The 72089-nt window shown below is 41.8% G+C and overlaps 4 protein-coding genes across 4 annotated transcripts in view; 1 reads left to right on the top strand and 3 right to left on the bottom strand.

Moving 5' to 3' along the window:
- The window catches only part of atxn7l1 (ataxin 7-like 1), a gene marked incomplete at its 3' end in the record, with an annotated part of 21121 nt that extends 5770 nt beyond the window's left edge, over positions 1-15351 (bottom strand). Inside the window, exons 1-6 of the mRNA XM_079236085.1 lie at positions 15125-15351; positions 14617-14685; positions 9679-9774; positions 3653-3845; positions 3096-3502; positions 76-158 (exon numbers count right to left, since the gene is read on the bottom strand). Of these exons, the coding sequence (XP_079092211.1) occupies positions 76-158; positions 3096-3502; positions 3653-3845; positions 9679-9774; positions 14617-14685; positions 15125-15221 (945 nt within the window). The 5' untranslated portion in view covers positions 15222-15351. The remainder of the gene's footprint in view (positions 1-75; positions 159-3095; positions 3503-3652; positions 3846-9678; positions 9775-14616; positions 14686-15124) is intronic.
- A 3812-nt stretch (positions 15352-19163) lies between these two features.
- sypl1 (synaptophysin-like 1) lies at positions 19164-23923 on the bottom strand (the record flags this gene model as incomplete). Its single annotated transcript, XM_079236248.1, has 5 exons — positions 19164-19365; positions 19756-19947; positions 20029-20233; positions 20331-20449; positions 23852-23923. 5 exons carry the CDS (start codon positions 23921-23923, stop codon positions 19234-19236), a joined length of 720 nt encoding a protein of 239 aa, XP_079092374.1. The 3' UTR covers positions 19164-19233.
- A 2574-nt stretch (positions 23924-26497) lies between these two features.
- nampt1 (nicotinamide phosphoribosyltransferase 1) lies at positions 26498-42688 on the bottom strand. The gene is made up of 11 exons (XM_079236308.1): positions 42610-42688; positions 37107-37263; positions 35659-35762; positions 34465-34593; positions 31357-31515; positions 30943-31079; positions 28984-29209; positions 28757-28876; positions 28525-28665; positions 28084-28218; positions 26498-27884 (listed from the first exon to the last, which is right to left on the bottom strand). The coding sequence occupies exons 1-11, from the start codon at positions 42661-42663 to the stop codon at positions 27774-27776; spliced, it is 1473 nt and encodes a 490-aa protein (XP_079092434.1). The 5' UTR covers positions 42664-42688; the 3' UTR covers positions 26498-27773.
- Positions 42689-44290: 1602 nt separating this feature from the next.
- On the top strand, positions 44291-71681 carry gsap (gamma-secretase activating protein; the record flags this gene model as incomplete). The annotated part of the gene is made up of 32 exons (XM_079236349.1): positions 44291-44378; positions 45307-45377; positions 46257-46313; positions 46525-46594; positions 46912-46959; positions 47055-47143; positions 47646-47715; positions 47924-47973; positions 48314-48424; positions 48577-48633; positions 48748-48794; positions 49096-49181; positions 49799-49876; positions 50008-50094; positions 50336-50428; positions 50632-50800; positions 51238-51328; positions 53142-53211; positions 55338-55417; positions 55636-55716; positions 56128-56247; positions 56471-56526; positions 58183-58214; positions 60273-60334; positions 62145-62240; positions 64733-64803; positions 65057-65151; positions 65866-65985; positions 69301-69362; positions 70453-70554; positions 71300-71396; positions 71581-71681. The coding sequence occupies 32 exons, from the start codon at positions 44291-44293 to the stop codon at positions 71679-71681; spliced, it is 2607 nt and encodes an 868-aa protein (XP_079092475.1).
- Positions 71682-72089: the final 408 nt, after the last annotated feature.

Below are 72089 nucleotides of genomic sequence, written 5' to 3'. Positions count from 1 at the left end.
GTCAGAAACGTATTGTTGCCTCCACAGGCGCAGAGCGTGAGTGATCGCGTCTGTCTGTGTGTGTGTTTGTGTTACCTTGCAGGTGAGAGACCTCGTGCAGGGTCGCTTAGTTTCAGGGTCCTGGACTCCACAGTGCTTGTTAGCATCAAAGACTCTCCCTGTGAAACATGTAGACCCATACACACATTAGACTGGTACTAAAGGCCATCTTTTTGTCCATTCTTCCCTTCCTCTTTCAAGTATCTAATTGCATTTGCTGGGAGTTGAAGGCTCACTGTACCACAAGTGCATTAATGTCTCTCTTTTGAGAAAGACATTTTCGCTCCCTGACATTTGTCTATTCAAATATTCCTTTGTTCATTCAAACATTCAGCTGTGGTCTCAGGCTCCTCTAGTCTAATAATACTATTCTGTGTTACATTATTAGAGATTTCAAAACAGCTAAACTGTAAAGATCCCGCAAGCTGGAACAAATCGTGCTTGACAGGACAAACTGGCAGTGGGACCAGAGTCGAGTGTGACTGACGGCCCAGGAAACTCTCTCCTGCTTTAATGAATAGCAAATAAACTTTGATGACGAAATGCAGCTATTAACTTTTATGACCGGGTGAGTTTGCAGCCCAAGTCTCTGATGTTCATTGTAACGATCCTGTAAAAGTCCTCAGGTGTTAGAAATAGCTGACTTTATTTATGGAACATTCTTACTATGAACTTACCATCTCAGTCAGCTTCTTACTAAGAGCAATGACATTTGGGAATAACATATTGTTCACTTACTCAATATTTTTTTTTTTTTCATTTTTAGGGGAAAATAAATCCTCATCTTTCACCTGTTCTGTTCATCTTTCTATGTTCGAACATAAAATAATGCAGAAACAAGAGTGATCATAATGATAGCAGCGATAGAATGATAAATACTCAGAGTTGATTCAGGATGTAGCTTTGCCAAATGTTTACAAGGGACTGTTTTGGCAATTTCTTTCAAATAATGGTTTTAGAAAATATGGTTAAACCAGAACATTGTTTTAGACTTGTTGACTAGTACCGTTTGATTGCCATAATGGACTCAAGTTGTAAACTAGTTGCCAGGTCCTTACATCTCAGAAATGGTGCTGGTTATAATCAGTAACAAGTTTCAAGATAATAAAAATGATTAACCCTTTTACATCTGTAATTATGACAATACACCTGGTCTTTTTTGTCTTTTTTTTTTTTACTCAAGAAATATGTCAGAAAATGTCATTTTGGTTAAATTAGTTTTGCTCCTTTTTTTCCAGGAGAAATGTAACTTTCAAAATCTGGCACGTATTTCTCATTATAATATGTTATAAAGGCTTATTCATAAAATTGTCAAAATAAATTAATTTTCTTTTTACAACCCTTCTGAATGAACTTCAATGTCAATGCCGCTTTGCAGCTACTACTTGCAAATGTTTTGAATCCTGATCAAAGGGTGAAGGCCTTTCATGTCTCTGCTGATACGAAGTGCAACAGCTCAGAAACACAGAGACCTTTGCTGCCTCGCTCGACCTAGCAGGCCAACAACTACCTCCAGTCAGGTTATCTCAAGTAGTGTTGCTGTCAGAGGGCTGTAATCTTCGCCATAATCCCTGTAATCTTTCTGTGCAGTGTCAGACAGGTAGACCGGCGAACACACAAGTGTACGGCAGCAACACAAGAACACTCTCAAAGTTCACACAAACCCTAAACAGTAAGTTGAGAGCACAGACTGAAGGAAGACACTGATGAAATAAAGGAAACCAAAAAACACAGAAGAGAGAGACAGCGACGAACAGAGAGAAAACACCAACAGAGAGGAGGAACGGGAAGGGAGTGTGTGAAAGAACAAAAAATGAGGCCAGACCACACGTACGTGTGTGTGTGTGTGTGTGTGTGTGTGTGTGTGTGTGTGTGTGTGTGTGTGTGTGTGTGTGCAAGAGAGGAGGCACGAGGAGGTCGAGGCAGGAGGTGGAGAGTGAGAGGATAAAAAAAAATATAGAGACACAGGGGGTGCGGGAAATTTCTCAAGAAGACAAGCAGCTTTTTGGCAGCGGGAGCTCGTGAATTAGAGGGTGTAAATCAGAGGCGGAGCGCAGCGAGGCTCAGCACAAACCAAGGGATGAGGGGAGAAGAGGAAAAGCTGGATGGAGTAATGACAACTCCCAGAAGTATCCATCAAAACCTTTTAACTTGATTACTGTGCATCTTTGTAACCTCTCTTACTTTGAGATGACCGCTTGATCAACTTGTGTGGATGAATGTTTATTTAAAAAGAAGTTTGGAAGTTAGAATGGGAAAGAAAACAGCGGTAGATGGGAGGAGAATAAAGTGAGAAAGAGAGAGAGAGAATACCGAGGCGAAGGAGAAAACAAGAGAGCCTTTAAAAACGTCAGCCGTTCCAATAACCCCACCACTGTCTGCAGTTTCACAGGAACGTTTGAAGCCTAAAAGTTACAGAATCAGTTTTGAGACTTATCTGTTGACTATTTAACCCTCTGTATCCCAAGCTGTTTTGGAGCGTTTTTTTTGCTCCTGTGGGTTGGAGTGTCACTGCAGTATGTAAGTTCTGCACCTCTAAGGAAACGGCACAATCGTGGCTAGAAGAAGAGAGAACTCAAACATATATTTTGTGCAGTAAAACACAATTACTATGCCATAAAAGAAGTTTAAGTTGAATTTCTTTGATATTTTCCTTTACAAAAAATTTGAAAGCCCTGGAATCTATATGCAACATGTTTGTGCCCACAAGTGTAACCAGTATTGGAAGAAGAATGGCGGATGTATATAATCTTTACAACCTATACTTACAGCTTCTTCTGTCCTCACCTCAATGCAATTCAGCAGCCTGCAGTTCAGTCGAAGTTTCACAGAATTTTTGTTTTTGTTACGATAAATGGTATATTTTACCGATTGTTCAAAGAAAACATGCTTTTCGATCCCGCCACCGGGTTCTGGGGTTCAGAGGGTTAATGTATTTACCGTTACGCTTAAGATAAAATGAGTGTCACATGATGCATGCATGCACAAGGATTTGACCTGGATCAATACAGAGGATTTCACTTGGATCAATACAGAAAAGAATCTTCAAGGCTGACCTGAAAGTCTTTTCTGCGACCTGGCGGGAGCCTTGGTCCCGTTTTGTTTCTTCTTCTCCAATGGCGATGACGACGGGGGCAGAGCTCCAGGTCGGTGAGAGGGGGAAGGTGACGGGGAGGGTTTCCGGTCCAGCGTGGAAGGAGAAGGTGTTAACGACAGCCGCCTGTCCAGCGGAGAGCGGGCCAGACTGGGCCGCCCGTCCAGAGAGGATGGCGAGGTGGTGGAGCGCGGTGTGGACGGCCCGCCGGGGCCGCGGCCGTTCACAAGCTTCTCGCTGGACCGTTGGAAGGCCGGGGGAGTGAGGGAGGGAGGTTTGAGGGAGGAGGTGGTGAGTCGCACATTTGATGCAGCGTCGGCATGGCTGAGGCAGGGCATCTTCTCCAGGCTCACGACAGGAAGGGATACACTGCAGAGGGGAAGAGTGCAGTTAAAACACTGTGTGACTCAACATCAATCGTCAAAAGCAGCATTTATGAAACTCCCGCAGCTCCTGAAGAATGTTGTGGGGAAATGCGTAAAAAAAGTCATCACATTCAAAAAAGAAGTATGTGCCCACCAGGTCTTGTTCCGGGCCCCCTTTGGTGGGTAGACTGCGAGAGGTGCCTTACTGAAGCGTGAGTGAGGGTAATCTTTAGGGACTTTGAAGGCCAGCGTGTCCCCAGGACCGTGAGCCACAGCGGGGGCCACTGCTTTGGGCTTCATGGGGACCAGGAGGCTCCTGGAGGGAGCGGGGGAGCCGTGGCGCTTCTCTGGAACAGGTCAACAGAGACACCGTGTGTAAGGTTAGATACTGTAGATGTGTGAGAGCTAAAGACACACTCCTACGATCAAGACCAGATGGTCCTGATGGAACACAGGAGAGACAAATCTGTGCCAGAACCGTTCTACAAAGAACTTTAGCATCTACAAATCAATGTAGTGTACTCTTCTCTAATTAGCAACATGCCTGACACCATCTGAAGTGTCCTTGTCTGATTAACTCCACCAGTTTGGTATTATGTGCAGTTCAAACAAGAGCCAACAATTATAAATACATTTGACCCAGATCTGATCAGAATACATAAGTGAAAGGATGCTGAGGCAGAAAAAAAGGGGAATAAATAACAAGACAGTGGGAGGGGGAGAAGGAGAGAAGTTCACACTTACGGTTTTTGCTCTGCATGTCTTTGTGGGAGGAGAGTGGGGAGGGAATGAGGGGATGTGGTCCAGGACTGTTTGTCTCTCTCTGAATGTCTCACAGGGAAACTACACCCCAGCTACCTGGATGAAAACAGAGGGGTGAACATGTCATACAAAAACAGAAAGGCGGTGACACACTGTACACACAGCAACACAGTGTATAGAATTGGTGTGAAAAGTATTTCAAATGATATGTTCCATTTAGCTATAAAATGAGGTGTAATGTCATTCTGTTCATAATTCAAAACAACGTTATTCTAATCTACGAGCTGCTTCAGGAGGTAAATAACCAACATCTGCAAGATCTAACAAGATGAAGCTGATAGATGGATAGGTTGGGGAAAATCAGTTGTTAGTTTTAGCAGGAGACCAGTCCTTGTGTTTGGCTGAGTTTCCTGTCTGCTGATAAGATGTGAATCTAAAACTGAAGAGAGCAGTGACATGATAAAATACACCTAAAGAGAGTCGCTACAGTAGAATATGGACTGCTAAATGTCACGCTGAAGCTTTGATAACCAACCATGTGTAACTATTTGTTAGTTGTCAGATAATAGTGGACTAATACAAAATGTAAGTATTCACAAACATCTTTTCTCAGGCCTTGCCATAAAATACTTGACAGAGAGTAAAGGATATACAAGCCAAGGTATTGTACTCTCTCTAAAACGCACAGTGAGTGGCAGACTAACAGAGTCAGAGATAAAATAGCAGTTATCTGGATGAAACTTCAGATCTATGAGAATGCAGTGGCCCTCCACCAGCCCTCCACCAGGCTTCCGTATAGTAAACACTGAGGTCAAAGGTCGATAGGGATGGGATGCACTCCCAGCTGGGACAGAAAATCGGGCCCAACTGCTGACTGGACAAAAGGCCAGGCCAGTGTGCACTGCACGCACAGGGGTCCCACAGCCTAAGCACATGCCTCAAGTGTAATGGCGAGTGTGTAAATCCCAACAGACGGAGCTTCCACACCAAGCACATGAAACCCAAACGTCACATCCCGGAGGTATGACGGCACAGAAAAGGTAGAGACGGGAGACTGTAAAGAAGCCAGGCAATGTGTCCCATTGAATTTTGTAATTGCGCGAATTGCGCCACACAACCGACAGCTAGCCACTGAGCCATTAGATAAGCACTCTCTGCCCACAGCCGATGTAGATTCACCCAAAAACCTGTTGAGTGACGATCATAGCAGCAGAGAGCACGTACAGCACACAGAGCAAAGGGACCTCTAACCCTCATCCAGTGTGATGAGGGGGACAATCCAACTCTGACGAGATTTAGATTAGGAGACTGATCCACTCACATGTCTGTAGAGAATATCTGCATCATGCTATTTGGTTGATGCTTGAGAGCAAAAAACCTGCAGTATAATTTCAGAAAGCGTTACCTTAGTGTACAAACCCCTGATCAAGTAGCAGTGATGTCATGCTTTACTCAGGAAGCAGCATACGGTTGATTGTGTATGTGTGTGTGTGTGTGTGTGTCACAATGCTGTACAACCCGGTTAATGAGTGTAGTAGTAGTCTACTACTAGCAACACGTTGGAACAATAAGCGCAGGGCAGACAGACTGACCCTGTGTGTTTGCTCAGAGTGCACGAGTACACATGAACGTGTGCTGCAGGTGACTGAGGGAGAATGCGTGTGCATTGTGTTTGCAAAGTGTGTCTGTGTCTGTGTGTATTGAAGAGATTAGCCATTGCATGCATAAGTATAACAGGTGTGCGTGTAGGTGTATGACACCACATTGAGAACTTCTACACCGCCAGTGCATGTGTGTTTTTGTCCAAGGTAAAGAGAGAGCACAATTAGCATATGTGAGAGAGAGAGTGTGTGAGTGAGTGAGTGAGTGAGTGTGTGCGTGAGTGTGTGTGGCAGGTGTGTAAATAGGCCAGTGGAAGTACAGGTCCAGGAGGCAGCTGTATTCAGAGTAGCGGGATCAAAGTCCAGAGCCACATTTGCAGGTATGCAGCCACAACAGTAATGATTTCACACTTTAAATCACACATTATTTCACACATCATTTTTCGTCAGCTCAACTGTACAGTTCACTGAAGCTTATTGAACTCCTCCTCCACCCCAACAATAAATACAACAGATGGAGTTGTGTTTTGTTTTGTAACAGAGCTCATCCTGTGAGTAAAGAGCCAGTCGGGAGCTCACGGTACTGATGTACAATACGTGGACGGCTGCCCAGGCAAGGTCACTAAGCCACTCGACCACAAGGGCACCCTCACAACAACGCTCTCCTGCCTGCCTGCCTGCCTGCCTGCCTGCCTGCCTGTCGTTATGGCAATGCTGAGAGCCCAGCTGGTTGCCAATTGGCTGCTGGCTCATCCTGTGGGTGGAGCCATTGCATGATGAGGAAGCAGAGGCTCTCAGAGCTCAGCTGGGTTTGTTTACGTTGAGCAAGGGAGAGAGTCAGAGAAAGATAGACATGAGAAACTTCAGGTTTATATTAGAATACAGCATTTAGAAAAAAATATAATACAAACTAAAATCAGACAGGAAGGCAGATAAAGAAAGGTTATGAACCATTAATCTAAATACTATTATGCAATATTGAAAATAAATAGATGCATACATCATCAGCATAAGATATTTCAATGGTCTCTGAGCAATGTCCCCTGAAAAGAGGTAAAACCTTATTTTTGATGCCATGCACTTTGCATTTCTAAACACCGTACAAATTTAAGAGCCAAGAAACTGTGTCTGATGTAAAGCAGCAGCTGGCATTTAAATTGTCCCGGGCCTCGGTTAACGGTTCACACACAGCTAAGCCGCAATAACAGCAACACAACAGCGGAATGAGCAACCCCACCAGTAAACCAAACTAAGCAGAACAACAGACAAACAAACTCAGACACAGGGAGCAGCCCACACACACTTGTTAAGGAGTGAAACGAATCCAAAAGGAAACAGGGTATTATTTTTGACCTGCCTCACAGCTCAATAATCCACCACGGCAGACAAAAGTTGGGAATGAGTATAGAGGGAGAGACTGAAACTTAACAGCAACATCCACTTAGCGTGCACTCGACTTCCACACAGCAGGCCGCCAGCAGAAGACACAGACTGGAAGAGTGGAGAGAAGGAATTGTAGTAGATGAGAGAATCGGAAGGAATACACTGATATATCCGAACACAGCATGAAGTTCTGATTTATCCAAAACACACAGCTTCAAACGCACGACTTACTTAGTTTGGTGTTCAGTGCGAGGGCTGAACAATGCATATATAATAAATATTGTCGTGCTGCAGAGATGTCTTGGCCTACAAAATCATACTCTACAGACTTAAGCAAGCATCTTTGTTTGGTTCAGATCCCCGCAAAAACAACGTCATACTCATTTCAATATGTCTTTGAATAGAAATGAGAATAATGATGTAAAAATGAGCATTCCCTCTAATATCCCAAATCATATCAGAATTGCCCTACAAGTCAAATTGATCGCAACAATTCCGGCCCCAAATGCACTAGCATACAACATGCTATTTAAATAGACTTATACTAATTATACTAGCCCTTAGAAAACCCTTAAATATAAGGTAAGTTTCAATAATTCTCCCACATTGCTTAAAAAAAAAAAAAAAGAGTGGTGAAATCAAATATCCCTATTTGGGGAATATCTTTATAACATCCCAGTCTGTGCAAAATAATCTTTGAGGTTCAACCATAAGCATTAAAAACAATCTCTTTGCACATTTTCTCTGTTCAAGCTCATAGGCGAGAGCGCTGCCAGTGTGAGGGATTTATCCCACTGGGGCCACTTATGCTAAGAATATACATGCTCGCCTTCCTCTCCGGACATTTAAACGAACAAATCCAGTAAATGCAGACATCAAATACAGTTTGACTGTTTTTGAACAGATGACGTGGCAAATATTAAACATCCTACCAGCACAGGTCCTAGCTTAAAGTTGTGACCAATCTCTTCGTCACACACGGCGAAGCTTGAGCAGCAAACTGGGCGTGTATAACTCGGAGCCACAGACCCCTGAGGCAGCCAACCCCATCCTCCTCTCTGTGTGTGTGTGTGTGTGTGTGTGTGTGTGTGTGTGTGTGTGTGTGTGTGTGTGTGTGTGTGTGTGTGTCTGTATTTCGTATCTAAGGCCTCAGTGCTGATTTGACGCACAGGTCAAACATGAAGGCAGATCCCATGATGGATACACACAAATACAAGGCTATCGCAGTGAATATGATTTTAGAATTTAAAATCCCCAGCAGGACACTTCCCTGGTGAGGATATTACAGCAATATGAGGAATATGCAACAATGGGAGGAAATGCATAAAACATCAGAAGGAAATCTTGATGGGGCCCAGTTCCTAGAGGCAATCCGCTCAGCAGAGGCCAGGAGGAGCATTTGTCATGACACGGAGTAGTTGAGTGAATAATGCTTCACATTTAAGAATGAATGAATGCTGGTCGGTTTGGCTGAATTGAAATGAAGATGAGGTTAAAAGTATTTGATGAACTAAGACGAAAATGATTCACTCATGCTGCTTTTCTACTCGTCAGCATGTGACTTGGCCTGCTGGTCTACCACAATGCCAGCTTGTTATTATATTGTGGCCCGAGGACAGCTTTGTTTCATAGGGAGCTCTCAGGAGATTCCCACTCCTGACGGTGGGTGTGGGTGTGTGGGTGTGTGTGTGTGTGTGTGTGTGTCTTACAATACCCCTGACCTCTTTCTGCTGAGAAACAGAAAGTGAGAATGTGTGAGCATGCAACTCCGCTGGCCTCTCTCCTCTCAGGGAGAAGTGTGTGTGTGTGTGTGTGTGTGTGTGTGTGTGTGTGTGTGTGTGTGCGCGCGCACCCCACCACTCAAACAGAAGGCTATGGCTGGTGCACGTGCCGCCAACAGAAGGAAGCAGCAGCTCGCGGGCAGATGCGAGCGCGCTCAGTGGAGCCACGGTCAAAAACAAACAAGAGGTAGACGGACAGGGTGGAGAGCCAATGGGAGCTGGGATCAAGTGCTACAGCTTAAACAATAAATACTCTTAAAAAGGTGAGGTTTAACAGATGGGTGTGTATTTTCTTTTGTTTTAACCCATCTGCCAGTTGAATCTTTCTTTTGCTTGAATATTATTTACTGGAGTACAAGGCTATTATCTTAACTATTGTCATAATTGGCTTTGTCCATATAAACAAAAAAAACTTGGGCACAATGTTACATCAGGTCCATTTTTCTGTAAATTATTTAGTGTTTGTTTGTTATATCAGCCTGCTGAGTATTAGACAGCACAACCAAGTGGTGTTTATTTGCTTGGACTGGGGTAGTAGATAGACTATGTTTCAAATAGCCCTGCAGGGATAGATAGAAATGATTGTGTTGATCTGGCTGTGTGTGTGTGTGTGTGTGTGTGTGTATGTGTATGTGTATGTGTGTGTGTCTTACCGTAGTGTGTGAGGATGCCCTGAGGAGTGACCACCTGATTGCAGACATGGCAGACAACAAGACAAAAATCCTCCAGTGCTCTGTAGCCAAGCATCTCTGAGAAAGACATGAAGAGTCCACATTTCAGAAAAAAAACAACAATCAGAGTTCAAGGAAAAAAGTGTCCTTCAGAGTAAACTGTCTGTGGGAAGAAACGGCTCTTGTTCCTAGTAGCTTTCAACCATGTATTACCACCTGCTCACTCACATTAGGACAATTCCTTGCAGCCTTTTTAGGGCAGCGACTCATGATTCATTTTAATTATGGATCCGCCGATAATCTTAAAGTTTGAAAATCCTCACAACTGAGAACTATACAGAACAACAACAGCGAGAAAATAAACAAAAGTAAAAATATATTCTGTTTAAATTACACACTTTAGCTTTGAAGCTGCATTTTACGATTATGACAGCTACAGATAATGCGTGTGCAGACAGACAGAAAAAACAGACAACCCTTTCAAAGCATCCTGTGGTCTAGCTAGCAAACAGAAACTTTAAGCCTGGAGATAAAAGAGATACTCAACCCACTAAACAAAAAATAATAAATAGAAATATTGAGGAAAAGAATTAATCCAATGATAAATAGCCAATATCTTTTTTTGTTTATCTGTACCTAATATTCCTGTACCCAAACAAGCTCTGCTGACAGAAATCGCAGCACTTAAGCCAGACTCACTGAGGGGAGGTGGGGCGTGCACGGATGTGTGCATTTGTGGAAATGGAAGAATGTGCGCATGTCTGACAGACGTACGGGTGCAGGCCTTGATGTCATGACCTTGCATTGCTGGTGAGTTCTGTGTCATCTGGGAAGTCAAAGAGACCATCAGACATGCTTCGTGCACATCAGTCTGCGTATGTGTGTGCGTACAGGAAACACATCTGCGAAGGTTACTTAATGTCCAAGTCATATCATACAACTATGCAGACAACGAGAGCGTGTGTTTGGTGTGTGTGTGTGTGTGTGTGTGTGTATATATGTGTATACAGACTGCAAAAGGTCAGTGGGTTTCATTACGCTTGCATGAAGTGTTCAAGGACACATACACAAACACTGAGGTTGCCATGATGGCTGGAAGGAATATTTCTTGACTTTAGAGTGAATATGTGAATACTGACTGAAGACGGCTGGTGAAGGGTTATGAGAAAGAATCAAATGAAGTACAAGAGAGTAATTCCAAAGCGGTAAAATGAGCCGTTGTTAGCTGCTGAGGAAGTGGCTTTTCTCATCAGGCCGACAGTTGGATTCAGAGTAGCTGCCTCGTCAATTCAGAAGAGGAGATTATCTCTCATTCTTTTTCCGTGCCCATTATTTCTGAACATGCTCCTGGATTTAAGCCACAATTCTAACTCTCTGGTTCCCTTGTTTGCTGACCAAAAACTGCTTTCCCCTCAAGCAAATAAACTGTGTTTGTTTTTGACTTAACTAAAAGGGCCCTGATCTGAGCTATAACACACAAATAGAGAGTTTTGGCTGCAAAGCACATTTTAAATACGGTCATTGTTGTCAACAGGTTGTGAGGCGATTGGGTTAATAACTTTGTGATGTGATCAGTTGAACCCGGAGCCAGGAAACACGGCTCTCTGCTCAAAAACTTGATCACTGTGTTGTGTTTCCTGCGAGCTTTTTCTCTGGAAGCGAGCGCGTTTTGTTGTCAATAAACTACCAGACTGGTCCAGCCAAATCAAAATGTGCAAAGTACTCTAGTGGGAGGAGTAAACAAAAATGCAAGAACGCAATTTCCTCAGCATCTGCCAAGTCAAATGTAAACTAAGTGCGTCGCCTATTTCTGCCGCCTGAATGTTTGTCTTTCTCAAGCCAACTGCCAAACGACTGGCAGGCCTGGAAATGAACTACGAAAAACAATCAGTCACCGGCGAATGAACATGAATGGAGTTACTAATAACAATAAATCATTGGACACAGATTACATTTAGAGCAAGTAAATCCAGATACCATTGATAACACGCTGCTTGGAAAGCAACTGAAACAGAACGGGTAAACAAAAAAGGGTTTGACAGCAGTGACTATCAAGATAAAAAAAAGAGAACAGCAAGTTGCTCAGCCTTGCGCTAGGAAACGGAGGTGTGGTTGACTCAAGGGAAGAAACCGCAACATGTTTCACTTAGTAAATGACCTGCAATCAACCAACATAGAGGAAGCTTCGGGCACAAGAGCCACTTTGGAATAATCACGGTTTCAGCCGTTCCAGAGGAGGGCACAGGCCGGCTCAACTCAAGTGTTTTATGAACAGGCGCACCAGATCATTATTGGACCTACACCAACTTGTCTGATCAAGTAAACGCACTTAGCAGCTACTGGCTGCGAGCTTAGGTTTCAGGATACACTACAAACTATTCTCTCCCATTTTTTATTTTTTTTTGCAAAACTGCCAATGCTACAAATATGGGTTAAACTTGTGGAATTCAAGATTCCAGCAACTTGTATGAAGATAGTCTTGAGTTCTTTTATTGACATAAAAAGGTGGAGACTCTTTTTTCTAGGAAGCAAACTGTTTACAATCGTAACACAACTGTCAGTTATGATCAGGAAATAGTCATTGAAAAAAGTTGAAACTTACTTTACTCAAGTTGTAACTATAGGCTTTAAACATCGGTTATCAAGGTCAGAACATTCTGATCATCAGGTATAAAAGCCAGGATGAAAAATGAACTCCTGGAAGTAAAAATATGACATGAAGCCATTTGTGGAATAAACTGTAAGAATTATTTCACTGATATAATCACAAATAAAAGTAACAATCTGACCTCTCGGCTGAATACATTAACATTAAAAAGACAAGTTAATAACCATTGCACTCCAATATCTATTCAAGGATTTTGCTTCATTTACTTTTTATACCTTCTACATTTCCATTCTGATGATATATTAAAAAGTTTTTTACGGCTACCTTTCACAATTATTTAACCAATTAATCTGCAGATTATTTGCTCTATTAATAATTCATTACATGGTCAAGAAAATATCAGAAGAAAAACAACAAGTTTTCACAGTCACAAAATCCTAAAGCCTACGCCTCAGTCATATTGATTATATTGTCACATCAGATGAAGAAAAAAAGCAAATCCTCCTTTAACAATTAATCAAAAATAGTTTCCAATACATGTTGTGTCTCAGCTCTTAAGTTTTTTGATGTAGACTTTATTTTTTATCTCAAGCAATCTTTCAGAAGGCGCCAGGGATCTTGAAACCACTTTGCTTAATAGATTTTGCAAGAAGTACAAGAAATGTATCCATCATTTCAGCTTGAATCACTTAATGCAGACAATAGAAACACATTTACAAAAATAATGTAAATTTGGAGTTGTCTATTAGGTAGCAGAAAAGCCTCTGTTGAAAGGATTTAAACATCAGAGAAAACAGCTCATGCAATGCAAAGAAGTGTCGTACAATTGCCTGCACAATGTTCTAAGTTCCCTTCTGTTTGATGCACGCTGCTGCATTAACACTCCGAGCTCATTTGATCTGGGACAACTCTCAAAGCGTGCTTCCAGAGATGTCTTCATCTTAACATTGTATAGAACGAATACTACACTACCAACTAAAGGATCGCAACAATAGCATGAGACAGTGGGAAACATACAAATAGAAGCATTACAGCCCTGCTTACTTCTAGTGGAGGTGATGACAGCCGCTGTCAGGCCGACAAAGTTGCTGTTGGTTGTCATCACCTCCAATGTGTGCAAGAGTGAGAAATAGACATAGATACCAATCATGTCCTGCATCTCTCTTCACTATCTACAGATACGTGTACGCTGAAGTGACAAGTGAGTGAGCATGAATCTATGGCGAATCACGTTACTTTCTGTGCGACACAAATTTGCAAATAAAGCTTTTGAGACGCGTTTCCCCGTCTGTCTGTTTGCATATCACTCTCAGCAGGCCTTTTCAGTGTCATGTTGCCAACAGATCAGCAATTCTGGAAACACCGCTCCAGTTTGGCTCAGAGAGAGGAAGATGAGGCATGTGTGTGTGTGTGTGTGTGTGTGTGTGTGCGTTGGTATTTGACCAGTGAGAGTGAGAAGAGATTCCCCGCCTCTGTGTTTGTTCGAGGGCTGCTGCACGCTTAAACTTTCAGGGGTGACTCAAGCGGGTTAGTGTGAGGCGAGTGCTCCTGTAGGTATTTATACATCGTGGGATGTGGAGGAACTCCCCTGGCTCTGTCCCTGGGGGGTTAGGGGGTTGGAGGCATCAGGGCACCCCACAACCCCCTCATATATATATATATATATTTTTTTTTTTTCCGACAGCCCACCAGCTTGGCTAAAGTTGCACAAGCATGCAACACTTATTCCCCTCAACAGTTTCACCTAGCCTGGTGTTGAAAGACCCAGAACATCCGCTGACCTCAGCTCACATTACAAGATAAGAAACTGCTTAATAGTAGATACCGTCAACATTAATGTCATTGTTGATCTGTTCTGTCTTTATCCGTCACCGATGTGTCATTTTTCCAAGTAAAATTAAAACAATTAAATTAAATAGTCTCCGTTTCCAGCTTCTTAAATGTGGGGATCTAGTTGTGCTTTGGGACATTTGGTCATTACATCACCTTCCTTCAGCTCTGGGGAATTATTATGGCAATTATATATCATTTCCTGACATGTTATGTGCAAAAGGTAATGGAGAAAATAAACCATTAGTTACAGGATACTTCCTGTATGACAGCTGTGTTATTCACACACAAGCATGTATTTAAAAAGTATATAATGCCCGTTAAAGGATGTTTCTGTGAGAAGGGGTTAAAAATATATACATATAAATATGTTGGCATCCTTTACGCTGCAGAGCACGTACCACAAAACACAAAACAACAACAACAACAAACACCCGCGTGCCAGTGACGGCGCTAAGTACCTGTCAGCGCAACTTCCTCACCTTCTTTACCGAGCCTCACGGCTCCGCCGAGGCGGTAGAGCTCCTTGTTGCTGTTGTCCGAGGACGAGTCTGCGTCAGAAGAAACACAACAAGGCGCTAAACCAAAAAACACACCGCGTGCGTTCACAACAAACTTCGGGGAGGGGTAGCCACGCTGGTCCGAGGCTGGCCACCAGGCTAGCGCTTAGCTTCGCTAGCTGGCTTCCTCCTGTCACAGCTAACTAACTTACAGCTGCTGGCGCGAGCGTTCCTGCACGCGCCAGCAGCGGCACCAAACTCCGCACTGGAGCGGGTTAGCTCCGCGCGCGCGCGCTTTGCACGGCTATACAAGCAGCCCTATTATTAATATTGCATTTGCGTAGTAGTCGTTTTTTTGACAGTTACTTTGCTGCGCTTTGACAGACGCTGCATTGTGGAGCGTGCTCAACTCAATCACAGACAGTTGGAGCACGCACTTCCCGGCAGTTTTCCCGTGAAAAACAACGAGGCTACCGACGTGCGAACTTACTGTCAACAAAACGTAATTTAGCCGCACTGACGAAGGAAGACCAAGGCTCGCAAAGGAAGGTATCCGGACTTGGTATTTGGCGATCCAGTGTCGCCATTGCTCTTCCTTCTTGTTGCTTTGCTGTGAGCAGTTTTCTTTTTTTTCTCTCTTTTTTTTTCTTTTTTCTTCCTGTCTCTCCTTCGCACGCAGCAGGCGAAAAACGAAAGAACGAGATATGCTGACGTCGTTGTCGCTGGGCTTCGGCTGGGCTCGGCATCCGTCGGAGGGTTAAGGGTCGAGATGTTGAGCGACAGACGGACGGGGAGCTGACGTTACGCACGAGTTGAAAAGTTCAGAGGCCTATGGCGGCAGAAGCGTCACGTCATAACGCCCGACTCACTCACACCGTCATGTCGCATTGGAAACAGTAGATATGAGCGTTTTTAAATTGGGTAATATAATAGAAGACATGGGGGGGAATTGTGTCGGTAATTGATTGGTAGACATATGAACTACAAATACAATAAATGTATTAATAAGCTGCTTGGCATTACATTCTGTGACAAACAGAGCAGATTATTGAGGGTAATAACACAACTGGGGATGTTTCATTCAGCATTATTTGCCAGACATTAAAAATAATTTTGTATCGATAATAAATCTCATCCAGACTGGTGATGCACAGTTAGATATATTTGTAAAACCAAGTGGACACAATAATAACTGGAACCATCTACCTGTTGCTGTGACTGTAAATGTCAAGACCTTATTTATTTTTCTCTTTACCCACTACCTACATATAACTATATATGTAGGTTACTGTTAATCGCTCAGGCCTACTAATGACACAGAGCAACCTTAATGTACTAGGGATATGCTATCTAGACTGTTGTGAAAAATGGTGGCAATTGGGCATTTTGCTATGATATTAGCCCTGGCAGGAATGACCATGCGGATGAACCACATACTGCTTTATGCTGTGCTGCGTTGAGGCTGGAAATATAAAACATGGGCCGTTGTTTGAGTCTAAAAATGTACCAAAGCTATACATTTAAATCTTCTCTCAGCTTCATTAAAAGACATTAGACTACCATGAGCTCTTGCCAGGGAGTTGCAAAGTAATGCATATAATGGATTTTGAAAAGAGGAGGTCAGAACTATGAATAACATTATGGGGTTAGTAGATCAGATTATATTGTAAGGTTACAGCTGCAGTTTAAATTTGTGCATGTAAAGCGCTTATTAGCATTGGCTTCACTGCAACCTTGTGCAGGTTAGGTCAGAGGTCAGACTCAACTGCAAATGAAACACCAACATAACATGACCAGTAGTTCCTCAGCAAAAAAAAAGAATATATATATATATATTAATATATATGTTGCAATTAGTTATATAATGTCTCTGTAAAACAAAGTACTGTAAATGGGTTCAGGTAGGCACAAGCAGCAATTTGTCAAACTTTCAGTTCAGAGGAAGCTTATGGGGGACATGATTAATTCAATACATACATATATATGAATTATCTGGACATTGAAACAAAGGTACTGCACCAGGATGTTTCGATTCTCAATGTGGCTCAGTAGGTCAAGCTTGCGGCACTACATTGACCTCCTGTGGCTGAAAATAGAACCTGCATTTCAAGTGCAAAGTCAGTCAGGCGAGCTGAAAGCGGAGGATGGGCTCCTTTTCAAGAAATCTTCAAGTGGATCACAACTCCTCTTCCATTCTGACGACACTGAACAAACTCATGCAACATATTTAACACCGCAGCTCTTTGGTACAGCGGCATGAAGTGTACACGTCGTGGTTAAAAAACCTTAGCAGAGGAAGAAGAAGAATCCAGAAGCTACACGCGCCTGTCGTGTCTTTAATCTGAATCAGAGAGAGAGGGAGTGAGACAGAGAAGGGCGGAGATGCAGAGGAGACGAGGCAAGGAAACGACTTTGATTAGTTTAAACTGATGAGTCAAATCCACGTACATTTCCTATTATCAGCTGTGGTCGAATGCAATCCTTGCTGTCTTACCCTCACACACACACACACACACCTCCGTTCTCTCTTTTTCCCCTCTCACTCACACACAAACACACAGACTTCTTTCGAGATGTTTAAAGCTGCACTATGAAATCTCCTATTTCTCACATGACCTGGGAGGAAATGTGAATCAAAACTAAAGTTGAATAGACATTTTGTGAAATTGTTTGGCTTCCATTTAATAATGGAGGCATGACAGAGAAGTGCAACAGACAAATGCACCCACAGGCAAGTTGTTGTGCATTGAACACACAAAGAGATTAATGGAAAAAAAGGATTCATTTTTATTGAAAAAAACATTGAAATTGTGCATGTCATGTGACTCTTGACAAAGACAGTTTGGCAGGTTAAATGCATAGGAATCATTGACGAAGCAAGAGTTGGATGATGATTACAAGCGTGCAGAGGCATAACCAGTATACCACACACACACACACACACACACACACACACACACACACACACACACACACACACACACTCATTTAACTTTGTATTTTGATGACATCAAAAAGGCACAAGATATAAAAGAAAATCCGACGAAATTCCTTCAAATAATCATATACGTATATATAAAAATGAAAATATATATAAATGAAAATGAAGACATTAAAGTGGCATTAAAGTTAATTAAACACAACACCAGCTCACTGCTTGGTGTGTCATTGATGATTAATAAAAAATTAGACAATCAAAAAACAACTGTTTTTACAAAATAACTGACATAACATCATATGGAGATATGGAATAAGCCTAAACAGGAGGGGAAAACGATAGCTTTGGCAGAGCTGTTTCTGTTTGCATAGAAAGTGAAAATGAAAAAGTCGCCTCTACATTCAAAGTGATAACAACAAAAACATTTTGACACTGTAAAAGGAAGGATTTAACCTTCATCTGGTACCAGAGTTCAGACAGTATATAAATCAAAGTCTTCGGACACAGAGGAATTTAAGGAGTAAACTCTTTGGCTGCAACATTTTCCTGAACTAATTAAGTAGCCAACTTTCAATCAAGTTTTCTTTATGGATTTACAGTCTCATGGTACACCATAAAACCACAGTGAGCGCCATACGAGTGCACTGTGCATGTGGTGATAAGAACATCATATCTGAACTACTCGCCGGCTATTTGGGTTGGTGGTCGTGAGATTAATTTGTAAATGTATTATCCTAAATTTAGCTTCGTCCAGACATTTTAATACCTGCTAGCCACCACTAGAGGGCAATGAGCCAACAGCGAGAGAGCCTATGAATGAAAGAATGAATGAATATTTGAGTCATTTTCCAGATACAATGAATGTCATTTTCTGATGTGGTAATATGCTATATAGAGTATTATGCTTCACATTGCACCACAGACAACTGTCTCTTGTTCTCTGTTACCCTGAAAACCTTGATCACATTATCCTTATTGCGGCAGATGTTAAACAAATTAAATTGTGTAACTTACACTCATTAGCATGAATTCAGTCGCTGTCCAGCCGTTACCCCCATAAAAGTAAGAAAACCTATCTTCCTATAACGTTTGGTGATTGTCTGTGCATGTACATATCCGCTTACTAAAGCATAAGAAACCACCTAGGAATTATTGTAAAAAAAACATGTTTAATTGCACTATTGCATTGGTGTTGCGATAGTTTATGAAACAGGTAAGAAATAATAAAAAAGTTACAAAGGCTAATCTACACATGAAACACTTTTTCCTCCCCCAGCCTCCTATTGCTGCAGAGGAAACATTTTGGGAAATGGACATTGCTTTTTGAACCGTTCTCAGTTCAAGTAAACCATGAATGTGCAAGGAATTATATGACATGTTGGGTTACAAAACGCAAATTTGGCTACGTGTACCAATACATCTGCTCGCATGTCGATAAGATCCAAATCTAATACAAATCCATCAGTTTTTCAATCTATCAAAATATCCTTAATTTAGTTTAGTCTCCCTCCGTCACCTTCTCAACGCTTTTTTTTGCCTGTGTATGTGTAATACGGTCATACATGTGCACGCATACACATGTGCTCAAATTGTGTCTGTTTGTGGCCGCTCTATGGTGTGCGTGTATGCAACAGTGGGTTTGCGTTGCTCTATATTGTGGATTAGATGGGTGCAGGGACCTGTTGCCTTGCAGGGACGGGCTGAGTGGAGAATTTCTGGGCGTGCCAACGGGTCTCCTTATACACAAACCAGGCGTTGCCCGCCCACACAAACATGTTGAGGAAGCCAAACACCTGGAAGAATGCAGACGGGGAAAAAAAACCTACAGATTAATAATACTGGACAGTATATGTATATTACATTTTCTGGGTTTTCACAAACTGGAGCATTAGCTTTAGACCTGGGACACAGACACTATTGTATCAGTGTCTGAGGAAAATGAAAGTGTTACTGCTCGCTGTCTCATGACTGTGAGTCAGACTGTTTAACGGTCCACTAAAGTCATATTTCATAAACTGCAGGAGATGGAACGACTCTAATTTTCTAGAAATAACCTCTTAATTGGCCAAGGATTTGGATTTCATTATGTAAATGAATGCAGGAGAAGTGAACGCTTTACTGAGATTGGTGCAAGTGTGAGCATGATCTTCTCGCTCATAAAGCCGCTCTGTATTTCTTCTCACCACAGAGATGTTGAGGGTCCTCATGCTGGCGAACTTCGTGACCTCGCAGGTGATGTTGCTCCCCTGGCAGAGGGCCAGCGTGGCTTCGATGGCTCCGGTGTTCGTGGCGTCCTTCACGTTCTGCAGGCCCTTCGTCCAGGCGGACGAACACACCAGCCACAGGAAGACCAGGATCGCTGTGATCACAAAGTCCTGGAGACGAGGGACAAGTCTCTCATTTACAGATGATGGAGTGTGTCTGTTGTCAAACTGGCCAAAAAGATCAATACTCACAAAAATGGGTCCAAAGTCAGAGTCCTTGTAGACGTGCATGTAGCCTAAATACACCAGCAGAGCCACCATGCTGTACAGGAAGCAGACGACGGCGATGCCCACAAAGAACTCAGAGGAGGAGGAAGAGTCTCCCACCATGTGTGTCGTCGTGACGGAGTGGTTACAAAGAGTGGTGTTTCCCTCGATGAGCGGGACCTGGCTTAACCTGGCAGAGCCAAGATGGAGGGTTAAATCATTACTGGTCTTTTTTTGTTTAAATGGCATTTCAAAACCTCGTCTCAAAAATGTGTCGTGAATCTCACCTAAACGGGTAGTGGAAGTTGGCGTTGAGAGTCTCATCCCTGAAATCGTCGCAGAAGAGAGATATGATGTTCTTCCCCGAGTATCCGCCACAGCATCCAAAAGCAAATATGGCCGTGAGCTGTTTGGACAGACAAGAGAGCGAGAGAGACTAGGGAGACGGTTGAGACTGATGTTAGGAAACTCTGCTCTGCTTTGGGGAACTATCAGAGATTTGTTTACATGGAATGGAGGACGTCCTTTCTAATAAACAGACAATGCAAAAGCACTAACTATGACACATTGACTGGAAAAATGAAACCACCACAATTCATAATTTGATTGTGATCCTCCCTACGTGCGTGTACTCTTGGGCAGTACAGTTTGAAAGCGCAGTATAATGTCACCAGAACTTCACACTTAGAAGAAAGTTGGCAACCTAAAACCTTGTCAGCAGTAAAGAGCCAGAGGGATAACAGATGGCCAGCAGTTTAGTCCAACAAACAGCTGAAAAGAAAACTCACTACTCAACAATTTTTACAAGCTTGTTTTTCTTTTTAAAGTTATTTGCTTCTTTCGTTTGTTGTTCTCTCATGAAAATACCCAATCTAAAACCCAAAAATAATTTAATAGACCTTCCTCTCACAAATTAAATCAAATGTGACTTACATGGCCACACTAATGTTGTCATCCAGCTCTTGAATTCTTTCTCACAGGGGCAGAAAGCATCTGATTCAGTGTGTAGGCCATGTGACACTAATGCTCTCCTTAAATCCAACACATACTAAATTCTTGTAGTCAGGCTGGCTGCTCCTCAGATTAACCCTCTAACTGGGTTGAGCTCCTTCAGACTCTCACTGATATCACTTTACTCAAGCGCCACGGATCTCATTTGTTCTGCTCAAAATGTGTTGTTAACAGTTTTCACACATTCTCACTGAGCAACAGGCAATACAACGGACAGCTGTGCCACAGTACAGCACTAATTCTAAAAGATTTAGCGTCACAGATGGGAGCTAAATAGCTGTCCTAACAACACCTTAGCATGCTTGCAAACAGCGGCTTATTTGCACATCTAGCAGAACGGAGCAACAATATCATTCATTTAGAGTTGTGTTTCCGGCCTTGTATTGAATCTAAATGTAAGCTAATTGTAAGCTAATGACATGCATCAGTCTGTCCATCTATCAGGACTTTAATAATCACACTTTTACCTCAACTTAAATTCTGTTTCATCAGCACAACTGTATCACACACATGCACACCGTTGAAAAATCTTTACGACAGACTGTCTCAACCTTGAGCCTCTAGAGTCACACCACAACACCCACACACAAACCCACATTTAATGTACATGGTCCACACACACACACACACACACACACACACACACACACCTCGAGGCCTCTCTCCAGATGTTTCTCCAGATGTCACTGCCGGCCACTTCCTGTTTTCCAGGGCTACACACCAGCGCCATCTCTCACATTCTTGTTTTACTGATTCACTCTCCCACTACTAGGGCATGGAGCCTCAGTATGAATGGACCATATCAGCCATGAATGAAACCACTCACAATATGTGATAGAGGTTCAGTTGCAGGTTCCTGCATGTGATGCAAACAACGAAAAAAGAGGACATGGAGGCAAAAGAAAGAAGACTTCTCGTGGAAAGGACCCTTTAGCTGTAAAAAAAAAAGGAGATGAAGGTCGCCATTGATAGACATAATCAGCAGTATTCTTACACAAAGTCCAAACAAAAAGCCAAAAGTCACTGGAGCGGGTGGCCATTTTGACAGTGGGTTTCCTTCAGAAGCCCAGGAAACCTGCTTGTCCCTCTTTTGGCAGAGAAACCTGACATCTTCATCATCATTATTCCACATGTTGAGTGAATGTGGCAGCCTTGTAGGATCCGTTACACGAAACCCTCCTTCCTGTTTACTACCGCACGGAAGATAACATCGAGGGTGGTATGAGTGTTGAGGCTAAACAACTCTTCTGCAAAGTAAACTACTTTTTTTTTTATTTCAAATACTCAGAGGATCACAGGGAAAATGGATAGTGGGCAAAAATGTTGTTCTTTATATACGACGCAACCTGCTGGAAGACATCCAGTTTCATTGACAGCAGTTGTGATGATGAAACATCTGTCAGAAATCATCAGCTGTTTTTTTTAAAAATTATTTTAAATGTAACTGCTGTGTATGTCCAAAATCTGTGGGCCAAACACACTGCTGCCCATGTTATGTATTATTGAACGGCTTGCTGAGCATGCATGCACCGGCTTTGGGTTAAAACCGTCCCTAAATGACAGAGATTTCAGTTATGTTGTCAACCAGAATTTAGTAGTTAGATGTTCCCAAAAATAAGTGCAGTCACCAAAAACCTGTAACTAACAATCATTTTCATTATCTTATAATCTGCTGATTTCCCCATTCATTTGAAGAACATCCAAATAGTAGTTATACAATTCCTGTAGCGACTCCCTAAAGCCAAGGGGGACATCTTCAAATACCTTGTTTGGTCAAACCAACTGCCTGAAGTGAAAAGATATACATTTACTATCACAGAAGATACAACATAATAGTAAATCCTCCTGGTTCCAAACTCCCAGACCTGCTTAATGAAGTGTCTCTGCACACTATTGGGTGGGCTGGGACATTCCCAGCATTAAAGGCGGGAAATATGCACAGACAAATTAACATTCACACCCTTGTGAATCACAAAATATGCCGGTTTAGACAAGGGTTACATAAGGCCGACACACTCACACAGCCTTGTCCTGGGTCAGGTGACTATAGCTCCGTATGTGTTTGTATTATGAAGAATATAGAACATCTGAGCTGCATTACCCATAACTGGATTCCTCTGGCTCAGTTATGAAGAGCAGAACTGATTACTGGACGTTCAACGTCAGAAACTGTTGCACGTCTCTCATGATACAACAACTGTGTGCTGGAGTGCATGAGCAGCCAACCGTGTGCTCGGTTGCTCAGAGGTAAATTATTGCTGAGCGATGCATCAATCTGTAACTGTGTCATCTGAAGGGCAGGACCCTGCAACCAGCAATATGATCCAAAATGCACTGGACATGACTGAGCTTCACTCCCATGAGACAAGTTTCCTTTGTCAAACCCACACTTTCATTCTATGAGTCTTTAAAATCTGGATTTTGTTCGTGAGATATAAAGCAGAGGCAAAGAAGTCAAATTAAATACGAAAGGTTTATTGTGAGAACAGACGTATTATTGGGTATTAGATGTTTTTTCGTTTAGTTTACATTACTGTAGGCAGTTTATTCATTCTAGGAGATCTAAAAACTCAAAGTTGATAAATGCTGCAAAAGTCATGTTCATGCATTATGTATAACATTTTTTCCATTTGTATTTTTACCAAATTCCCCCTAAAACCGTTTACTTAAGGGATTTTTCTCGCCAGGAAAAGGGATCCAAGAAAAGGACTGGACTTCCCTGTTATCTGGGTATGACACATACACACTCTCACACACGCTCTCTCTCTCTCTCTCTCAGTAGATGCATCTAACTTACCCACTCCACCAGTTTGACGAAGCCCAGAGGCTCCTTCAGCGGCGATAAGTTTAGTCGAAATCCGGTCATCATGATTTGCGTCTCTGATCTAAAATCTGTATCCAGTCGCTCCTAAACTGTGGATGTTGGTCCAACAGGGAGGAAAAAGGGGAGTTGTTTGGCAGGATGACGTAGTTTTACTGCCGACGCTGCAAAAGATGACCAGCCCAAGTTGTTAAAAGTGACTTTTACAACCCGACTTTAGCAACCGAATCAAACTTCGTCCACGGAAGAGAGAACCGTCTAACCGCTGAAAATACAGCTGTACAAGTTAGAGGAACTTTTAACAACAAATGTCTATGGAACAAGCGTTCAAGTGGATATTCTTTGCAGTGTAGTTTGAAAAACGAGCGCCTTGCCGCTCCACTTGAGTGATGCGCAAATTACGCAGACGATGCAGCGCATACAGTGCGTAAAGGCGTGCCAAATTACGCTCTGCTTGTGGCGAGAAATGAGAAGCGTCGTGTGTATTTAGTTACAGGGAAAGTGTGACCCTGTCTAATGGGGTCCACGCGTTTGAAAAAACGGTTGTTCTTTTACTGGGCTGAGGAAAAGAAATCTTCCAAGATCCTAAGTTTTCATTGGATCCATTTAGCCAGCATCCGCCTCCTTCCTCCTCCTCCTCCTCCTCCTCCTCCTCGCTGAGTTTGCAGTTACTGTGAAACGCCTCTTCGGTGCTGACTAGGTCATATGACCACAGACTCCCAAAATTCTTCAACCAAAGAAGAAGAAAACCTCAGAGACCAACCGAATTAGCACAAGGAAACGTTTTTAGGGACTACTTGATGTCAAACATGAGACGGTTTGATCTTAAAACTCTCCTCAAAAGACTTAACGTGAGGATAGGTTCATCATCAGAAGTCTTATGGACTGGCAAACTGATTGAAATGCAACTGCAACACAGACCACTTAGCAAGACAACTGGAGTATTGTCATTACATGATGACAACCTGCACTATTAATAGGCTTCTGAATGTTTTCATATTGTCATTAAAAACGGGTTACATTCCCCTTTCCAGGAAACTTATTTCCAGGAAATAAAAGACTCAAAAGTGTTCCCTAAATGTAATTTGGGTTTTACTTTGACAGTTTAGTCTAAGTGGATACTTTTTTTTTTATGTTTTCAAAAGACTGGACTCAGACATATGTTAATTTGGCAAATGGGGCTCTTAAAGACATTTAAAGGGCATTAGTGGCTGATGACATTTGAGGTAACTGAACTTAAAATTTTTTAAAAAACAAGTGAAATATTTCAAATCAACCCAATACAAAAGTAAGCAAAATAAATCAACCATTCCAAATTGACAGGGTGGCATCTTTAATCAATGAAATGTTGACAATATAGCAAGTTATGCAAGTTAAAATATCAGTTGTGTTGGGAGAGAATTTGGGACAACCAACATATACATACAGTATGCGTAAAACAACAACAACAGAAAGAAAAAAATAGTATTCACAAACAGTTTTTCATCCTTAACAAGACATTCACACACAAACAGAAGCTAAAAGCTTGACAGTCACACTGCCAGTTCAGTCAAGCCGGTTTGGATATTCTTCCATTTGTAAAAAAAACAAACAGTTGTTTAGACAGAGAATAATAACATTACTATCTACTGTGGTCGTCTTCCTAGCCTGCCTCTCCGCTTCCATTCAAACTAGCTCTTGTGTGTAGAGAGAAGGCAGTTTGGCCACATTGGGTGTAAATAAAGATATTTACTGCAATTTCTGGCATTTATTTCTCCTTTGTCATACAAAATAAGATTTCTTTGAGGTAAGAACTGAGACAGTATCAAAATAGTAAAATCAGAGTTATACTAAAATGCACCCCGTAATTGGAAAGAAAAGAACTGTATTGTTGTGTGGTTACTCCAGAACTGGACAAGCGGTGACAGTCAAAATAAAGTGTAAAAAGATAAAGAAAACAGTGCGACATTGTTGCGGCACACGACTAGCTGTGTTGCTGACCAGCTCGTCTGTGTTCGGGCCAAATATCTAGTTTCTAGTCTTCGACAGTGTGCTTCCTGTGATGTCACCAGCTTCCAGCACTTCTTAAATCCCCCATAGCTCTGCTCCAGAAAAAGCCCCTTCACTCTGAGCGGGCTAACTCAGGAATGTGACTAAACAACACCATCGAACCGGAGTGAGACCCCTCGGAGATGCTCTGATGGGAAGACGATGGACTCCAAAAAGGAAAATCAGCAACATCCTGTTTCTACCTGGGCAATACATCCAAACATCCCCGGGCACAGTGACACCTTCTTCCAGATACACAGTGCTGTCTGAAAGTTATTCCTGATCCCGAGTCTCACTTTCCTGCCTCTTGGTTGCTTTTTATTTAATTTTTTTTACACCGCCCAGAGGGAAAACACACTCACTGCTGTGTCGTCACTGGTTTGTCACAACTCTGTGTCTCCTTTCAGAATAAAAGGCCGGCAAAGTAAAAGGAAGTGTTCTCTATTCCCCCTATCAACAAGTATATTTGCATAAAGGAATACTACACAATCCTTTAGAGGAAAATCTCAGCACACACACAACACAGATCCAAGCACACATACAGCAGAACCAACATTTAACATACATTTCAGGAACCACAGTCTTTCATAAACACATAGTTAGATCGTCTTTATTCCAGTGAAAACAGTGTCTGTGACGTATTTTTGTTTTTTTAAATGTATTTTTACATCAACTCTTAGTCTTATACAGCAAAGACTGGTTTCCAGAGCATTTGCCATCGTGAAGACCCAATCTGAAACTGCAAAGATTTTAGGGCTCTGACAACTATGGAATCGAAAACAAACCTATCTGAAATTTTAACAAAACTTGAAAAACTAAATCACCTTGAGATAAATCCCTCCACATGGGCAGACTGTGGTATGACTGGACCTTCAGGATGTGAATGCTCAACATAATGGCAAGTAGATCAGTAACATACCTTCAGAGATGCACCCATAATATTTTATTTGGCAGGGTAACGGTACAAAATATTCAGGTAGTACTTGGTAGATGTTGGCCGTGTATAATTTGAGCCCTAACATCGGATTAAAAGCAAGAACATTGGGGGACATTAATTATGTCATCCTCCACAATTACAGTGTAGTTCAGGATCTTCTGGTTCCAAGTAAAAGTAACATATCAGCTTCTATCGGTCAATATTATCAGTGCACCGTCATATACTATGATCATAATTTTATCCTTCACATAAGAGACAAGTAGATTCAGAAATGTATTTTTTTTTGGGATGGGGCGGGGGTGTTTTTTAATTTTTTTTTAACAGTTCTGTACACAATACACAGGGGTCAGTGGTGTGGGGGCGTGGCTCTCTGTCATCATCTCACTTCGACTCACTGTGGGTTCACTCCGCATGCGGCCGGCAGCGGCTCATTCACAATCATCTCATTTGCTTCTGAATCGGCATGGAAAAGTCTGCTGACACATCGCCTATCAGCAGCCAATCACATTCTAACATTACAATAAGTCTCGCCTGTCAGTGCAATGTTTGGAGCAGTGGCACATGGGAGTGAACGCACGGTTTATCTTCATAGTCACAACTCCTGTCCCTCTTTCACCCCCCCCCCCCTCACACACACACACTCATGGGGAGTTCGCCTTTAAATCAGTGGTATGCGCGTTTCCGAATTCCCCCACTCTGTTGGAGAACCAACAACAGCAATTTGGAATTTAACACTGAAGATTCATGGATTTTAAGGGAGTCTCGGGTTTTTAGGAAAGTTTCAGGGGATTCTCAAGCTTTGGAAGTGGGATCTATTAGCAGTGCACGCCACCTGAGGTGTGCGTCGGAGGCCGAAAGGTGAAGGGTTGAGGGGAGCGGGGTTGTTTTGGGGTTGAGGTTGGGGCGGGTGGTGGGGGTTTAGTAGTGCTGCAATCAGTGCACTGCTTCAATCTCACTCTCTTTGAGCTGAGCATTGTCTCTGACTTCGTCAAATGTGTACGTCTTCACAATCTTCCCGTTCTGAAAGACTGTGTGCAGCAGGTCCTGGAGGTGAATAAAAAGGTATACAGAAGGAAAGGTGACAAGGGAGGGAGGGAAGGAGAGGCAGAGCAAAAGAGGGGGAAACAGAAAATGTGAAGGTGAGAAAAAAAAACAGTGTTGGTGAAATTAATTTATTTGCATTAAGACTCAAACATTGATGTGCACAAAAGTGTCTGTGTGCTACTGTAGGCATTGAACTCACCACGCCAAACTCCTCCAGGTCGCCCTTGCCCTCCTCCAGGGTGACAAAGTCACCACTCGGCGTCCGGTGCAGAGACAGACGACCTTTCTTTGACCTCTTGTTGGGGTCCGCCACTGGGTCCTTGAACACATTCACCTTTTTAAAACCGAACAGAAAAGAAAACACTTTAAGCGGAAAGGGAATTTCAAATCATAGGTTTCAGCAAAGTCTCATTTCAAGGGAGAACAACATATTAGTGCGTTTGAGCGTGAACATACAACACTCAGGAATGACAAGGTACTAGTTATTTCTTGTAAGTTTAAAAAGGGAAACTTAAGCGAAAATCTATTTATTCTCATAAACTTTTTTTGTTTGTTCTTTTACTCAATGTTTAATTGCCACAACGGTTACAAAATGGCCAATGAAACCACAATAACTACATTCTAGCGTATCAGCACTCACCCCCAGCCCGTTAGTGACCACATAGCTACACTTGAAGGAGCAGTTGAGCAGATCTCTGGTCAGTTTCTGCAGAAGAGCCCCTCCGGACCCGAAAGAAATGTTCTCAATGGACCACCTGTGTTGCTTCATGCCCTCCACTATCTGTGGGAAAACATATGCAGAAACATTATGAGAGAGATGCAACCCATTGCTATGCTTGTACATCGCATCAATAGGTAACGTGCGTCTCTACCTCTTGCAGTGTGTTGATATCAACTCCGTCTCCTTGTATGACTCTGATGTAAGGAGGGAGAACCTTAAAACCTTTGGAGTTCTCCACTGGTTCAAACTTCTTACCCAGGATCTCCAAAACCTGACAGAAGGAACATAAGAGAGGAAGGTGGTAGAGAGACGGGGGCGTTAGTGTCCTGGCTTGTTTTAAGATTCTAGTCGAAAGGCAAGTTGTCCACGTAACCACACCTTCAGGACTGTATCAAGCGGGTTTCCTGAGTCTGGTCGGACAACCAGCGGGGCATCGGCACTGCGCGACACTATCAGCGACCGAAGGTCTTCTCCCCAGATCTTCTCACAGGCGTTGTAGATGTCGTAGCTGTCGCTGACGATGGATACTGGCACGTTGGGAAACTGCTTGATGATGTGCTCAAAGGCATCTTTTTCATGGTCCTTCCCCCACGCTGTGATAGTGCTGCAGAGAGAACAACAGATCCATCCTTATTCTTTATGGGCAGTCATTTCTCTTCCATTTGGTTGATCAAAACTTAAAAAAAGACAAAAACCCCAACAATTTCTAGGGTTGCGATTATTGAGGGCAACAAGACAAATATGTCTTGAGGGCCTATAAACAAGAAATAAATTAATGGAGACAACTCCCCACCATCCATTCGAAATGCAGGGACGTGAGTGAGAGGTTCAACAGCAAGAAACAGTCGTGCAAGAAATTTTGATCTGTTTGGAAGCAAAATATATATTTAAGAGAAGGAGAAGCACACTAAAAGGTAAACAAAGAGAAGAACCACTAAAGACAGTCACTGGGCTTTCTTCAAAGGCCAAATACCACAGATCATCCAGAAGAGGGCAGTGCACTCCAGGTTTTAGTCTTCGGTGAAACCAGTGCTGGGCCAAATTTAAAAACCGTCTGTTGTAGCTACCTCAGATACCAGAATAATACTTTACATACTTAACACTTTTTAAAAAAAAAAAAAAGGCAAGGATACATTTATACTTTCCCAGTTAAATCTTGCACGAAAGAAAGTTTCTTTAATATGTGCTGAGGTCATGAGATATCTAGAATTACAAAAGAAGTACCTAAAACTTTGTCTTCTGTTTTTTAAAGTAGCTTCTATCTTCCATGTAAAACCTTTTTGTAAATCTCAGCTCCATGAAACTGTGCTCTGTGGCTCCTGAAAGTGCAAACATGACTTGTCTCTGAAACTAGTGTATTTTTCTATTTTAATCTACATTTCTGGACACTTATTTGTAAAAGTATTTTTTTCTTCACAGGGCACAGGATAACCAAAGTTTGTCATGAAAGAGCTTTGAAGGTGACAGACCTCTGCTCGTCCCTTTCCTTCGGCTTCAAAACACAAAAGTGGAATTTCACTGAGACTCCTCCCTCTGAGGCAGAAACCAAACGGACTTTAGGAGAGAGCCATTACATAATGGTTACCACGGCAACTTCTGCCACCATCCCACAATGCACTGGTGCGAGGAAGAACGGTGCACCGGAGCAGCAGTAACTACCCTGGTGGCAAGGAAGAAGCGACTGTGTGCATGGGAGCGAAAGAGAGAAAGTGTGTGTGTGTGTGTGTGTGCAGGATAAATGGATCAGAGCCATAAAACAGCAGACATGTGAGAGGCATGTGCGTCAGTCAGGGCAGCAGCCAATCAAAACCTTCACTTTCCAGCCAATCACAGCCCCGCTAACAAAGTGAGATAGATGAGCCAGATAATTAGTGTGAGGGTGATCAAACTCTAATCAGGAAAGCAAATTAACACAAAATCTCAGCCAAATGATGAGAACTTTTCAAATTCCATCAACAGCTTTAGCAGATAACCCATTGTTTGAAGGTTTTTCTAATTGGAAAATAAATTTAGCTCGTGGGTGAAAAGGTTTGTTTCCCCGACGGACCTGGCTCTTAATAAACAGCCCTTGCACCGCTTTTAGTGAGTAACAAACAATTGTTACTCACTGTATATGTTTATGTTCATATACACTTTCGTGGTACATATTGAGTTTTGCTGTTAATAATAATAATAATAATTGGCAGATGTTCTGCATAAAAGTTGTCCCTTAAAAAGGAGTGTTGAGCGTGTTGGAGTCGCCCATGATTAATTCAGACTACACTGAGAAACACCCCGTCTCTAAGCAGGGACGAGGCTCCATAAGCAACCTGAAATGAAAGGTGTGCATGTGTCTACCTGTGCTCTGCAGCAGGCACTGAGAAGCCTGGCACGGGGTCCTTGGTGCCGTAGTACTTCTTAATGACTCCGATGCCGGCAACCGTGTCTGTGCCCTTGAAGTTGACCAGATGGGCGGAGGCCCCGATGCCTGCAGTCTGCAAATAGGAGGGGGGTGGTGTGGTGGAAAATAAAGGGGGCATTTTGTTTTAATTCACTGTGCTACTTATCTAACAAAACAACACCAACTTGTGGTCCTTTTACATTCATTGTGATATGGTTGAAAGGTCCGGTGGACCATGAGTTGGGACTGTTTTGCCAAACTACGGTTTCAAAGGTTGGGAATTCACTTTCAAGTTTAGCATTCCACCATTGTAAAGGTAAGCATATAACTTCACATCAATGATGTCTACTGTATTGGATATATAAGTGTACCTCTTGTGAGGAGACGCCCCTGTAGCCGAAGTCATGTAGTTTATATGCGAGTCCCTCCAAGTTCCCGGAGGTCTCCATGAGGTACTTGGCGAGGATCTTCTTCTGCTCCCTGGAGTTGGTCGCCACAGTGATGGGGTACCAGATCTGAACCAGAATGGTCTGATGGAGGGAAGAAGAGATGTTTTTTCAGGGTGTCACAACATTTTGCTGCAACGGTTAATTTCTTCTAATTTCCCACGTGTACCTTGTTTTCAAAGCCTATTCAAACAGGAATTTCAATGTGAAGATTGAGTCTAAGTCAAACAAAAACCGCAAAAGGTGGTGCCAATTTTTTATTTTTTTTTGCACTGAACTGACCAAATCATTTTCGGTCCAATATTCCTGCTTTCCTAGTATTCATCTGGAATCAAAACCTAAAACCAACAGGCTCAGAGTGATCAAAAGGGTCTGCTCAATCACAAAAGGGAAAAATACATTCCTCGATATCTCATGTCAACTCCGGCCCAGAGTCACAGATTTCAATGTCAAAACAAGTGGCTTATCTGTACTCACCACCACCACCTGGGACATTTCATGAATACACACTTTCTACTATCATAAGTGTACAATACGTTTGTGTTATATTTATATTTATATATATATATATATATAAATAAATAAATAAATAATCAGGGTAGATTACATGTTACATCACTACCATGCCTATCCTAAAAAAATCAATCAATCAATCTAATATGGTGAACACCGGATCACACTACAACATGAAGCTGATACCTTTACACAATTACATAGAGTGTTTGCAACATTTTATGACTTTATGGAACTGTGTAAACTGTGTGTTAAGTACATGTATCAAACCAGAGAACAAGCACAACAATCATTTAAACCACTGGATGTACAGCCGTCCTCCCTCCTACACAGTGACACATTTCTGCACACTTCCAGCTCTAACTCCTCACTTGTCTGTTAATACTATGCATGCAGTGTTTTTGTTTCCCCCCTATAACCCTAAAAAAAAAAAAAACACATGCAACCTCAGACTAATAATCTAAACCATAATATTGACTCATTTGACTGCCAGAGCAAGGACACTCACTCACTCACACACACACAGTTGTGAGCCCCTCTGCCTTATATGCATGATGACCTTTACAAGAGGAATCTACTTGCATTTAACATGATGACATGAGATATAGATAGATAGATAGATAGATATATATACACACACACACACACACACACACACACACACACACACACACACACACACACACACACACACACACACACACACACACACACAATACTACAATATTATAGTATCTACAGGTACAGTTCCAATTTCTCAAGATTATCTTTTATGATTAAAAAAAACAATCATGGAACTGCAACACATGTAACTGTGTTTCGTGTTCAATGAATTACTCTTATAAACATTTCCGTAATACAGCATGTGATCACTGTGGGTCTCAAAATGGCAAAATGGGGCAGCAGTACGTTAGATACAACACTCAGGAGGAACGTGTGCACACACAAACACAACACATGCACCAACATAACTTCTCGGTCAGCGTCCCAGAACAAAATGGAGGGAGATAAGGAAGGAAAGGGGGGAGTGGGGTGTGTCCAAATTAGTGTGAGTGTGTGTGTGTGTGTGTGTGTGTGTGTGTGTGTGTGTGTGTGTGTGTGTGCATATACGAGTTGTGACTGCGCTTCTGGCTATGGGTGACCTATGCCCAAGCACTGCTGCCTTTCATTGGTGTTAGTGTCATTATAGTTGAGCATACGTGTATCAAGTTATAGATCCAAATCTAGTCAACAATCAGGAAACACTGGGCTTGAAAAACCTGCTGAGATACAGATCCATACCCAAAGACAAATGTTCCTTTGTACAACATGTCAAAAGCTTTCTTTTTTTCCATTAATGGATCAAAACAAAAAGGCAGCTTGTTGTTTCTGTTTTTTGATCTTCCGGGAAATTGCGGCATTGGCTCAGTTGTGGTAGAGGTCAAACGCCGTACTTATGAACGGGGCTGACATAGTAAAGAAGAGAGGACAGGAGAGCAGTTAGCAAGACGGAGAGAAGATATTGCTTGTGGTAAACAGATTTAGTTCTGCCGAGTCATTGAGGACAGTCTGTTCAAGCAGCATTAAGTTCATGAGATCGTCCTCATCTCGGGGAGGACTCACACAGCGCATTAGCTCAACGAATAAATGCGGCACTTAGGAAGCCGAGCTAGACACCAGACCGCCTGCCTCACAGCGCAAAAATCCATTTCACTTCCACGCTACCTTTTCCCCACAAAAGAAAAAACACAAAGCCGGTACATTGTGTGTTTTAAACTTTGCTTTGACTCGACAGACAATCACATTGTGTTCACTTGTGTTCACTGATGTCACCTGATAACTCGACCACACCCACAGTATGAACATGATGATGAAAGGAATAGTTTGTCTTCAGGAGATATGCTTATTTGCTTCCCTGGCGAGGAGAAGATGAGAAAATGAAGAGGACTCTTGTGCCTGTACAGTTAATACGAAAAGTTTGGAAACAAAAATACAAACTGGGAGCTGATGCTGGAATATCTGGAAGTGCAATACCAGTCATGCTATTAACTGCAGATGGCTTGAGACTAAATCATTCAGAGGTAAAACTAATGGCCCTTTCTCTCTGACCACAGTCTTAAAAAATACAATTATTTAGTTGACACCAGACAAGGGTTTTCCTTGTACCGACTCTCTGCTCTTGTTCTTTTCTGACAACCTGTACGTATTACTTTTCTCCAGTCACAGCACATCTCTGAGTCGTGATTAAGCAATAAGCCACGACAGGGCTGTAATTCTGTGAGATTTAAGGAGAGATAAGAGGCGTCGTTCGAAGTGCTGCCAAGCGAAATAGTTAATGGCTTTTTATAAAACTGTTAACTCTCCATTGTAATAAAAAGGGCATAAATGTTGCTAGTATATTTTGCAATCAATAATCAAATTAAAGCTTGCCATTAAAACTTTATTAAAACCAATTGAATAATACACTTGTATCATGTCAGGACCCACAAGAATTGGCCCGCCATTCATTCTGGGCCTAGAGGATAAACAAAACAAACCTACCTCCACCCAGTTGGTGAGCCAGTAGCATTCAGGGTCGGTGCTCTCCACAGTGAACAGAACATTGCCTCGAGGAATGACACTCCCCTCTGGCACTGCCTTGATTTCAATAGGCAGGTGTCCATCGTATTTCTGCAAACACACATACACAAATATCCCACTTAGAATCGTCGTCACACTGTGAATCACACTTTTCCTCCTTGGCTTGTACAGACTGTGTGACCTGAAAGATGGAGAGTGACACACGTCTGGAGGCGATACAGTTTCTGGTGAGATTTTACCTTCAAAAAGGCAGTGAGATTTTACACATACAGAAGTCCTGCATTTTAATACCTGGTTTAAGATAAATAAGTGTTGCCTTTCACACTGAATAACGTGGGCATTGGAGAAGAAGAAAAAAATTATCTACAAGTAGCAGATCAGTGTATATGCAGTCATACATACCACTGCCAAAAGTGAACAACATGTGTATGCTTGGTGTGAGCCCTGTGTGTGTGTGTGTGTGTCTTATCAAGTGAGTTAATCAAGTGGATGATCAACATTAAATGATTAAAACCAGACTTCCAGCTTCAGAGCTCATGTGTTAAGAGACGGCACACGGAAAACTGATTACAAAATAAGAGTTTATTAACACTTCTCTTGAGAAAAATACTTCAGTAAAAAGCGCTGTGCTCTCTCCAAGGTGCTGAAACAGCAGCTCTAAATAACCAGAACTATTGTATGCACATTTTCTTGGTCACAGAACATGACTCTGATTCATTTGTAGCTGCTGAAACTGTCTTCTTATCTCATGAATTTTACTAGTTAAGATGTTATCTCCTCGCATGGAAAACCACAGCAGCAAATGTGGTTTTCAGATATTTCCTATTTTAGAATGCAGGCTTTCATTACACATCAAGAACATGTTTTTAAAAAAAGACTTTCCTACTGCAGAATGTGACCCTTATGACTTATCAGCTCTATTACAGTATTTGTGTATATTAGGGACACATTGCGTGTCCTGAGCGGGTCTGTACATGTAGAGGCAGATCTCTTTGCATGTTCTGTCACCTGTGAGTACACCTGTATGCCTCCTACCAGCTTTTCCCACAATAAACCCATTGTATGAAAATTGTCTCTGTAACCCTCAAGTGATCTTCTCACGAATATGCATAGACATAGTTTTGCACACCTTGACAATAAGTTTTTTCAAAATACCTCCAAAATGTAAGTCCACCCCTTCTCGTTGAAAACATCATCCTGGAAGTGTTCTCTGTATACCTCCTTCGCCTCCTGGATCTTCTCCGGGGTCACTACCTTTCCTGGAGAGGAGAAGGGGAAAAGAAAAAAAGGAGTTTGTAAAAAAACTTACTTAAAAAGCAAAGCGCATAAACATAAACCGGTAATCTCAGGGCAAAAGCAGTTCTTTGTTTTTTACTGAAATACTTTCCATTTTGGGATCGTGACTGAAAGAGCATGTCCCTTTAATGTGAAACATTAAAACTCCAGAAAGTGATGTCACTTTTTAAGCTTAACACGGCGAGTGCCTGCTTTCACTCTTCCTTTATCCAAGAAAATTGCATTCACGTTTCCCGCTGCACTTCTCCCTCGATGAAAGTAGAGTGGGAAAGATTAAAATTCACTCCACGACCCGGTCTACAAGACTCATGACGCACACTTATGGTTTCATAAGCTCGCGGATCAAGGATGCATCTCTAATAGTTGGGCTAATCATCGAGCGCTGACGGACGCTCTGCGCAGACAGCTGGTCTTTCTCCCTCATACGGGGAAGGAGCAGCTGTGCTTTTGTCTTCTCTCTCCCTCTCCTTTCTCCCTGTCTCCCCCGCACCTCTGCTACTGCACCATGAAATCCTCTTAAGAGACAGGAGGGAGATGCATTCTTTCTTTCTTTCGACTCCCTCTCTTTCCGCCTCTCTCGCTCTCTCTCATGCCCCTCAGGATCACACTGACAAACTTAAAACATTCACCTTTACAAACTCGAGTTAATTGGAGCATAGAAGTTGAATGCATTATACTTTGCCTCATTTCAGTCTCTTTTCACTTACTTTTTTCTTTTCTTCTTCTTCTTAACCTGCTGGCTTTGAATTATTCTCTGCACAGGCTAATCAATACGAAGCACATTGTAACCTTCTGATTAAGTCAGTAAAAGGACTGTCGCTGCTGGCCACAATATCAAATAAAAAGCACCTGCCCTGCTAAAGCCTCCTTAAGCAATGCAGTGAATCTTGAGCCCGCTCCATGACTGCGACCTTGTCCTGGCGGGGGGAAGGGCAAAAAGAAAAAATGCTCCAACGGGGAACAATAACGCATCACTGGTCAGCTCCCACAGTATGTTGGTGAAAGCATTATGTGCACAGTTGACTTTAATAAATACAACATGCCAGGGTTAAATTACCTATATTTAAATCGGATAAATTGACTGGGAACACGTTTGTATCAACACAAACAGGAAGAATTAATAACAGAGGGGGAGGCTTCATAGGGCAACAGCTGAGAGCTGCAGAGTCATTCAGTGTGGCAGTGTTTGAAGGTCTGGAGGTGGGCACTGCGAGTGTCGTGCTGAAGAGAACTTTTATTTCATTGCGCACACAATACAAAACACGGGCCTTTTGAGCAGCACATTTCAAGTCTAAGTCAGGACTTACCTTTTAGGTATTTGTTGAGGATGTACTGTAGGCCGTAGAAGACGGTCTTGTCATATTTTACTTTTCTGTTTTTGGTGGGATCGATCTTCCTTTCGCGGCACTCGAAGTAGGAGTACACTTTACTCGTGTTGGGTGGGTACTGCTTGTAATGTGTCACCTGCAGGGACGGAGCAAACAGGAGACATGATCAGCATGTAAATAAACTGATTCAGATGAATACTGACAAAACAACAAACAACATGGGACCCACACACACAGGATATGATGCCGTGAGAGGATTTATTAAGACGCTCTTTTAAAATGTTGACGCCTCAGACCAAGTGTAAAAGTTGTGGCGGGAGGCCAATGCTGCCCTGAAACCCAAACAACAAACACAACTTTGAACAGCATCGTAAATGAGCAATTGTTTGCTTTTATAGAAGTTTTTTTGTACCTTTCCTACACACATATGCACGTGTGCAAGATTAAGCTACTCCCTGGACTAATATGTAGGTTTGAATCAGGTCTTGCGAAATCCCGGCATTGCGAAACAGCAGTTTGGAAGTTTCCCAATGTATAGTGAAAAATACTGGATTGACCCACCTTTCAGAGGAACTAACGAAACCTTTTATATAAATGCTGAAACACCTTTAAGATTGCATCGTCTTGTTTTAAAATTGCCAGATAACATGGAGAAATGTTGATTGCAAATTTAGTCTACGCATCTGAACGCACGCACAGTTTTTGCAGACAAAAATGCAACAAAACATATTCAGGTAAATCAAATTGTAAAGCTTGGAATGGAAGGAGTGCGAATTGAGAAGCTCACTGCCAACAGACACAGATCCTGAGAGCCATTCAGCAACAACTCAAAGATTACAGAGCTGCCAAAGTGGTGATTATCTGTGATTAGAGCAAACATTCCAGTTCAACAATAGACCCATCAATCAATTTATTGTGTTAGACCAAATAATACAGTCCCACAATGTCACAATCGGGGCAAACTCTTTCCCACACATACACACTCGCTGGCATTATTCTATATTATTCAGAAAAACAACACTTTCAGTGATGCGTGAGTTTCCAGTGATCTTCGTATCGACGTTAAACGGACTGATCCCTGAAATATGGACAATTAAAATAAAATGTGTGTGATCGCGTACTGCGTGAGACGTGTCCAGGCATGTTTCTCACACACACACACTTAACTTTTTCAGAGGAACTATATCTTAAAGATACAAACACACACAAAAAATACGGCAGAAACAAAAAGATGTGTCAGCAGTAGCCACCCGGCCAACCATTAAAGCCAAACTGAGGGATTTCCACAAAGCACACGGGGGCTTTTGAGGAGTACCTTCCACAAATAAAGTGAAAAGTTGACAAGATGATGGTAACAGCTAAAGCTCACTCAGCCTTTTCGTAATAGGATATTTGCTTTCAGGCTGATCTGCTTTCAATATCCAAACAAAATGTGGATTAAAACCTTGAATGGCAATACATTTACAACCGCTGGCGTCCAGAGACGTCAAGGGTTCAATCTCGCTATGTTGTAAACTGCCCTCACTGAATATCAATGGTAGAAGGCTGCAGGTCTAACGGTTGCCTTCAGGGAACACTATTGTATTAGGAAAAAGGAGGTCATCATGGGCTTGTCCTTCCTTTGAATACAACCTTGGGAAACACTGTCTAACTGTTGTAAATACATAAAGTGTATGTAGGAGCCACAGATATAAACCTGTGAAAATGGTCTAGCACCACGAGCATTATGCATGAAGGGGTACAAAGCCACCCCTCGCTCCTGAGTTTGGGAAGAGGAGAAGACACAAATGTCAATGACCTTCTCAGTTTCTTTGACCCCTGTCTGTGTCCTTTCCTCTGGGCTTTCGATGACTCAAAATAGAGTCAAGACACACAACATGACACTAGGCCTGGCCACGTGTGTGTGTGTGTGTGTGTGTGTGTGTGTGTGTGTGTGTGTGTGTGTGTGTGTGTGTGTACACATTCACTGGTCCACATGCCAATGTATACACACACACAAACAGTTTCTCATCACAAAACATTTAGCAGGCTAGTTTGCAAGGCACAGACACTCGGCAGACCTCTTTATGTATTATCTAATGCTGTTATTCACTTATTAACACAAATGGTAGTATATTGACATGTAATAAAATGGAAACAGAGATTATAAATCATACAGACAATGTAGTCTCTGTGATTTGTGAGTTATATTTAGGGAGATCTGGCTTATTTCAACGTGACAAATTTGCGATGGCAAATCAAGACCAGCCATTAAAGCTGCACAAATTGATATGAATTATATTATCAATGGGTAAAATAACTGTGCATTCTGAAGAGAGTTGTTTGGTAACAAACCCACAACTCTGCAGGTCCCTTCGGCTCCTTTTGGCCTCCTTAAACTTTTATGACCCGTGACTTTGGTCATTTCCAGATAAAAACGCTTCAAACGACTGTAAATTAGAAACACCTGCATCTACAACTTTAAAGCTGCTATGATAAGACAATTGAGAGAAAATTAATTTTAAAACTACTTTGACAATTGAAAGTGTGATGGTATATTTTAAAGCAGAAATGCCAAACATGTGTCAGTTCCAGCCTCTTAAATTTAAGGATCTGATTTAACTGAATATCTTTGATTGTTGGCCGGACAAAATAAAAAATGTGAAGACGCAATCTTGGGTTGAGGTAAACTGCAGAATAAGATGCTTGGAAACAAAATATCTTAATCTGACCACCAGAAGAGATGTTGCGGCTGTCTCCAAACAGAACAACATCTGAAGGATGCAGCAGCTGCTGGTGTGGAATAATGTTTAATGGGACCATCCCATTACCTAAATGTCACAGGTTTACTGTCACCGTCCTGCTCTACGAAAATGTTTCCCCAGAAAATGCTAAACCCTGGTAAATCTCTCTAGATTTAAGAGTCAGGAAAATGTCATGTCACCCAAATGTGGAAAAATGCCAACACTCTTGTGCTGCTGTTATTCTCAACGATGCAGGAACAATGATACGCTGCTGCACTGTTGTGTGTTCAAATCTTACATCAACAATAAACTTGAGCATGTGTATGCGCGGGCGTTTCCAGACAATGGGCAAGCTCGGCTTTGGGGCCGAGCTTTTCTTTTCAATCCAAACAGAAAAAACACAAAAGGGCATTCAGGTGCGACTTGTTTTCATGTCCTGTGAATGAGTGTAGGTCTCTGGTCAGTCTGAGAGTCAGTCGACTGTTTTGCTGCCAATACATTCTTTCACTCTCTACAAATGGTATCGCACAGTCATGCACAGACAACATACTGTATACAATTTGTCCCTTTCAGAGAAAACAACAAGGCACAACCAAACACTGGTGTTGTGAATTTAGCACATGATGGGAACTCAGGTACTCAGACAGCTGGCCCGAGATGACTGACTGGTAGGCGTACTGTTTAGTTTTACTTCAGCCTGGTATGAAAACACAGGCGTTCATCCCCTGGCAAAAATGCAAAAGAACATTTGATCAGAAGAACCACCCAAACCCCCATTTAGCCGCTTCTCTCGAGCCTTTAATTATCTTGACACGACCAGAAACAAACAATGTTCTGCTTTAGATTAGTGCCTTTCCTGAAGCACTATGAAAGCCATTGAGGGATAGAGAAAGCAATGTTGTACCATCCCAATTTTGTTAAAGGAAAAATAACATGTGTTTTGATAAATCATTGTTCTTTAAATTACTTTTGGTCGTAAGATTGTGACACCTCCAGAAGGAGTTAACGGTTAAGTCCCTTTTCCGAAGCCAACTTCTCGAGACTAATCAGCAACCTTGAAATTCTTTATATGAGATAAGCTATGAATATATCTGAGAAATCATACAAATTAAACCAAAATGTGACATTTCCAAGAAATGGAAACAGACAGTATAATAATTTAATTTATGAATCTAAGAGCTACATCCTTGTAAAAAAAATGTAAACTATATTGTAATTGTGTGAGGAGATCTCAGGGGAAAGCAATTTCCTGAGCAATAGCTCCATTACATGATAAAGCACCGGTCTTAAACGATAAACCTCTAGAAAAGACCTCAGACCAACACCTCACACACCATCAGAGCCTGGCTGAGAATCAAAAAGAGTGCATTACAGGTTCATTAAAATATACTTGTTCATTACTCTGTGAGAGAGATATATTAAAGAAAAGAAAGCATTCCTCTAACTGTAACCCAGTTTGAGCTTTCAATGCAGTAAAATAAACAACTAGATTAGACATGTAATGGTATTACTAGAACATGGAATGAATACAACCATCAGTAGTAATTGCATGTGCTGTTTATGAACACAACATAATAAGTGTCAGGAACTTTGAATGCATGTATTTTAAATGATGTCTGGAAGAACAACCTATTATTTTTACTGGATTTTTTAGGACGTGCACAATGATTACACCACTTCTTGGAATAATCATGGTTCATAGATGACAATATGTTAATGGGGGCTTTACAGTTTTACATGTGATCTCATTCTGTACCTTTTTAGTTTTAATAAGTGATGGTTGCTCGTGTTGGCGTCCCCAACTCCCCCTCATTGTTGCCCTTCTGTCATTGTTGTCCTTCTGTCCCATCAACACCATCGCCGATTACTATCGCGTGACTGCTGTACATAGCAACTGGCAGCTGGCAACGGTCCCGGGCAACCACTTGCTACGTGTGTGATAGTGCGATTTCTGCAAGTGCAATTGTCCCCGGCTTTCATTGTCGGTTAGTAGGAAGTCTCATTGTACTTTAACGCCACCCAATATGTGCCATCGATGCTTTGAAAGCCTGCAGTCGACTGTTAAAATATCGTTTCAAAAGGCAACCGGGCGTCTCAGGTATCATACGACGTTTAACTCCATTACTCCTAGCTAGCTAACGGTGTCACAAGAGGCTAAATAACCCCCAAGTGACGTGACGCTGACTTTCGGTTTTGATTTCCCGAAAGTGAAGCCCCTCTCTGTGTGTATAGCCACATGCTGGCTACCATTACGTCTGGCTGGGCTCTTGAATGATGTGCAGCTCATCGGGCTATCCGCCCAGCGCTTGCTAGCCAGCCGCTAATATTATTTAATATTATTAATTATACATATATTTTTTTTAATATATCAATCCCTTCGCGCTCACTATGAGCTCGCGAGCTAGCTTACACAACTAACCTAGGTTAGCTTGATATCGCTACGAGCAGCAAAGCCGATGGCGAACTGTAACATTTTTTATATAAATCTAGCTAGCTTTATACGTTAGCTGGTAGCTCAAAAAAGGGGGAGGGGGTTGAATTTGGTACCCTGCCTCTGCTGAACCAGCCCTCTCCTCCTCTTCCTCCTGCCCATTCGGCCTGCTGTGAGCCGACGGAAACCGACCACAGACATCGGTTTAACGGCCTTGGGACTGGTGATGAAACCACCTTGACTTCATACATGTTCATCCATCAGCCGCTCCTCTCCCGCCCCCCCGGCCTCCCTCCGTCTGCAACCTCCATGCGTGTAGTAACGTTACCTTGTATGAATCGGTCGCTAACAGTATGTTGAAGTCGGCGTCTCTGTGCTCCATCTTTGCCCCCGTCGGTTGTGAGTCAGTCGCAGCTGTCAGTGTGTTGCGTGCGTTGCTGCCGGAGACTCCAGCCTGGTAGTGGAGCTGTGTGTTGGGGGAAGCAGGAGACAGCGAAGGACGAGCTGAGGGAAGGGGCGGGTGGACTGTGTCGTCATAAAAAAGTCCGGCACTCCTCGGCTATACTCGGTTATACTCGGCCAGCCCAGCCAACCTAGTTTAACCAAAGACTGTCTATTCTTAAGATGATCACTCAACCATGAAATCGAGACACCAAAGGGTCAATAAGATTTTTCATATCACCCCATCATAAATAAACTGTACACTTAATTTAACTAATCAGTCTTCAATAGATGATTATGCTCGACTAATCTCATCTTTTAAATTGATAAATTCGTATTTTCACCGAAAAAGGGTATACAAGTTGGAATTTTTTTATTCTCAAGGAACACAGCATTTAGGAGACTTTGTATATAAAAAGGAACAAATTACAGCAATGTACGTTTGGAAATAATGCACCATTCATGGGTATTTTGGGTGAATATTAAATATATATTTAAATCTAAGTATAACATCAAATTAAATCAGTTCAAACATTATTATAAAATTAATTTTGAAACATTATTTGTAACAACTTTCAAATGGTGTGCCACTAGCTGGAATTATGTGGGAAAATGGAGAACATGACATCAGCCACGTAGCTTGTAAACAAAGTTAACGCTCTTGGGGCCCTGCTATGGCACCTTTGGATATGGTTGACTTTCCCCAGCAACAGATGTAAAACATGTTCAGTCTGTTTAGAACATTGTGAGAAAGTAGAGCGAGAATTGGAGCTTCATTTCCCCTCAGACGTGATGCACGGACAAGAGCCACTCTCATGTGCAGTTTCCACACTCGGCACGAGGGGGCAGTGTTGACCATCAAATGCTGTATAATATCAGAAATTGCATTATAAACCTCATTGGGGTGTAGTAGTTAACTCGAGTCCCTTGAGGTATCATTTCTGCTCATGTAATTGATTTGTCTAATATATATGTGTTACTTTTAATCAATATATTGCCGAGGTAAAATTACACTGAAATTGGCTCTTTTCTTTGCGCTAGACTACATATAAAATTCATATTTATGCACCTAAAACCATACAACTTACTACACACTTTCCAGACTTTTATAGTAAAGCTCAAACTGCCAGGCGTCCAGTGAATTACACAAAGCACCAGTGAGTCGCTGACAGCACCCATTGTGACACCAATGTGAAGTGACCGGCTGAGTTCCATTTAGCGGGGCGGTGAGAGATTGCACCCCGCTGGAGCGACCGTTTCCTCGGCCTGTGGCAGCGAATCAGTCCCGACTGTCTGCTCCATGAGAAGGGCGGAGCTAATTGCGGGATAACGTGACATTTCCGCATGTCAATAAAAAATAAAAGTAAATACGTTTCTTTAAACAAGAGGGAGAAGTGGGTAATGCATGAGAATATATGCTTACAGTGCTGCACTGCTTTCAGCCGTACACGTGCCAAAAGTTTCGGTCACATGATGCCGAGCCTGAACAGACACCGTGGCAGCTGCCAGGTGCCGCCCGTCTCTTCTCAAGGAAACGAACTCACTCCGGAGCTGATAAAGGTGTAAACATGCTGAAATTAAAGCCACATTTTGACCTGCAAAGAGATGTGGCGTCTGACCTCTCCAGGAAGGAGGCGTCGGTGTGCAGGGTGGAAGGTGAGGCGTTCAGGGGTCCACGGTCAGCTAGCCGCCTTCTTCAGTGTCAAGTTGTTTTCTAAATATTGTAGTGATTGTATTGCTTTGACTAGTAGGCAGCTAACAATGGTAGCTCAACCTGTCACTGTGTTTTAAATTCGTGTAAATTGTGCGAAAATGCATAATTTGCCATACAGTGTAAATATCTCGGTTAAAATATACCTGCTGTTCTATAGTTTTAACTTCAGAAAGTAGAAAAATCTGAATCACTAAGTAGTTCAATAATATTATGTATGGACCAGCAGATGGCGCTGTGTACTTTTCACATTTCCTTTCTCAATACGTTAAGAAAATGAGTAAATTAAGTAAATATGTCGTCGTGATGTAAAACGTTCCAATGAATGGAGCAATATTTTAAATTGAAAGATTAACTACACAAAAAAAGATGTAAAGACAGAAAAATATAATGTATTTCATGAACATACTGATCTACTATCTGCAGTTGCTCGAATCCAGAACCTACCAGCCGATATTTATTTGGAGAAAGTTTAATATGATTTGAATGGACTACAGATAATTGAATTTTCAGTGTATACAATCTCAGTACCAGTCACTCGTTAACATAAATAAGACGAAAAACACTTCCCACAAACTTCCTCCTGAGTACACAGACACACCATAACAACTGTGTTGAAAGTGATGCATATGACTAGCATTACATTATCATAATGTTAAGTGGCACATAATATACAGATTCCTGCTATATTATTCATCGACACATTTGGGCACTTGTGTAATAATACACTAGTATACAGTGAAGCCCCTCTAAATATTAATTAAGCATAACAGTATGTTCACCATGAGCAGTGGCAGCGATACCATTTTTTATTGAGGGCACACTACGACATGATGAGACGTATGGTTCATAATAATTATGCTGTGTCTGCAGAATACTCTGGAGCAGTGGACACTTGTATCCTAAACATTGAGAGAGATGGCGGAATCCTTTACTCATGGAAGGTAAGTCCAAAATGTTGGCACTGCATATTAAGTATTTCCTATATTGAATGTATTCATTAAGTGAGAGTGATTATTTTAATCCTTATTAATCCACTGCATTTTTCAGTTCACTTCACTCCTTTTTACTGTCATTGTCATGTTGTGCGCATTGTCTTGTCTTTTATTGCATCATTTACTGTGTATGTGTTTGTTTGTCTTGCTACAGTGTAACATCTGAGTAGCTTAGTGTCTGTTACATATAACATTAAATGCGTACTGTCTGCCGACTATTCTGTATCGGCTCTCCCAGTCCTTTATTGAAGTCATAGCGAGTAAGATATTCAAATCCGAGAAGCCATTTACTCCACCATTCATCATCAAATGGACACCACCAAATGAAATTAGAAACAATATTCTTTTAATGCAGATTTCTATGTAATTCTGCTTGACATTTTTCTGAAATCTTGGGGTTCATGCTAGAATTTAAAATAAAGTTATGTGTGTGCTGAACCGTGTTTCTCTGCACAACATGCATTTTTAATGAGAGACCCACCAAAAAGTATGTGGGTTTAGTAGGTTAAAGACTGTGTGCAGCCAGCAGAGAGGAATAATCTCTTGTTTTGGGCAAAGTTCACACCTTCATGCAAGCCTTGGGACTTCTTCCTTCTATTTTACGTCTTCTGAACCCCAAAAAGTGCTGAATCTCCGGTTTGAGGTGAAGCAGGACTATTTAGGAGAATTAGCAAGGTTAGCCGAGGTAATGAAGAGGTCAAGCATGACGTTCCACACACATCAATGTGGTGAAAGACACCTGTGGGAAAGTAGGTTTACCCAGTCTGGACAGATTAGGATTATCCATCTCAGAGTTTGATTGATTTAATGACCTCACTACTCTGGTAGGGAGCAACAGGGACCACCAGGATTGGGAAGTATGACTCCAACACCAAACAGAACAAGGTACAGTGTGTGTGTGTGTGTGTGTGTGTGTGTGTGTGTGTGTGTGTGTGTGTGTGTGTGTGTGTGTGTGTGTGTGTGTGTGTGTGTGTGTGTGTGTGTGTGTGTGTGTCCGTCCCACATCGCCTTCACTTTAGTGCTACAGATTTTGCTTTTCTGCAAGTGTGCATTCGCGCGTGCCTGTTCCCATGTGGCTGTGTATTCTCTCCAACAGCTCCTGTACACATTTGACAAGCAGGTGTGTGTCAGCAGCTGTTCCCTGAACAAAGAGGAGACACTGTTAGGTAAACCTTACAGATAATGAATTACCGGCAAATTCAACAAATATGTCTTCTTGACCCCAAATTAAGGAATTAAGTGAGCGACCGATTTCTGGTCTAATTATCAGTTTCTTTCGAGCAGTACAGTATCCTTATGACATTACTATTATGCAAAGTGGGGATCCGAAATAAGAAGGCAAGGGACACAGTTTGGTGCAAATTATTGACTGTAATGGTGCCAAATCATAGTTAAAGAAGTGGTGATTTAGTGCCGTCTCTGGAAAATATGAATCAAATTAAGTAACTAGACACCTTGACTGTGCTTATTTTTTTCCTCTCAGCGGTCAGCTTGGCACAAAACACCAGAGGAGAGGAGCGCTTCAAACCAAGTAACACCTCTTTCACTCTATTTCATTCACAGACCATGACATCCACCCCTCATGTTGCATTGTTAATCTTTCTTCTCACAATCGTTCTGTCTCAGTATCCAAGTGTCTAACTCTCCTGATTGAGATCCACCCCATCAACAACACTAAAGTCCTCAAGGCAGTAGACTGCAGGGTCAAAGTGCAGGTAGAGTGTGTGTGTGTGTGTGTGTGTGTGTGTGTGTGTGTGTGTGTGTGTGTGTGTGTGTGTGTGTGTGTGTGTGTGTGTGTGTGTGTGTGTCATGCAGCTTTTACTGCAGTCACAAGCTGATGTTGCAATTTTGGTGCATCTGCGCTAACAATGTATGAGTGCCATGGACATTTCATTTTGCAAGCTTGCTGAAAGGGCTCTGACCTGTAGTTTCCATTCCATCTTTTACTCACTTTATCACATTTTATCTTTCTCTTTTCCTCAACTGTCTTTTTTTTTTGTCCATCAACAGAGGAACATTATTTATGTATATTGATCAACTGTGGCTCTAGTCCGTTCTGTTGGTTGCTTGTCATATTGCCAAACCACAAATGTAATTATATGCCAAAAATGTTTCAGGGCTGCATTAAAATATGAGAATTCAGCAAATAGATTTCTCCTTCTAGTAACTGTGAAACACCAGATGCTGACTCATGCTTTTCTGTGGCTGTCCCTATAGTTCCTCAATTCAGAAACTGACAGGAGATCAGTGCTGGAGAGCCACCTGCTGCTGCTGACTGAAGACGGATGTGAGTCTGCGTGCCCTTATGCTAGTCTGCCAGTGTGAGCTATGTTGCTTTAATCTGTAATGAAACAGATCATCAAATTCAGAGACCTATACATAATCTGATTTTCTACATTTTGGAGGAGGAAAAAAAAAGAAAAAATCTGCTTTCCCCGGTGAAAACACAACATTGGATATAGTTGTGTTTATGCATATCCGTCTGTGCTTTTCAGATGTGGATCTCTATCACGTTCTGCTGACAAAACAGGAGGGTTACAGAGTGGTACGTTGGACTCTGCATTCACCACATTGCTCACTTCGGCCAGCTCCCTCTTTGTAGGAAACGTCTGTGGACAGTTTCCACAGTTTAACTATAAATTGCGTTGAAGTTTTTCCGGCTAGCGGGCTCTGTGCGGTTAGAGGTATACATTCTGCACATATCTTGTAATTGATCAGGAAAAGGGTTGGAATGTATTTACATCAGCCAGTGCAAAGGGTATTCATGGTTTTGACCTAATTCTCAAACCATAAACTATACTGTGTCTCGTTTCCTCCAGGGGAGCTTTGCATTAAGAATTCAGTAGGTCTACAAAGCTGAATATCAATGTGTTTGTGTGAACCAGGTGATGGCAAACCCTGAGCGCTTGTCCAAAACGACAGAGAGAATAGTGGAGGACTTCTGCTGGGCCCAGTGGGACGGACACACACAAAGGGTCTACTACGTCACACATAGTTTGACACACATGCAGGCATGTACAGCTGTACTTGTGAGGACAATGCATTCAATTCATTCATAAAAAGACTGTTATATATAGCACACAAGTAACTTACTTTAGACTTGAGTCACACTGAATAACATGAGATCTGGATCATGTCTGTTTCACAGGACAAGTTCTTGATGCGATGTGTTCAGTTTTATCCCAACCATAACTGTGAAACTGTGGTAAGTCATCTCTATGTCTTTTGATTGAATTCATTACTTGTCTTGTGCACATGTTTTCACCATATATTACTATTGTAACATATCATTGTCTTGCTTTATGTTATTGTCCCACAGTTGGAACTTCCATTAGAGTTGCCTGCTAATTTTCTCCACGCAGTCAAGTAAGGCAACAACTACAAGTACAGAATAAATCTAGAAATATATTTTCTCTGCATACTTTATTCTATATTCTGTGTTTCTTTTATATGGTATTGACATGTACCTGCAATCAGTTAAACAGTTAACACTCAAATTAATTCCTGTGCTGTTTAACTATTAATTTGCTGGACACCTTCCTAATGTCTGAGGTTGAAAAGACCCCAAATATTGTGATTCAATTTAGTGTGTGTGTGTGTGTGTGTGTGTGTGTGTGTGTGTGTGTGTGTGTGTGTGTGTGTGTGTGTGTGTGTGTGTGTGTAACAGGTTTGTAAATTTGGGTTTTGACCATTATCACATGGAGAAACCAGAGCAGGAGCCCGTTAGGATGAAAGTGTTCACAAACAGAATAGGTAACACATCCATCTTTGCATGACTCATGTGTTCTCACACATATGTATATTTCCTCACACGCAACAGATGTACATACACTGAAGTTATGGTTACATGACTAATTCTGTATGCTTGTGTGTGTTTTGCATTTCTCTTTGTGAAAACAAGAAAGTAAGTCCCCTCACGACTCAGAAGCTATGTTGCAATCTGCCGCACATAATTCTCAATCTCATTGATGATACGATGATCAAATGATTGTTGGAAGAGTTTTATTCTCAAATTATGTGCTGACCAATGACTATAAGTTTCATATTTGTTTTTGTAATTCGTTCAATTATATTAATATTGCATTATAATATCAGATTGAAAGTCATTTTTAGAATTGTATTTATTCATCAAATTGTTGATTGAATCTTTGATGTCTGTATTAATCCCACATCCCCATTCATGCCCTCTAACTGATTTGATATGCCTTTAAAAATCTATTAATATTAGGTATTAATATGTGAACACATTTTTAATCCAAATGCATCACAACTGATTGAATTTCTGATTGATTCTCATGAATATTGCCATGGATATACGTGAATTATTATCTGTGATTCACATCTTCTCTGTTCCTGTGGTTTGTTTTCAGGAAGCATGTGTGTGTGCTACAGCCAACCTCTTCAGGGCAAACAGGAACTGATCTACACTGTGGTGTTAGTCCACAAAGGTGTGTATGCTATCTAATGCTGTCCTGGCAAAGAATGTATAATACCTCATTTGTATTGCCATCTCCTTTCCTATGTATATTTTTGTCTGGAGCACGAGGTGACGAGTTTGGCTTTTTCTCATTTCCTGCAGACTGCAGCAAGACGTTCAGAGTGTCACTGGGCAACGACCAGTCGCCGCAGAAAGCCACACCGCTCCATCCGCTATTCATCCCGATAGGTCATTGCACACACAAAGAGATGTCAAACAGTCGTGCACACGCCTCAGAATCGTTGTAAATTCCACTCAAGCGTGTGACTGTGTAAGGTTCACTGCCAAACGTGCATCCCTTACCCTTTAGCGGTCAAACCAAACAAATACAAACGAGTGCATGTATCCTCATGCAAATGAATAAAGGTATGTTGTGCAGCCAGCATACCGATATGAAATAGTAGTGATGCTGTGTTGTTTTTGTATGTAGGTTACCACATCCTGGTGTATCTGCAGGGCTATTTCCTCCATTGTATCAACACCAGGCAGCAGGAGATGCTCTGTCACTCCCTGTTTCTCTCAGGTAAAACAAAGCATGTCCAAGCTGAGTGAAGTCTGTGGAGCAGTTTGTTTACCTGCTGACTCAGCTATAGTACATGCTCCTATTTTGTCCTGAAATGTTTAGTTTTTTTTAAAACATAGAACCGGTACAATCACAGAGCTTTAACTGCCATTTGTTCATAGAAATAGTCTTATTCTCTGTCTGTCCCTCTCGACAACCTCAAGGTCTTGACGTGGACTTGGGCCTGCAGTGTCAGTCGGCCAACATCACGGTGTTGCATGCAGAGGAAGAGTCCAGCGTTAGTCTGCTGGACCTGGCTAGCGGGAGGATCTACACTGCTGAGCTAAGCCCCGCCTTCCTGCTGCAGATACTGCGGTCAGATACTCCCTCTAAGTGAGCATATTTCATACATTTTTTTGTGGAAATGAAGGATTTATGTATATTGGGTTGTTATTTAAATCCATAGAGAGCTCCTCTCTGTATTTATATTGAGAGAAGAGGGGAATATAGTTAGGCAGGAAGCAGACAGGTGGAATAAAGTCTTTCTGGAATAAATGGATGAACAGCTTTAGTTTGAAGCACAGCCAGCAGATTGGATTCAACCATCCTGCTCAACAATAATGCATCAGTGACCCCTTGCCTCGATATTTTTTTCTTTTCTTGCATTAACAATATTTCTGTCCCATCCAGTAATTTATTCACTCCGCTTTTAAACAGCACATACGCCAGAGTGATCCGCCTGACTGTTGGTTGTCTCCCTGTGCGTCTGCCTTTGTGTCTCTGTTTTTGTTGGACAAAAGTAAATTTGCTGCATGTGACCTCCGCCCAAGGTGTCCCAGCAGTAAGACTGACCCTCAGCGCCTGGCCGCCCTCCACTGCCTGCTGGTTTACATGGGAAATGACCCGAACCTGGAGCTGAAGGTACAATGAAGGCAGGACAAATGTATTGACATTTTCTGTGTCCAAGTTCGCAGCAGGTAAACTTCTTTTCTTCGCCATTGCGAGTAAAGACGTAACACATCATCTGGACCCACAGAACCTGATCCAGAATTACATTTTTATACAACAAGATGTCATTATTTATTCATAGAACATAAAGTAATTAAAGCATCAGTTTTTATTAATGCAATTAATCTCAAGCTCAATAATATCTCCTTGTTGAAGGGAGAGACTAGATGTGGATGCGAGAGGAAAGAGAAAATTCTCTGACAGAGAATGCATTCATCTCACTTTTAATATAATCTACATGGTTATGTCACTGCAAGGCGCTTTCCCTCAAGGATAATGAACAGCGAAGCGAAAATAAATGGATAAAGGTGGAGGTGAAGGTAGAGATGGCAGCTTTTCAGCACTTCTGTGTGAATTCAGTCGGTGTCAATCTTGAGTTTAAGGTGATCAGATGGAGGGAAGATGCAAAAAGAAAGAGAAGACAGGATGCTGTAATATAACCTGAGAGGAGAGAAGACAAGTGGACAGAGATCAAACGGAGTCCAGCGGAGACAGCGAGGGGCAGATATCGTGTTTGGGCGCTGACCATGACTCAGACTGTATTACTACTCCTAAATTAAGATGTTCCAGCTGCTCTGATAGTTTGTAATACATTATCTTTTGAGGTTAAATGAGTCACCAGCTTCATTAGTGTGGTTCGCACTCAGGAATTGGACACCACACATAACTTTTGCATTCAAGTGGACTCTGTTAATGGGGCCAGCAGCACAAAACGTAGTGGCTTTAATAAAGGTGATTGCTTGTTAATATTTTTCATTTGTTTGTAACTTTAAGAGACTGCTGTGCAAATGAAGTTATTCTACTTCTCCCTTTTCCTTTTTTTTTTCTTCCTCCTCACCCAATTGCTTTACAGCATTGCTTTTTCTGGACTCACACTGACTTTAGAAAAGAGATATTATTTCAAACAGCAGAGAAATGGGCAACATAAAATGACTTTTCACTCTGATGCACTGTGGCTTTGAGATTTGCAGGGATTCTTTGAGAAAATCATTCATTTTTCATGTCTTTCTTTTCTATTATTCTTTGGCATTTTCACCCTTATTTGACAGATGAAAGTGTAGAAAAGGGGGGGAGAGAGAGAGAGGGGTGAGGAACTCAGTTATATGGTATGCGCTGTAACCTCTGGGCTAAGGTAAAGACTATTGTTTAAACAACACTGTTTACTGCTAATCGGCTGCTGCTGTAAGAGCACTATTTTGTATTTCTTCATACCATGAAAAACTTCCTTTTCCAATGTTTGTGGTCATATATTTTGGTATCAACCCACAACTGTGAAATAAGACAACCCGGTCAGTTTTTTGTGGGCCGTCGCCTGATTCAATAAGCCATTCAAATTTGGTTCCCTTTCCTATGACACATGCATGCTCTTTACAATATACTGACCTACATCTGAGTATCTCCAACCACGGCGGAGAACTACATTTTCATTGCAAGCCAATCAGAGGCGACTGGGCTCTTTTTAGGAGGCGGGTTTAAAGAGACAGGCGCTAAAACAGAACGTTGCAGACAGAAGCTGATGACTAAGTATATTCCGACAGACCGTATGAGATAAATTATGTGTTTTTCGAACATCAAAGATATGTAACCATGTTCTAGTTGAAACACTGAGTGAAATGAGCATGATATGTCCCCTTTAAAGGATAGAACATAAACTAAGGATACTGAAACGTGACCATGTCCCAACACAATGACACCCGTCTCCAATGTGTTTCTATCCTGCCTCTAGATCATCGAATGGCTGTGTGGCAACATGAACGCCTTCGAGTCCTTTGATCAGATCCAGGAGTTCATTCTAGGTCAGTGGCAGCTGGAGCACAGGGACGGAAGTCTCCTGTGTTTCACTTCCTCCTCTTGGAGTCTTTGCTCTCTTGCCTTTTTATGTCTCCCTCTGCCCGTGGTTACTAGACTGCTTACATCCGTCTACACAAAACTGGATTCTTTCATCAACTATGTTTGCCTCTTAAAACAGTTTTCTCAGACTTTTGCTAGGCATCCAACGCTGGTCTGGAGACTCTGAATTAGAGACTTTAGAGACTTGTAGCTTGCACAAAACAGTTTGAAAAATAATGGGGCTAAGTCCTAGTAGACACACAGAAAAACATTTGAATGTCCCGCAATGCCTGTCTACAAAATGAATAGGGTGTACTGTTCCATTTTCTTCATTGACGCAAACAGTCATCACCTTGAGAGCAGATGATCACATTGGGTGCTGGAGCACCTTGCCGCAGACATTTGCATATTATTGCTGTAGCTACTTTGACTTGCTCTAAGATACAGAGTTCATATTAATACAGGTGTTACTGCACAGTATACGAAGACAATAACGTTGACCTTATAAATAAAACATGAGTAACCTGTGCTCACTAATATATCATTGTGATTGTGGTGGGACCAGAAGCAGGCCAGCTGAGGCGAGTGGGGCAGTCCCTGAAGAATATAATCAGTTACAACAATATAGAAATAGACATAAGTACTCATACTGAAAGTCGGGACACAAGCCCACAGTTCATCGTTTTAGCCCTGTATAATATTATTATGATATTCCTATAATACTGTATATCTGTAGGGACTTAGAACATATGTGGAGTTAACAGTTGTCACAGTTCTTTTATCTCTTGGAATTCCCAACATTATCTTATCTTATTCTATTCATTCATATATATATATATATATATATATATATATATATATATATATGTATATATATATATATATATATATATATGAAAACAAATATGTTCTAACTACGTAGCTTCTCAGCAGTGAGTTTGGTATTTTCTCATATGATATCAGCATAATAGAACATAAATAGTGACAGTGTGCCCTAAAGCTGGATCGCCACATTCAGCCCGGTGTTGCTGGCTTTTATATGGAGTTTAGAAACAAAAGGTCACGCAAGGCAGTAATCTGCACAATAATCCACCAAAAGACAACAACATGAATATCACTTGAGGACAAAGGAGAGCACACGCCACGGATCTGAATTCATCAATAAACAGGATTTTACTCTGTAAACAAAACTACCATCCTCCCTGTCAACAGCTTCTGAACAACATCAGCAGTATTGCCGGCTTATCCCTTGCGCTAAAATTAGGTGAGCGGTTTTGCAGCCATAAATCCACCATAATAACTGCGGTGTCTTTGTTACAGTCGCTCACAAACAGAGAGACGCACACACAAAGATATATATATATATATATATATTTTTTTTTTTCTTTCTTATCTCTGTGTGTTTGTCAAAGATGTCTGTTTTAACAAAAAGATAGAAAAACGCACACACATTCTCTGAACCGCAGCACAGTATCCCTGCCGGCGCTAATTCAAAACCTCAAACGTACACAGTATTCTGCAATTTATGTAACCTACTCATGCGTGTCAAACTACATGCACTACAAAATTAAGCATATTTGAAAACAAAGGTCAGAGGGCCTCTTCGAAGGGGTACCAGACAGACAACACTGCAGGAACATCCCAATGCCACCAGAATAGAAAGGGACAAGAGAACGGCGTATGCAAAGCTCACAGCACGATCTTAGATCTAAGACCGCGCTGTGGGACGTGCAGACGGGATGAAAGCTGCGATTGGGCGTGCCTTGTTTGCCTTGTAGTTATTCACAGATAATCTTATTGCTATCAATAATCCAAAGCTTCTCGGCCTTTTGGCTAAAATTAAGTATAGTTCAGCAGCGGCCCACTGCTCTTAAATACTTAGGATGGATTAAATGCAGAGATCAAACTTAATGCATACCTGTATGTGGATAACTGTTGAAATAAAGTTTAAGATACGAATTCTGCATAATTGTGATAACTAAAATAAAAGTCTGACTGACTCTCTCTCTCTCACACACACTCTCACACACACACACACACACACACACACACACACACACACACACACACACACACACACACACACACACAGCCTCTTTGTACAGAATAAGCTATGAGAAGTCCCTCTGCCTGGACAAAGTCCTGCCTTACTCCTCTGTACTCGACAAGAAGGTACCACACACACACACACGTACATACTTTTATACATACTATTCAGCATGCATAAATACATAGAAAATACACCATATATGTGGATATGAATGTGAAATCAGGACACAATTGCACACACACACACACACACACACACACACACACACACACACACACACACACACACACACACACACACACACACACACACACTCTAGTCTGTCTTTTGTGTGTTCTAGGAGATACTAGCGTGTCTGTTGGAGGTCCCTGGTGTGTTGTGCACCAATGAGCTGCATATTGAATCTGTGTTCAAAGGCAAGGTAACAACATACATTTTTAAACACATGTATCACATTAAAACTATTTTTAAGTTATTATCGAGCTTTGAGAGTCTGATTGTCTACTCTGTTCCAGTTCATAAAACTTGCAGGTTGGTGATTAAATGGAGACGATGTGTGTTTGTCACATGACATGTTATAAATACACTGACGCACGTATGATGCAATGTTGGGAAATGAATGCAGCTGACTTCATTCAGACGTTTCAAAAAGACATTTATATGTTAAACAGTGTGATTTCATTATACTGTGTCTACTTGCATGCAATTCACACACAGTTTTCCTCAATTGCATTTTAGAAATGTTCTTGCTGTGTCACTGTGGTGTGTGTGTGTGTGTGTGTGTGTGTGTGTGTGTGTGTGTGTGTGCGTGCATCTGTGTCTGTGTCTGCAGGCCAGAAGTCTCCAGGGTTTCTGGTCAGAGCTGCAGTGGAACACAGAGAGGACAAAATATCTGGATGCTGTTCCATCCAGATACAGAACCTCACACATACAAGCTGACTGGGAGAAACTGGTGAGTGTGTGTTTTGTGTGTGTGTCAAAAAAAAAAATCCTTATAAATTAAAACACATTTAAATGACCATGCTGGAAGTTAAATTGATTGGTAATTGTTTCAACATGCATATTGTTGTGAAGGATCAGAGAATGCATGTGTTTTTTCTCTGCATAGCTGTGGGTCTTTGCTAAACGATGCGAGCATGCTTTCAGCTCTCCCGTGATGGTGTTGCTTGTTACAGAAGTCCGAGAGCAGACCATCCAGCCACAGGAATAACTTGGAGGAGAACACAAAGAAGTAGGTGTGCCATTCCCCGGAGCGTTGTTAAGAAAAGCACATCGCTACAGACGCAGAGAGGAACGCGTGATTGAGCCTCTGCAGGGTGTTTTCTCCAAACCGGGTTTGGAAAAGTATTCAATTTGTGCACTTAAAGAAAAAAACGACAGCTGCTATAAAATTGCTGCTCAAGTTCAGCTATCCACATTACAAAGATTTTCCCATGAGAGGTAGAAAATACACTGAGCTGTAGCCATCCTTTTATTATTGTCAGTTAACCCCATAATAAGATTGAAACCATCAATGCTTTACTCTGCTACTCAGCACACTGGTTACTACTGAAGATTTAGATCTTTAAACATGGGTTTGATTTATAACAGATGGGCACTGTAGTTTTTAGCCAATCTTACTCATACATGGAATTAGTTGGGGACTATTTTACAGCTGTGGATTAATATACATTTGCTGCTCTAGAGAGTATTTATAGCAGCAGGGCGGTGAATGTGGGATTTATTTAAAATTCAGTGGCCATGTTCATCATAATGAAGGAACATATCTCTTGGTGCAACAGTGTTTGTTTTAATAGATATTTTTTGACAACAGTGAAGCTCTATGGCACGGAGGAATAAGACACATCAAGATATGACTATAGAGACACTGTGTTGTAGAATCAATTCATTATTGGTTTTGGGCTTTTCATGGCATTTATCTGTTAAATAACAAAAATACAGAATGTCAACATCATTACCCTTTAACTATGCTGATTAAATTATGAAGTTGTGCCCGGGTCAGTTACGTTTGGAAGCATAATCAATAAGTTAAAGAACAATAAAGATGTGAAATAAGATTAAAAGTATTTTTGTGTCTATACTTTTGATACATTAAAACCTCAAAAAACGATCAGATTATTTGATGCATCCGGTCTGGATCCTAAATTCAATAAATTCCCTAATTTTCCTTCCTCTTTGGCTGCCTTGATAGATGTGCTTTTCTTCGCCAGGCCGAGTGAATATAAATGTGCAGCAGGGGTTCAGTTTCTTTAACCCAAGTCGGTGTAAAAACAGACTACAGAGAACAAAAATGTCTGATCTCTGTCCGCTCACCATGTAAATGTCACAGCGTAATTACGTGAGCTCTTGCTTCTGCTGCTGATGCTTTGCCCTATTTAAAATGGACATTCTTACCACTTCTGGTTGTAACTATCTGCACAGACTCCTCAAACTTTAAGAGTACACGAAACCCAGTGCTCTGCCGTATTATCCACAGGAATGACCTGTTTAAACCCTGTTAACAGGCTACTCTTTGACTGAACTATCGCTTTTCATTTGAAATACCTTAGAAATAAGAGTACAACTGGAGCCCCTCAACGGCTTATTATCAAGTGACTTGATGAAATACCTGCCTTGAATTAAATATAACTCTGTCCTGTTTGTACTAGGGATCAAACCAAAAGCCTTTTTGCTTCATAATTAGCCCCTCTTCCTCTAGGACAAAATCCAGCACCTGCAGACAAACTTTGTGCTTTTATAGTTTGTATATATATATATATATATTTGCTGCAGACTGCAGCAGTGAAGCATTCTAGTGCCTCGGCTTACAGTGTGAAAAGTAAGACTCTTATTATAATGCTAGCTTGAGGGATTGTTTTCACACAAAGCTTTTCTTCTTATTTTGTAGAGTTCTATCAATGGTGGACACCTGGTGTCTTGGTAAGACGGCTTGAACACACACACACACACTCTTAAACATAAATCTATAGATGCAGCGCACACACACACACACACACACACACACACACACACACACACACACACACACACAAACACTGCAGGGAGTGTGAATGTCATAAATAACAACAAAACCTTGGCTTATAATGGAGCTTAAAATTGTGTGCGAGTGTGTTTGGGTTTGTGTGTTCTTCTGAGGTTGCATTCTTCATGCCCACTGGAGAATTCAACTAAACAGAAGCACCACACTAATTTATCTTGGAGGGAGGTTGAGGAAGAAAAAAAGGTCCAGGGGAGAAGTGGGAGAAGTGAGAGTGTGAAAGGAAGAGTTGAAGAATGCTTCAATTATATAAAGGTGCGGATTTATTTACCTCCCCCTCTCGCCCTTCTGCTCTTTCGGCCTGGCTCTGTCCACAACACGGGACCTTCCCTCGCCTCAGTTAATTCACACAGATGATCTCATGCACTCAGAGCCTCCCTCGGAAAAACACACGCTCTCTTCATCACTTTTACAATCCATGCAAGGCATTTTTTTTCATTCTTCTATTAACAATTACTACAAAGACCTGGCATACCAGAAAGTCCTATAGGCATGTTATATTTATATTGTTTACATCACAAAAAAAGTGCGTGCAAGTCTAGGGATCACCAAAGTTATTGCTTTTCATCTGGAGGGGAACATGAACGTCGGTTCCATACTTCATGGCGATCCATCCAATAGTCCAAACTAAAAAACGTCAACCTCAAGTTGGCACTGAAGGAGGAGTCACAGGAGGTCAAAGTCGGATATAAATCACCCGCAAACCACCAATGCCTGTTCCAATTGTTGTACCAATCCGTCCAATAGATGTTGAGCTATTTCACCGGATAAGTTAAGCAATCTTTACCTCCTGGTGGCGCTAGATGAAAGGTCAGAGGATCACCTGAGTCCTTAGGATTCAACCTCTGAGCTCCATTGATATCTGCACCAAATTTCACAGCAGTCTATCCCAAAGTTGTTGGACCAAAGTGGTGGACTGACATCCCTAGAGCCATGCTGCTAGTCACAATGTCCAAAAGCCCAAAGTGACAACTGCAAATGGCTAAGTATGATGTGAGCAAAATCAAAAGAGATCTCATTGACAAGAATATCAAATAGAGATAATCAGCTAATTCTCATATTCTAATTTGCTGGAACTAGCATATAGCATTTGACTTAGAACATTAATCAACAACAAATTTGATAATGTATTTTTTGATCTAGTAATTCATTATTCAACAATGCTTCAAGTTTGATGAATGATACCGCCTCGTAACGGAGAGGACACATGGTTAATAGGTGTGTGTGTGCGTGTGCGTCCGCCGGCGTGAAAAGCTCAGAATAAGAACACCTGCCAATTGTCTTAAGATATCTCAATTCTAAACAGTTGATAACTTTGAACTTCTGACAGGCATACATCAAATCAAGTGCAATTTATATTTGTAACTTATTACACTGTAACATCAAAACGCCAGCTTCTTGCATGTCTGTGAAAGTGATCAAAAGATGGTGTGTGTGTGTGTGTGTGTGTGTGTGTGTGTGTGTGTGTGTGTGTGTGTGTGTGTGTGTGTGTGTGTGTGTGTGTGTGTGTGTGTGTGCGAGTGTGCAATAATTCATCTAAAGTCACTCAGCTGGAGCATGGTTCACTTTTGTGTGTCTGATATAAAACACACACACACACACACACACACACACACACACACACACACACACACACACACACACACACACACATAGGACACAGCAGGATTGCAGCCATAACCTCCAGGCGTCTGAATGTATTTTTAAAGCGAACAGTCATCCAGAACAGTCCATTAATGTCTTTATTAAGGCCATACATAACAAGTCAGAGTCTGGGTTTCATCCATTCCTACTAATGGCTTTTTAAAAATAATGTTACTGCACTGCCACACTTGAGGTTACCTGTAGTGTTCAGTCTGGCGTGGCTGCAGCATCAAAGGTTTCTTCAAACGTCTCTTTTATGTGCAAGTTCCCGCTATTGCCTTGTCGCTCTCCTCCAGATAAGAAGATGGTGCCCCTTTTCCAGGAGGAGGACCATCAACAGAGGGCGCTCATTGGCCTGGTGAGAGACGGAGAAGCTGACACCTATCAGTGGCTACGACACACACACACACACACACACACACACACACACACACACACACACACACACACACACACACACACACACACACACACACACACACACACGCTGCTAAAAGTAGCTTGAGCTAGAGGCTTAGTTTCTATAAAGGGAAAATCAAGATGCATGGCAATTGTATACTTCCACATTTTTAAGGGAAGGCTCTTTCTTTTTCCAACGTGACAGTGACCTTATGCACAAAGGCAGGTGGATAAATAAATACATTTCTTTATCTTGAGTTTGATGTGGAGAGCTTGACTGGCCTGCCCTGACCTCACCATCCAAATCTTTGATAAATTGGAACTCTTGATGGACGAACAAACTCAAGACGATTGTGTGGCTACAGAGTTGGTAGTATGAGGGTTGGAAATACCGTGAGTTGACATGGAAGCATTCAATTAATTGAATTTGGGTTCAATTACCCCCAAATAGCGTCTTTTTCCGTGTTATTAAGGTCACGTCGGATGTATCTAAACTTTCAGAAAAACGTGGTCCCCGTATACTGTATACATACAATCAGCTTTGCCTTCACATACCTATGGCCGTAATGCAGTACCAGAATCCTCTGGTTGGAAGTAAGGAAGCCATTCAAAAGATTCTAAAAAGGCTTTCAGTCGTAACTTGCCTGCTTTTGAAATGCTGTCAGCCAAATCAATCATTCCATAAAAGGACCAGTCATTCATTCAGTCATGACAAAACAAGCAGATATTTCTAAAGCAAGAATCCCCGAAAAAAGACTGTGGTTAACATCCTACCACTCAAAATCAAAAAGCAGTAGCAGAATAGAAAATAATGAACCACTCATTGTTGCTTTTGATAGCCCGCCGACTTTGACGTCCTTTTTTTTCGAGGTTTGCTTAATTGTGTAGCGTGTGTCTTTTTCCTCTCCGCTGACACTCACTGTAGTAGATGAGGCCAAGTGAAAAAAGTAAAGTAAAGTGCTTCATTGGTGAAATCCTCTGTAGATGCATTGAGCATCCCAGAGCGTTGACATACAACAGTTCACCGGCCCCTGGAGGGGAATTCTTCCTCTAACATGTGTTGATATATAGACCACTAAAGATCCACGGTGAAACGATGACAGCCGATCCTTTCCCACCATAGTCATCTTTTAGGTGAGACTCCAGTTACGCTTCAGATGAGTCAACGCTTTAAAAAAGGGGCATCTTAAGGTCCGTGTCCTGCTTTTTCTTCTCCTTTTTTTACTGTACGCTGTTTGATGGACATTTTCATATCCTCCATTTTTCCCTGTGCTCAGCAGAGTTTTTAAAGAGCAGATAGCTTCAATTTAATGGAGTTCAGGCAAGATGCTAGCAGTCCCTCAGCTATTCTTAGAATGACCCAGTCCTCCTGCCTTTCTCTCCTTATTCCCTCCATTACTTCATCCATCATTCTTTTACCCCTTCCTCTCTTTCCTCTTCTTCGCTGTCACTCAGTCTTTCTCCTCCCCATTCCATTTCCCTCCCTGAAGGATATCAGGTCATTCTGTCAACTGTCTTTAGACTCATCTTCTGTACTCCACCTCTCACATCCACAGGTCTCCTCTCTTCCCTCCTTTCCTCCTTTCTAAGTCCACGGTTAAATCAATTTTGCAACTTTGTAGTCAAGGGAAAAGTCGAGCTGCACTCAATTTGACCCTGCTGAGTGCACAGCAAAGTATTCTCTAAACACGCAAACACAACATTTACTCAAGGCTACATACACGCACACACACACACAGAAAATAATCAGTGTGTTTTTAACATTGCAGACGGTTGACAAGCTCCGAGAGCATCTCAACAGACACCTGCCTCGGATGGGGAAGAAGAAGATCGACTCGCTGGTTGTCAGCTACGTAGCCAAACTGGTTGGTATACACCGCGTGTGTTGCACAGATAAAGGGAGGTCCAGGAGCCGCACATACTCCCGCGAACCCTTTCTTATTTAGAGGTACATCGTTCTTCGAGTTATGTTTATTTAATGTTCGCCCTTACTCTTTTTCGGCAAGGTTAAGTGCCACTCACAGCGAGGACCGCTCAGTGGAAAAGGCAGCGAGTTCTCCACTTAAGTTAAATGGTTTGACAGATGGATGTGTGCTCTTCAGATTAGAGAGGGTTTCTGGAAGCCATCAGGTCGCCGCTTCGGTCCTCTAAAATAAACAGTTCTCTGGTTGAGACATGTATCCTCAACCACTCAGGGACTTTTTGTGGGGATGTGGGAAACGCAATGTTTATCCCACATATTTATGCATACGAGTGTCACTGTAGGTGGGATCTGCATAACCGAGTGGAAAGATGTTACCGCTCTCCATCTCAGTACCCTATAGAGGTACTTGGTTCTGTAAAGTCAGTCTTTAGTATTCCTGGGAAGTAAATCCCTTCACAGCGAGGAGCCGCTGAAAGCAGACATAGAGCACATATCAACACAAAAGTATTAAATCAGGCCAAGGGTAAGGCTGGAATTGAATAGAAAGCAGGAAGCACCACGTTTTGGGACTTTATGGAATTGCAAATGACAGAGTAACAAAGACAAAACAAATCCTGCCTGCTCTCAGCTGGATGGGTCGGTGGCTCCGCGCCGTACGCCGGGCTTATGAGTTTCTACCTGCGCCGTCAGACTCCAAATGAAAGTAATAGAAAAGGGCATGTCTGTAATCATTTTGGCATCGCCCTGCATCCTGGCCAACGTGGTTATTATTGAATTTATTCAGAGGAGCGAAAATGAAAAAGTTTCTCATCCGGGGAGCAGGGTTTATTAAAACACACACACACTAAAGGACCCATAAGAAACATCCTTCAGGGACGTTTTAGTTCAAGAACAGTCGAGTAACTCAACAGACGGGTGATGTGCTTACACATCAAGCTGACTCATGCTTTAAAAACTCAGGGAGGTACATTTTCAAAGAGGGCTGACTTTCCCTCCACAAATAAAGAACATCTACCTCTTGTCGGTGCTTATTGAGACTAATGGCTGCGTTGACACAGGGGAGAAGTTGGGGGTGAAATGGATTACAGCTTTTAAGAACAAGGGAACTTCTGCTATGATAGATTGCGGCTCCGCAGCACATTATTGTCATAGATATTTATTTCTCTTTCCTGTTGCTACAGACAACTGAGATACATTCCTTTTTTATAACGTAGCCAATGTCAGAGCAAAGAACAACCCGCCAATAGCTGAATATGATTACTATTCAGGAATACATATTAAAATAAATTGAATTGATTTAAATAGGTTGCAATATTCACAATTATACAGAACAAAGTTATTCTATACCCACGGTTATTCAACTTTTTCTCAGCAGGGGAGTCACATTGTCTTTGTTTGGCCGAGGCTCATTAAGACAAATCGCTGATTACAGATTTTATTCTCATAGAACGTCACACTGGGGATAGTGTGCATGAGTCTGTGGCTTTAAATCACTTGTTTAACTTTTGTTTTCAGCACAAAAACATCTCTGCTACATATTTGTTTCCTTTTTACTTGTTTTTATCTTCAGGGCTCTGGATTACATCAGCAACGAGCACACGAGATGTTAGTTGGAGAAGAAGGAATGAATAATTTATTTCGCTTGAAAGTCGCAAACAATGAATATCTGATAACAGAAAGTTTGAGTGTGCATCCAACACTCATTTTATACTGTTAACCAAAGAGTGGAACAACTGCTTGCTGATTAAGAGCATTACTTTCTTCATCTGTATTGATAGAGACGGTTATTTATTTGGGAATCCAAATACAGACAACATGAAAAATTGTGCATCGAAAATGAGCTAATTAGACAAACACGGCATTGTAATAAACTTAATGAAGGATGCTAAATATGTGCAGGAGAAGAACAACAACAACAGGGAAGCTGATCATGATTTTCGTCTTTGACACCTCTTTTTAATTTTGGGCATGTTCGTTACATAAGTGAAGCTAATTGGATTTCCCTGAGGTCAGTGGAGGACACCGGTGGAGGGTTTCCCACCGGTGTGCAGGATGTGGAGGAGGCAGATCGTCTTCCTGTTATTCGGCACGTGTGTGCTCCAGCACGCAGCGGGCATGTTTCAAATGAGTCAAGTGCATTCAGATGATCCTGAATGCTGAAAGACGTGTTGCGAAATGATGTGGAAGTGTGCGAAAGGTGTGATTGCATCTGGACCCACCGCTCGGTTTTCAGTGGAAATTAATATGGGAAGTAGGAACAAATGAAAAGAGGAAGCGAGGATGACGATCATCGAACAAGTGTGCATTTCCATGAAGAGAACGTCGTCGTAGCAGACAAGCATCTCCTTCTCAGAAGCACTAACGTGTCTGTGTCTGTGTCTGTGTGTGTGTGTGTGTGTGTGTGTGTGTGTGTGTGTGTGTGTGTGTACTTAGCTGGAGCTCATCAGACACATGCTGGAGTCCGTCTGGCTGAAGTACAAACTGGGCCCTCGTGTTTTGTGCTTGTGAGTAGCCCTCCCTCGTCAGTGTGTGTCTCCTTTAAAGTTTCTGACTTAATGTAATGGTATGTATAAAGCACTGTGTGTGTGTGTGTGTGTGCGCACACATGTATTCGTCTTCACGCATGTGCGCTCCAGACACTCCATCCCGCCCCACTGTGTGTGTCCACATGAGCAAACTGTTGATTACCCTTCTTCACGTGTGCGCTCACATTACATAACATTCCTGTCCGAATTCTCCTGTGTGTGTTTGTTCCAGAACGCAACGGGGCAGTCCAGCCGAGTGGTCTGTGCTTCACTTCATGTTTCGGATCCTGGAAGCCACGAGGGGTCTCTGCCTGCCCCTCCCTCCAGGTACCACACATACAAACGCACTCACACACTAACTTTTAGTTATGTTTTAATCCAGTCCATCTCTGTCTCAGAATAACAATGTGTGTTTGCACTGAGGGACAACAGACCTGCTCTCTTCAGCATTAATGTAACCAAAAATATGTTAAACATTAGCATAGCGCAGACATGGGCAAAGCAGAGTGTGAATACATTTTCAATAATTTGAATTAATTTCCCAGTATTTGCCATATAAACCCCCATGTTACACACTTCCATGACTTTAGTTACTCATGAGGAGCAGTTTGCAGGTTAGAATCCTTGTCTGCCAACATGCCCTGGAGCAAGGCAGCACACCCTTGACACTGAGGCTGCAGGTGTTAATGGCTGTAAATTGGGTGCGAAGCTGTAAAACAGCAGGCAAACTGAGTCTGTGTCCCTTTTAGTGAAGTTATTCACTGAGGTCGGAGGTGTTTTTAACCATGCTAACAACACAGCTCTTTGTCCAATACCTGCTAAACATCTTCCTAAGCATTGTCAATGTGGACATGCTAGCATGCTGACGACAGCATGAAGCTCAAAGCACCGCTGTTTCTAAATGCAGCCTCACAGAGCCGCGAGCATGGCTGTGGTGTAGTTTTACTCTTTTGCTTCCTTTGTTGTTTTCAGAAACATCAAAAAGTTTCTCCTTCTTCTTTCTCTTCATCTGCCCCACTGTTCTCCCTCTTGTCTCTCCAGGCTATCACACCCTGTTAGCGGTGTTTGCTGTGCGTTGCCTCCCTCATCACAGCTTCCTTCAGTACATTGATCACGGCTTCCTGCAGCTCACGGAGACCTTTGTGTCTCGACTCATGACAGGTACGTACACACACAGCTACATTTTTGCATATGTGAGAAGTTTTCTAAGGAAAAGTCAATCATTTCATCCTCCCCCTCTTCAGTCCAGACTAAAATATCTCAACATCCATTGGTTGGATTGCTATACAATTTTGTACAGACATGTATGTTCCTCTCAGGTCAAGATTTCAATTTGTCCACAAAAAAACTAAATCAAATAATCATTTGTTTAAATGTTTTCTGACATGCTGTAATAATGAAAAAAAAAAAATAAAAAATAAAAATATATATATATATATATATATATATATATATATATATATATATATATGCTTTTGAATCAATATCGTAAAAGATATGACAGAAAATAACACAAAAACGTGTTTGTGCTTAAGTTAATAAATGCAGACCGAATCACTCATTAAATCAGAAGGTATGGACTGTATTCAGTATTTCCCAGCCTATCATTATTTTACCATCAATGTCTATCAAACCACATTATTGTGGCGACATTTAAAACATGAAATCATTCATAAAGCAGGGACCTTTTTAGAGGTTGTCGTTAAGGGGCATGAGGCTCTTTCTCTTTGTGTTGCTTTCTCTTCTGTAACAACGAGAAGCAAAGAAATACAGGAACGGATTCAGACAGTGAAAAAAAACAAAAACATTCCACAAACGTCAGCATCTTACTAAAATGAAGCAGTTGGTCTGATGCTGTGAAAAGTGCAGCCACACACAGTCGAAGAACGACAGGGAAACAGCCAACAGCCAGAAAGACGGCGATTATTCGAATGAAAAGTTGATTAACTCTGGGCTGTTTTTTGGGTTTGTTTTACCCCTCTATCAAGTAGCAGGTAGAAGAATAACACGATTAGATGATTGAGAACTATAAATGAGATAGAATGCTTTGAGCTTCGGCTTGATTCGTTGACTCTTGCAGGAATGAGGGCCGGTCCACTCGTCCTCGGTCTTCACTTCTATCAGTAAAAACACAGCTGGCAGAGCCGACAGGGCTCCAAGCATCCACACGGTGAACAATGGAAGACGCTGCCCCACTTGTTGGGGTGAAGGGCCTGGGAAATGACATGGACATTTTAACTTTGATTTTTGCATTTGCACGTTAGAAGTGGAACTGAAAGAAAAAGTTGTGCATCATCTGCAAACCAGCTTTGAGGCTAGACGATTTATAGTCCTATTCACTTTCATCTCAAACTTGCAAAATTTGTTTTTATTTTTCGTAACTGGTAAACTTGTTTATTCATTATTTTTGAGCTTCTCAGCATTCAGTAATATTTTCAGCATTACCAAATGTGGCTGATACATTACTGCACCTGTTATGAGTTACACAAAAACCCCAAACCGACAGGACAAAACGTGTGTCGAACAGATGTGAAAAGCTCTAATAGGGAGCCTCTAATATTTTGTTAAAACTCCATTTATTTTAATCTTTTAATATTTAATCTTAATATGTTAATTTCATTTCAGTTCAGTTTTTAGCATTGAGTTTTGTCTTGCAGTGTATTTTTTTCCTTTTTTAACATCTGCTGAAGAACCAGCTCGCAAGCTATTTGGTAGCATGTGTAGCCTCATTAAGCTTAAGAAGGATTAATTAATTCAGAATGAGTTATCAGGGCCAGGAATCATCACCACTGATTTGTAAAGGGACATTATGCAAGTTGTTGCTTGTTTTATTTTAAAATGTCTTGTTATTCATTTGTGTTTGCTACTGAAGGAGGATGAAGTCATGACCACTGAACCTGTAGAAGCAGGTCCACAGAGCTGTAGAGCACGTTGGCAGCTGCCTTCACAAGTTATTATGATGTGTTAACGTTTACCAGACTGACTCATGAAATAGGCAAGACGCGTCCTCTCTTCTTTGCATACTTTAGTCAATGTTTGTGCAGAGAGGTCAGTGGTTAATGTTAGTTACCATGGGGATTCAGTGCCGTCCTCAAAAACATTGACTCTGTTTATTTTATATGTCTGAGTGTGTATTGTTTCAAGGCTGAACATTGGCACTGAGCTCGGGTCCAAATGGTTTTAAACTTCAAAGTGAGAGACTTTGAAACATCCTTTGGGCTCATGCATCACTTCTTCCAAGGAATTGATCAAATAAGTATATATCCATTTCTAACAAGAGTTCTGCTATTTTATCCTGGACAGTTGGCTGGGCAGATGTGCACGTTCTGCCTCATTACAAACACACACACACCTCATCTAGAATTTCACAATCTTACCAGTCTTACTTTGCTTGGTCCTTTCAAAACTGCTGGTCCAGATCTCTGATAACAGTTTTTGCAATTTATGTATAGCATAAAAATCAGAATCAGAAAAATGTATTGCCACGTATGTTTTCACATACAAAGAATTTGTCATGGTGGGTGGTGCATACATTAAACATTAAACAGTGCAATAAATAGAAGCATGTTAAATTTACAATGAAATTATTAATATGAAATAAAGTGCACAGACAAATAGATAACAGTACTTCAAACATGCTAAAACTAAAAACTAGATAAAAAGGTCAACCTGATGAGAAAAGATCATTTTGGGAATATGAATGTCTGTACAAAGCTTTATGGTAATCCATTCATAAATTGTTGAAATGTTTCAGTCTGGACCAACATGGTGGCTGACCAACAGAACGGCATTGCCCTCTAATAACCTGCCAGTGGAGGAGTTCAGGTCATTCTAGGGCAAAAAGATAATCAGGTGCAGCGGCTGAAGTAATAGTGCCAATCAGTTGCACTGTATGGTGAAGAAAGTTTCAGAAAAAAAGATGAATTATCTGGCAAAAACTCCTAATTCATCATCTGCTCGCCTTGAGAAGTCAGTTTCTGTGTTGTTGTTGTTTTGCTTCTCATATGCTGGGTCAAAGGATGTCAGAGGCTCTCTGCTCTTTTTGAAGGGATGGATCTCACTGCAACACAAAACTATACATGTTGTAAAATGTCTTAGAGGCAAGATAAGAAAGTGTTGCTGACTGTCTTTCCTGGGGGATCATTTGTGAAGCTTTGATTGCCAAAACAGTTTTCTATAAAAATGGAAATTTCCCTCTAATTCTTTTTTATTCTTGGAAATCAACATGGGAAAAAGATTTATAGTCGTTACAGCAATCTTGGCTTTTGTTGATTGTATTTGCATTTATTTTACATGAAGTTTCTCCAGATAAAGGAAATAGAAACCCTTTTAATCCGATATTTAATTTGAAAGGATTTTGAGCAAATTATTTAGATCTACAAGTATAGAGAGAATGTACTGCACCATTTGTCCTCTTCTGTGAGATTTGTCTTCAGAAAAGTAATGTCCTCTTTTCGCCTCTGTCTTTGTGTTTAGATTTGGACAACAGTGATGACAACGAGAGACTGAAGTTCAGTATACTCAAGAGATTCCCTGAGGTACTTCTGTGTGAGTGTGTGAGTGTGCGTGTGAGTGAGTGTGTGTGTGTGTGTGTGTCCAACATGAGTTTTTTATGCAGGTCCAGGAGTAGTTTAGAGGAGCCTGCCATCCGAATGATATGTTGAGTGGACAAACTTGGAGGACAGGGCTGAGAAGTAGCAGTTCGGGGCTGGAGGGACTTTCTCAAAGTGCGAGGCTATTGTAATCCCATCTATTAGTTAGGGGGATAGTTTTGATCCTCTTTTCTCGGATGGTTCGCTCCCCAAACGTCCCATTCTGGTCCAATTAGGAGTTTTGTAGTTATTTTGGGTCTCATCTCCCTGAAGCCCCCCTCAAGCCAATCACAAAGCACACGTGTAACCGGCTGGTGTGTGTGAGTTGGGGATGGGCAATGTAGGCAGTTACCACTGAGTCTGTGAGTCCCTAACCCTTGTGTAACTTCCTTGTGTTCCCGTGTGGACAGAGTATATTTCCTCTGGTGTTAGGGGTGTGCGCGTGTGTGTGTGTGTGTTTGTGTGTGTGTGTGTGTGTGTGTTCCGTCCGCATTGTGGTCAGAGGAATGTCGAATGTTTAGCGTCTCAGTTCTGTTTCCTGCCCGTCAGACCTTTGCTGGGTGAGTTTGGCAGGCAGGAGAGATTTAGCAAATACAACACACACACTCACTCGCACCCGCACTCTCACACACACACACTCCGGTAAACCTTATATTGTACTTCACACTTCTGCAGTAACAAATAGACAAGAGACACACCTGCTCTTTGTCAGTTCAGACTTATAGCCTTGTGTTTATATCAAGGTGTTTGAAATCCCATCTCATCTCAATCTTATTGTCAGTCACATCTGTAGTCTCTGTTTGCTTAGGTGTTATTTATTACTGTGATGTGCATCGCTCAACACTGGAAAATGTGATTTCTCTGGAATCCCTCATTAGCAATCAACTCCTCAATAAATGGAAAATTTAGAAAAGGACAGATGTTCACTTCGCTTCAGGGATTATTGCTTCTCATGACAACATGAGCTACATGTCTGAAATGTAAACTCTAGTGTGTGTGTGTGTGTGTGTGTGTGTGTGTGTGTGTGCACGTGTAGCCTATGGAGCAGAGGATCTACCATATGTGGGACCATCCTGTCAGCTCAGCTTCGATCTCCAGAGATTACACCAGGACGCTGCTGGAGAAACACACCAGCAAGGTAACGCTGTGTGTCACACATGCTGTAGAGAGGGACGCACACACTAAAAACACCGCTGACTAGCAAACACAACATTTGCTAATTAGCAATAAACACAAAGTACAGTTGAGGCTTGTGGGAATGGCATTAGTTGCACAGGTTATTGATCATAAACCCTAGTATTGGATGAGCTAAAAATGCCAATGACAATTTGATGGATCCAGCTCCTCAAATGTAAGGCTGTTTTACATCTTTGTAAATTCAAACTGTTTGGATATTAAACTGTTGGTCGGACAAGTTGAGCTTTTTGAAGTAATCCCCTTGGGCTCTGGAAACTTGTGATGTGCTATTATCACAAGTTCTGACAAAGAATATCCTTGCAGCCCTTAAAACTGTTAACTCCAGAAAAAGCGTTTATTTCTGTAATGTTAGAGAAAAAAAAAAGTCCTCTTTGGCATTCTTTATCACACGTGTTTAAACAGTGACCCCAGCTGTACAGCCAACCCATCATCCATCCACTTCACGATGCTATTGGCTGCTTTCAGTCAGCTAATTGCCCAGCGGAGCCAGTGGCATTTTTGTGCAATGACAGATAAGAATTTATGGCTGCCTAAAAAGTTAAACTCCAGCCAACTTCATGCAGAAGAGAAACACAAGTGAGTTAAGGGGACTAGTTTGGGGATTTGCTGCAGATTTATCTTGACTGTGTGCATCCTTGAAAACTGCAGAGTCCACAGTTGTGTTTTTGTTTTGTCTTCCTCCTCAGGGATTTGCGTTCGCCAGCAGAGACAAGCCAGGCTTCAGACCGGAGTTTCTGCCCCTTACCTACTTGGCAAAAATACTCTCTGATATAGAGGAACAAGGTAGTGTATGTGTGAGTGTGGGTCTGTACCCGGCCTGCTCTAGATACATTTTGGAGGCCTTTGGAGGATTACGACAGAATGTGTGCGTTTATGTGCGTGCTTTGGAAGGAAGGAAGTGTGCGGTTGTGTTGTATCCTCTATAAGAAGCGGGATCTCTCTCTATCTCCTCTTTCCTGTGTTGCAGCTCTGAACCCTTTCGAGGAACAGGAGAACGTGGACGCCAGGTTCGTGGAGGAGACGGCTCTCAAACAGACGCTAATACTGCTGGGCTTTGAAAAGAAATGAAACATGTCGGGGCAAGGAGGCAGGGAGGGGGAGGGATCCGGGGGTGGATGGATTGAGGGAGAAACACATGAGGGGGAAAATGTGTTTCAGGGAACGGTCATCATAGTCTGGGCCTCGAGGATAAATAACGGATGGATGGATGATGGAGGGACGGAGGGCGAGGAGTGAAAGATGAATGGAGAGATTGAAAGGCAGAGCGCTCATAAACAAGCTCTCAGTGCTTGATGAAAGATTAGGACGGGAGAAAGGGGTAGATGGATGGAGACGCCCCAGAGAAGGAACGATGGAGGGGAGAATATGAGGCAGATTGGAAGAAATAGTCACCATGTTTTTTCCTCATAAACATTCAGGTGCGCAAGGGACAATATCTACAATACCAAACATTATAACTCAATAGAAAACAGTTAG

Source organism: Taurulus bubalis, assembly GCF_910589615.1.
Source record: "Taurulus bubalis genome assembly, chromosome: 20".
Classification (NCBI taxonomy): Eukaryota; Metazoa; Chordata; class Actinopteri; order Perciformes; family Cottidae; genus Taurulus; species Taurulus bubalis.
The sequence above is the reverse complement of the archived record's forward strand: the minus strand, read 5'-3'. Positions and strand labels throughout refer to the sequence as shown.

Excerpts from the sequence above, each read along its gene's own strand:
- nampt1 (XM_079236308.1), bottom strand. The coding sequence starts at position 42,663 with ATGGAGCACAGAGACGCCGACTTCAACATACTGTTAGCGACCGATTCA. Across the intron at positions 35,763-37,106 it reads CCTCAACAAATACCTAAAAG|GAAAGGTAGTGACCCCGGAG; the intron begins GTAAGTCCTGAC and ends TCTCCTCTCCAG. Across the intron at positions 28,877-28,983 it reads CGCTTGATACAGTCCTGAAG|GTTTTGGAGATCCTGGGTAA; the intron begins GTGTGGTTACGT and ends TCCTTCTGTCAG.